Source organism: Triticum urartu, chromosome 3 (assembly GCF_003073215.2).
Source record: "Triticum urartu cultivar G1812 chromosome 3, Tu2.1, whole genome shotgun sequence".
NCBI classification, from domain to species: domain Eukaryota; kingdom Viridiplantae; phylum Streptophyta; class Magnoliopsida; order Poales; family Poaceae; genus Triticum; species Triticum urartu.
The window spans coordinates 263,120,311-263,192,399 of record NC_053024.1 but is presented as its reverse complement, the minus strand read 5'-3'; positions in this window follow the sequence as shown (position 1 = coordinate 263,192,399).

The window sequence follows — 72,089 nt, the reverse complement described above, 5'->3', positions numbered from 1 at the left end:
GACATTGGATGAGCTAGATGCGCTCACGGTAAATACGTGTGGCACCCTCATCAACTCAACTGATTAATTATTCTTCAGTTGTCGCTCTTTTTGTATCTCTGACGCCGCACGTATATGTCTTTGTAGGCCGACTCCACTCCATGCACCCTCCTTTACCACATGAAGGGCGGGTTGGTGGATGTGGGGAAGGGTACTATACTGAAGCCCAAGGATCGATTGTTCCAACGCCGGAAGATGCCTGATAACGCCTTATGGGTCTCCGTGGAGAGTGTGAAAGCGGGCTACGAGGGTTTCCCTCGTCCGATACAATCCAATGGAAAGGATGACGAGACCCCCACGCACCTTGGCCAATGCAAAAATTGGATGATCATGTGGCCGAAAAATCTTCTTCGTGTCGAGGTGGCCGGGAGCACACCATCGCGACCTCAGGAAGGTATGACCACAACCCCACCTACACAAGTAGAACCATCGTCTGTGCTGACTGCTGAGATCGAGAGACACAAGGAAGGCGGGCCAACCGTTCTGGCAGATGATGCCATCTGCCCCATGGATATGGATTATGACATGGAGGAGGCTGATGACCCTCTCTAGTATCTCAATACTGGCTTGGACAACGAAGTAACAATGAGTCAACCATATGAATATGAGATGCATGTAGCAGAGCCGAATTGTCCTCGGGAGTGCAAGAAGTCTTTGTTCCTGCAATCCTCGCAGGACACGCCTCCAGATGCCGATTCCACCCAAGCTCAACTAATTAGCCAGAGTCGTCCAATGCTGAGCTCGGCAACACTAGGGGTGGTGCTCAGGGAGGATCTGACCGACTCACCAGCACCTCAACCCACCAAGAAGAAGCAGGGGAAGAGACCGACGGCGATAAAATCCAATAAAGCTGGCAATGTTGGTTCTAGCAGCCAGCAGCCTTCGACCAAGGTTGACAGTGTACCAATGAAACATGCGCCATTAATCCCTATCGCGGGAGAACCTATTGTACCGGCGAATGCACAAGCTGCCATAACAGGGGGTCTCAGGAGACTCCATGACCATGTGCTTTCGATAGAGAGAAGCCTCCTCGCCTCGGATGATCCAGGATACCCACTTTATACGGTTCATGTGCCGAGAAGTTACAAGATGTACGTCCACACATGCCCCGCGGACCTCTTCTTCCTGAGGTTTGATTACATCTTCCAGATGTTTCAAATGAGGACACTCGATTTTACGTTCGTCCGCCTATATGCGCTGCACATGAACTACATCGTCAGGAGAGAGCAAGTCACCGGTCTCGCGGTCACGGGCCCATAATACATGCATGAGGGATTCTTCTTAATCAACGACACCAACCGTCAATATGCGAGTCAGTACATCAAAGAATTCTTGGTCAGCAATAAGGACAAAGAAATGATTCTCCTACCTTATCATCCCGGGTAAGTCATCCGCGGATAGCACTATAACACATACATCCTTTCATGCATTTCAATAATTACTTTGCATGCATGGAGGCTAACTTGATTATGTATTTTGCGCAACGGGGTGTGTGGTCGTGCCGTTCTCATTGTTCTTTACCCGCATTACTCCCGCGCTCTATATCTGGAACCGTCGAAGAACATACAGAAGAAACATTACACACGCATAAGTATGTTCTGGACAGAGCTATGCTGGGCTTCAGCATGCGGGGTGGCTACATCCATTAGGTCGGGCTCTGTTTCGGCCACAAGACTGACTTCTATTGCATCCAGCAACTGGCAAGAAGTGAGAATGATGGATTCTATGTCAGTCATCTAATGATGTAGTACAGAAGGGATGAGCAATCATTTTGCATGAAATCTTCATCCGATACCCATATCCGGAGATGGGCCAAAGCCTTTGGAGATGTGCCGGATAATCAACTTCGAAATGATTTCTACCAGATCCAGCAGGAAATTGCGTCCATCATCATGAAAGATGTCCTCGAAGAGAATGGGATGTTCTACGGCGGCCCAATATCACGAGCTGACGTCCGAACCCGCATTGCCCTACAGCGTCAGGACATGACGCCTTTCACTAAGCTTGGGTCCACCCTTCTGGATATGGACAGATGGGAAGAGTGCACTGCTTAAAATAAATCTGTCTGTTTAGTTACTTGTTACTTTCTATACGACGAAACTTTGAATCTCTCAGTACGACGAAACTATTAGATGTATGGTGCCGCGCACTAGTTAATTACTTTTAGTACAATGAAATTTGTTAACTATGTTTACTATATATGTTGCTTCTATTTCATAACTGTTTTGTTGAATTCGCTTCATGATATGTATATATATGTGCATCTTTGACAGGTATATAGATCAGTGATGACGAGGAAGTGGTATGCCGTGTATGTAGGGCATGTTTCGGGTGTGTATGATGTGTGGCCAGAGTGTCAGGCCCAAGTCTCTGGCTTTTCCAATGGAAGCCAGAAAGGGTTCGATAGCATAGCAGAATCCGAAGCTAGTTACTTGAGATTCATAGCACAACAGGGGATTCAGAACCAGCGCCGCTATAAAAACTACTACATAATACCACTTTTGATCATCGTGATCGCTCTTATCTCGTATGTCATAGTTTAGGTAGATGATGAAACATGTGTGTATGGTGACAATGTAAGAGACATGTGACCATTAACTTCTATCGCTATGTCGAGATGATGATGAGATCGACATCATTTGTGTTTGATAATGATGATATGATGAGACTATGTTGTACAAGTTCGATGATGATGATGAGACATTCCTTTTTCATATAGTTTCAATGTATGTGTATGCTGTAATTGTATAAAACCTGTAAGAATACGAATACAACAAAATAAAAAAATAAAATACTAGCAGTAGCGTGGGGTTTTGGAGTAGTAGCAGCACTGCCTTACCAGTAGTGTTGGTTGTAGGGGCACGCTACTAGTATTAGCAGTAGCGATGGACAGATGCACGCTACTACTAGATATAGGTAGCAGTAGCGTTGGGTCAAACAAGCGCTACTGCTAAAAAATAGTTGTAGCATCGTAGAAGTAGCGCGCCTGCCCGCGCTACTAATAGCAAAAAAAAAACAGCGCTACGGGTAAGGGTTTTCCTAGTAGTGACCATCATTTGTGTATTATCTTAACGACACACCACATGATTACTATAGAGATAGATATAAAATATGTGTACTATGTGAACTCCAATTCAAATTTTTGAATAGACTATATGTTGATTCCAAATAATAGTACATTTGATGTACTAACTAGATCTTCATAATAGTACATCATGTTTATCACACAAAGTATAGTGCCCCAACCCCTTCATTATGACAAGTATTTACCCGTGAGCTGCAAGAGCCACACATTATCAAAAAATATAATCAATGTTATATATATTATATGTAGTATAACATGTTCATAACCACACCATGCGTATCACCATTATATATATTCATTCATGCATGCGTCGGTTTAAAGCACTATGATATCTTAATCCGAATCCACTTTTTTAATAATGAATTATGATCTTTGTTCGTCTTTTACACCCACACAATCCTTTTCTCTTTGTAGCTAGCGCTAACTTTCTATCGTGCATGCACACACCCGCCCCCCTCTCACCCTCCCTCAACATCCCCTCCATCGCGCACACTCGTTATTTCTCTTTACCCATGTACTGCATGTGCTGTCGAAAGGGATCAGGGTTCTCGTTCGATCTGGGGGCATCCAACGGTGCAGACGTATGATCTGTGGGGTTTGGGTTCTGGCCAATAAGAATGCATGACTCAGATCGCACGCACAGCAGGGGGGAGGGGGCATCGGCCATGGTTTGGTAGGCACACGACTTTCGTGAGTGAACCGTGTGCTATCTCAAAACATTTCATGAGAAGAATCTTGATTTTTAAATCCTCATAAATCCAAATCTCACCCAAAATTCATGAAACCTGGCATGGTGTCACTACATGGCATATATATGTCAAGGAATTTTTTTCGTCCATTTTGGCGCAACTTTTATTACAAAGCCTCTTACAAACCGGAGCTTCACTCAAAGAAGCCTTGTGGTTCCGATAGGGAAACATGTCCCCCTTGTGGGCGAAACGTAATCACTTCCTATTTTCGCCTTGTATTTTCTTCTACGGGCAACATGGAATGACATGATATCCGTGCTGAAATTTAAACTTATTCAAGGTTCCTTTGGCATCTTTATACACTAATTGAGTTTCCTAGGCATTTAATGTCCATAATTCAAATCTGAACTTCAAAAACATTCTCCATTTCACCATAATGGCCTGAAAAAATTATACATGTGTCCTTGGGTGCATGTTTAGGTCCCATGCCAGGAATGGGAACGAATTACAACCGTACCCGCGTCCTGGCTCGACCTCAAACATTTGGAATCTCGGCTTTAAAATCCCCATAAATCCTAAACTCACCAGAAAGTCATCAAAGGTGGCATGGTGTCACGTCATGGCACATATATGTCGTGGTAAAACATTGTCCAATTTGGGCCAAGTTTATTACAAACCTCTTACAAAACGGAGCTTCTCTCAAAGAAGCCTCATGGTTCCAATAGGGATGTGTGTTCCCCTTGTGGGCGAAACGTAATCACTACCTCTTTTCGCCTTGTATTTTCTTCCACGGGCAACATGGAACGACATAATATCCGTGCTGAAATTTAAACTTATTCATGGTTCGTTTGGCCTTTTTATACACTAATTGAGTTTCCTTGGCATTTAATGCCCATAATTCAAATCTGAACTACAACTAGATGCTCCAGTTCACCGAAATGGCTAGAAAAATTATACATGTTCCCTTGGGTGCATTTTTAGGTCTCATGCCAGGAATGGGAACGAATTATAATTGTACCGGTGTCATGGCTCGTCCTCAAACATTTTGAATCTCGTTTTTTAAATCCCCATAAATCCAAAACTTACCAGAAAGTCATCAAAGGTGGCATGGTGTCACGTCATGGAACATATATGTCGTGGTAAAAACATTGCCTATTTGGGCAAGCTTTATTACAAACCTCTTACAAACCGGAGCCTGTCGCAAGAACCCTCGTGGTTTCGATAGGGAAACATGTTCCCTTGTGGGCCAAACGATAACCGCTCCCTCTTCTAGCCTCGTATTTTCTTCTACACGCAACAACGAGAGATTCACGTTGAACTTTGAAATTATTCAGGGTTTGTTTGACCTTTTTTTATTCATTAATCGAGTTTTTTAGGCATTTAATGTCCATAATTCAAATCCGAACTTCAAAAATACACGCTCGAGTGCACCAAAATGGCTAGAAAAGACAAACATGTTTCCTTGGGGTGCATGTTTAGGTCCCATGGAATGAATGGGAACGAATTCAACCGTCTCGCCGTCCTGGCTTGGCCAGAAACTTTGTGAATCTTTGTTTTGAAATCTCTGCAAATCCAAAACTCACCAAGAAATCATGAAACTTGGCATGGTGTCACGACATGGTACATATATTTGTCCAATTTAGGCAAAGCTATATTACAAGCCTCTTACAAACCGGAGCCTGTTGCAACCCTCGTGGTTCCGGTAGGGAAACATGCCCCTCTAGTGGGCAAAAACAATAATCGCTGCCTCCTCTCGCCTTGAACTTTGTTTTCTATAGGCAACATTGAATAAGAGGAGTGTCGTGCTAAAATTTGAAACTGTTCAGGGTTTGTTTGGCCATTGTATATATTACTAATTAAGTTTTCTATGGATTTAATGTGGTCCACAATTCAAATTTCAACTACAAGCACATGCTCCAGTGAAGCAAAATGGGTGGGAAATGGTACATGTTTCATCGGGTGCATGTTTAGGTCTCATTTAAGGAATGGGAATGAATTACAAACTTGTCGTCGTCCTAAAACATTGGGAATCTTAGTTTTTGAATCCCAGTAAATCAAAAACTCACCCAAAAACATGAAACTTGGCATGGTTTCATGACATGGCACATATATGCCTTCGTAAAAAAATTGTCCAGTTTGAGAAGAGGCGCACACATTAGTAGCCAACGAAGTCCTTTTTGAAACAAAAAGATGACATGTTAATATCGCAAACAGTTGTATTATATGAACCATGTCGAAATTTAACCATACTCGGTGGCGTACATGCAGCTGTTTGATTAGACAGGACGAGGCGAGAAGTCCGTCGTGTAGACTCGACGGGACGCGTGCGCGCAGTCCACGACACAGGCTTGACGGGACATGTGCGAGCTGTCCGCTGAGCAGGCTCGATGGGACGCATGCATCCTGTCCACCTCGCATGCCCGACGGGACACGTGCGAGCAGCAAGGCCGCCAATGCTCACCGGGAAGCTAGCTCTTTGACCTCCATGCACTAGCCTCCGCCCGCCTCGCTCACAACTTCTCCATTAATGGGTTAATTAAAGCACCTAGACGGAGGAGTTTGCTTGTAATCTCATGGCAGCATTTGCTTTGTTCATGTTTTCAACTCGTATTCTGCCCTAATTTAAATTGCCACATAGGGCAACAGATAATACGACCACAAATAAAATGGCAAAGGATAATACGACGACGAATTTACAATGGTGCAGATAATAATTGTCTTATATATTCCGGATAATTTAAAATGCCACATGCGGCAAAGCCCGGAAGACACAGGTGCAAGAGACGAAGGAAATTGCAGACAACGATCTGGGTCACTACTGTCTCTACTCGTCGATGGATCGCTGGGCGACGACATCCTCCAGCTCCTTTTTCAATTCCTCACGACTTTGCTTGAAAGCAGCCACAGATTCCTCCACCTCCTGCCCACGCTCACTCCAGAGCTTCCTCAAGTCACCCATCAGTTTCTCTACGACCGATGTCAATGTCATCCCCGAGGCACTGCTCTGCTCATGCAGCATCTTCCAGTCGGCGGTCTCCTCCTCCTTCTCGGCGGGCGCCTTGAGGATCTTCGCATTGTCACCCATGAGTTTCTCGACAAGGCCAGTCACCTTATCAATCGGGGCATCGCTGTTCTTGAGGAGCTTCATCAAGCCAGCGTAGTGACACCAGTAAGAATGTCGTCATCGCCGGTGAAGGACTTCAGGAACGTCGGCTCATCGCGATGGCCGACATCGCGAATGCACTTCTGAGAGCCCTCGCCTGCCCGTGAGAGCTCGTTCGAGGGCTCTGCAGCGCGCCAAGACATCTCTGTTGCGGCTGCGGCATCACAGCGGGACCTCTGTAGTGCTTCTGCTGCCTTGGTCTTTGCTGCCTGGTTATATGTCCACCCTAAACTCCTCCTACCGGTCATGGCCGAACGACTTGACAGAAAAGACCAGTTTTGTGGGTGATGAGGATAGGAACTGTGAAGTAATTTTGGAGTGGTTAGTTTTTATAATCCGGTGCTAAGTGTGAACACATATTAGTTTGATAGGTGTGAATAGATTTGCAATTACTTATTGCGTTGTAATCTGCAATGTGACTAGAAACAAGGTCAAAATTTATTGATGGCAAAAGGTTGACCACTTGGTTGCTCTCCGTTGAGGCGTCCACGGAACACTCTGCTCGCATCCGTCCGAGCATTTTTCCCACCATTGAGGTGGCCACGGCGCGCTCCGTTCATCTGAGTAGACTGTTTGCCACATACCACACATATCTTGTTAAGTTGAACCGTTTTTGTTATGTTCGCTAATCGAAAACAGTTCGTCCGAGTGAACGATATGCAGTATGTCACACACACCTTGATCTGGCTAACCGTTTCGGTTGCACTCCCTAATGGAAAATAGTTCATCAGAGCGAACTGTATGCCATATATCACACACACATTGATATGGCTACCCGTTTCTGTTGTTCTGCCTCATCGCAAACAGTTCAAATGGATTAACTGTGTGCCCTGCATCGCACATGCAACTAAAATCTGAACTGTGTTTGATGGACACAGTTTCGTGAAAGGGTCTCTGATCGTAGTGTCGCGTTAGCAGCATCCTGCATTAGTGTCATTTGTTATGCTTGTATTGTTTAGCTTGCCGTGGTACTTGACTGCATGTACTAGTTGGATGCAATAGTATGATTTTGATAGCATGACTATGGTTTGGTAATGGTCGGGATTATTTGCATGCGATGGTTGATCATTTTCACCTTGATATAGTCATAACTAAATATGATTGGGTTAAAACCTGCATGTTAAAACCAGTGTCTCCTAAGTGATTAGTAGTGCTTGCATAATGATTCTATGATGTTGATCCGTTCTCATTTCAGTGATGTGTTAATATAGTTAAATGTCAGATATTTGCATGTTCATGGCATACTATGGCTCGAGTTCTTTCATTTGAAGTTAAACCTGATGATAAATTCAACTTGAACATAATGTAGATCGAGTCATCCCAGTGCAACCAGATTTGCCTTTATGGGAAGGCCTTTATTTAATCCGTTGTCATGCCTTTGGTCGGTGCCTCCAACAAGGGAAGGTTATGGGCGTGCGGTACGTTGGCCCGGTAAGCACACATAACCTTGTGTGCCCGTTGTTGTTGTTGTTTTGGTACCATGTCCCCGTTTGGGATAAACTCGTTTATGTTTGGCCACGACGATGGCGTTGGATGTCATGGGTTGACATCGGGGCCACCAATGGCTTAGCCCAAAGGGGAGTTGGTCGGAGTGACCAAGAGAGTGTCATGGCAATTGGTTGGTTCTATCGGAATGTCATTGGTCCACCCGAATGGGAGTTCGAGGCCATGGATTCTGTGGTGTGGGTATAGTATGCTAACCTCTGCAAAGTGTGTGTCAAATCTATCGATAGTCGCGTCCACGGTTACGGACCCAGTTCGTAGTAGGTCACACCATGGATCAATATTAATAATTTAATCTAGCACGCTAAAGTTATATGGTTGGCACTATTTATGTGATGAGATTGTTGAACCATGAAGATGGTTGTTGTTGGGACCAAAGTGTTGGTTTCCAATGTTGTTGTGGTTGGAAGCAGAGAGTTGGTTTCAGTTGTGATCCGGGAGTGATCACCACATTGATAGGATCGGTTACGAGGTAACCCAGATGGTAAGGAGTCCGAGGGACTCAGTGCACAAGCATGTTCACTTCATGAGTAGTAGGTTGAAGCACTGCATTCAACCTGCTTAATTGTCATACTCTTGTTTGCCATTATGCTTTTACTTGTTATGAGCTTGCAAGCACATTCAATGTACTGACCTGGCGTGTCATGCCAGCTTTCAGGAAAGTCTTACCAGTTTGGAGTGGTTCCCGTGTCTAGACCGTGTCCACATCGGTGTCCCTGTGCTATGGTGTTCTGCTTTTTCGTCGTTCCGCCGCCACATAGTTGTTGTGATCGAGGCCACTTTCATGTTTATTAATTAATGTACATACTGTTCAGCCGCACAGTGCGTACCACTTGGCCTTGCTACCTGATGTAATATCGAACCTATGTTTTCGCTAGCATTAATAAAGCGGTTGTTTTATGTACCAAGTTGTTGTGTGTTGCCAGAAGACTCGATCTCTGGGCTGGCAATGCAAGGTAAACCGCTTGCTCTGAGCCGGGGTGCCACAAAGGAGGACAAAGAGATTGGGCAGAGACCATTTAGATTAGGTATATTAATTCTACCAGGATGGTTGTAGTGGGAGTATCATAAGTAGTATCATGCATGCCAACTAGGCAAAATTGATGAAGTGGCGTAGAATTGAATGTAGAAAGAGAGGGCTGAGTATCATATTATGATACCGTATGGAGTTAAGTTACTCCCACTCTAGTTAATCTTAGGCCTTGATCAATTCAACCTCCTCCCAAGGGGTTTGGAGAGGAATAGAGGGGAATTTGGCTTGTACATGATTTAATCCCCCACAATCCCCGTTAAAACCCCTTGAACCGCACATGCCCTTAAGGTTAAAAATGACCGGGATTACAGAGGACAGGGTACAAACTTCAAGGATTTAAAGGTGAGGGTTTGTTCCCGACTAGCTCTACACCGTAAACGTTTGTATAAATCCTACTTCACTTTCCCCTCATGCACATGCCCGGGTACACTCACGGTGGGGCGCATTTCCACATGAAAAGGTAGGCAACGTGACAATTTGAGACATCTATTCGTCCACTTAATGTGCGGTCTGGGACCAAATGTCAGCCATACCAAGTGCGACCTGAACGTAGTAGCGCGATTATTGATTGAGTTTCTTTTTACTGGTACGTTAAATGAAAAAATATGGCTGTGCGCGTATTCAATTTTAAATGATCGCTATGGAGGGAGAACAATTACTACCCACTGATACGTCTCCATTGTATCTACTTTTCCAAACCCTTTTTCCCTTCTTTTGGACTCTAAGTTGCATGATTTGAATGGAACTAAACCGTACTAACGCTGTTTTTAGCAGAATTGCCATGGTGTTATTTTTGTGCAGAAATAAAAGTTCTCGGAATGACCTAAAGCTTCACGGATATGATTTTTGGAATTAATAGAAAATATTGTTGAAAGAATTAACAGAAGGGGGCCCACACCCTAGCCACAAGGGTGGGGGGCGCGCCGTCCGTCTTTAGGGGCCTCCTGGACCTCCATTGACCTCAACTCCAACTCAATATATTCATGTTCGGGGAGAAAAAAATCAGAGAGAAGGATTCATCACGTTTAATGATAGGAGCCGCCACCAAGCCCTGTTCTTACTCGGGAGGGTAGATATGGAGTCCGTTCTAGGCTCTAGAGAGGGGAATATGTAGCCATCGTCATCATCAACCATCTTCAATCACCAATTTCATGATGCTCACTGTCGTGCGTGAGTAATCCCACCATTGTCTTGCTGGACAGTGATAGGTTGGATGAGATTTAGCATGTAATTGAGTTAGTTTTGTTAGGGTTTGATCCCTAGTATCCACTATGTTCTAAGATTGATGTTTCTATGACTTTGCTATGCTTAATCCTTGTCACTAGAGCTCGAGTGCCATGATTTCAAATATGAAGATATTATGTTTTCATGAATATATTTGTGTTCTTAATCCTATCTTGCAAGTTATAGTCACCTACTACGTGTTATGATCCGGCAACCTCGGAGTGACAATAGTCGGGACCCTTCCTGGTGATGACCGTAGTTTGAGGAGTTCATGTATTGACTAAGTGCTAATGCTTTGGTCTGGTTCTCTCTCAAACGGAGGCCTTACTATCCCTTAGTTTTCGATAGGACTTCGCTGCCACGGGAGGGTAGGACAAAGGATGGCATGCAAGTTCTTTTCCAGAAGCATGCACGAATATATTCGGAATACATGCCTACATTATATTGATGAATCGGAGCTAGTTCTATGTCACCCTATGTTATAACCTTTGCATGATGAATGCCATTCGACATAATTATCCATCATTGATCCATTGCCTACGAGCTCGTTTCATATTGATCTTTGCTAAGTTACTTTTTCCACTGTTATTGTTACTTTCGCCACTGTTACCGTTACTTCCATATTACTTTTCTACTGAATACTTTGCTGCAGATATTAAGTCTTTCAGGTGTGGTTGAATTGGCAACTCAGCTGCTAATACTTGAGAATATTCTTTGCTCCCCTTCTGTCGAATCAATCAATTTGGGTTGAATACTCTACCCTCGAAAACTGTTGCGATCCCCTATACTTGTGGGTTATCAAGACCTTTTTCTTGCGCCGTTGTCGGGAAGCATAGTTCTATTCTCTGAGTCACTTGGGATTTATATCTGTTGATCACTATGAGGAATTTGAAGGATCAAAGAACTAAGATTTTTCCCTCAACTACGAGGGGAGGTATGGAACTGACATCTAGCACTGCACTTCATTCTCCTTCTGTTTTGAGTAAACTTGTGACACATACGCCCGCTATTGATTCTAATATGTTGCATGTTATTGATGATGCCACTTCTGCTATGCATGATGCTTATGATGAAGCTACTTCTCTGCTTGATAATAATATGCCTTTAGGTGAATTTCTTGATGAACAACTTTCTAGGGTTAGAGAGAATTAAATTACTGAAACTGATGACATTATTGAAACTGAAGATTATGATTCTCCCCCTAGATATGAATTGTCTGTTGTGCCTGAGGGTTATGTTATGGATGAAGAAACTGATAGAGACTTCTTTGCTTGCAATGATGGAGAAGATCTTAAAAAACTGTTAGCTAAGCTGAAGGAAAAATCCTTGAATGCTAGAATTAAATATGATCCTAATTTTGCTACTTCACCTATCTTTGTTACTGATAAGGATTATGAACTCTCTGTCGACCATAAGTTAATTACTTTGGTTGAATCTAATCCTTTCTATGGTTATGAATCTGAAACTATTGTGGCATATCTTACTTAAATGAATGATATAGCCACCCTATTTGCTCATGAGGAAAAAATTGCTATTACTATATTCTCAAGTTCTTTCCTTTCTTGTTAAAGGGTGATGCTAAGTTATGGTTTAATTCTCTTGCTGCTGGTTGTGTGTGTAGTCCACAGGATATGATTTACTACTTCTCTATAAAATATTTGCCCGCTCATAAGAAACAAGCTGCTTTAAGGGAAATATTTAACTTTGTGCAAATTGAAGAAGAGAATCTCCCACAAGCTTGGGGGAGGCTTCTCCAATTACTTAATGCTTCGCCTGGTCATCCTCTCAAGAAAAATGGAATACTTGATATCTTTTATAATGGACTAGCCGATGCTTCCAGAGACCATCTGGATAGTTGTGTTGGTTTTGTTTTCAGGGAAAGAACTATTGAGCAAGCTGAATTGCTATTCAACAATATATTGAGTATTGATAATGATTGGACACTTCCTAAACCAACTCCTAAGCCAACTCCGAAGAAAAGGGGTATTCTATTTCTCAGTCCTGAAGATGTGCAAGAGGGAAAGAAATCTATGAAAGAAAAAGGTATTAAAGCTGAAGATGTAAAAAAATTACCGCCTATTGAAGAAATATATGGTCTTGATAACCCGATACAGGTAGTAGAGGTAAACTCTCTCCATAGATTTGATGAAGGTGATATTCCTCATAATAAGTCTTCCAGTCAATGCTTGGATGAGTTTGATAATTTTATTGTTAAATAAGAAAACTTCAATTCTTATGTTAGTGGACAACTGAAACATAATTCTTACATGCTTGACCACTTGGGTGATTATATGAGTAGAACTGTTAGTGATCTTAAGTTTATTAGTAAACATGCTTCCATGGTTACAACTCAAGTAGAACAAGTACTTAAGGCACAAGATGATTTGCTTAATGAGTTGAATAGTAAGAATAATGATAATGCTATTAGGGTTATGACTAGAGGTGGTAAAATGACCCAGGAACCTTTGTATCCTAAGGGCCATCCTAAGAGAGTTAAGCAAGATTCTCTGAGAATTAATACCGATGCATCTAGTCCTTCTAATAAAAAGAAAAACAAAACTGATAGGACTTTGCATGCTTCTAGTGAACCTGCTATAGACACGCCTGAGAATCCCAACGATATTTCTACTTCTGATGCTGAGACACAATCTAGTGATGAACATGAACCTAGTGATAATGTTAATAATGATGTTCATGTTGATGCTCAACCTAGTAATGATAATGATGTAGAGATTGAACCTGCTGTTGATCTTGATAACCCACAATCAAAGAATAAACATTATGATAAGAGAGACTTTGTTGCTAGGAAACATGGTAAAGATAGAGAACCATGGGTTCAAAAACCCATGCCATTTTCTCCTAAGCCATCCAAGAAAAATGATGATGAGGATTTTGAACGCTTTGTTGAAATGATTAGACCAATCTTTTTGCGTATGCGTTTGACTGATATGCTTAAAATGCCTCCTTATGCTAAGTACATGAAAGATATTATTACTAATAAAAGAAAGATACCGGAAGCTGAAATTTCCACCATGCTTGCTAATTATACATTTTAGGGTGGAATACCAAACAAACTTGGAGACCCAGGGGTACCAATTATACCATGCTCCATTAAAAGAAACTATGTTATACCTGCTTTATTTTATGTTGGAGCCAGTGTTAGTGTTATGCCTTTCTCTCTATATCGTAGACTTGAATTAAATAAGTTGACACCTTCTGATTTTTTTTTGCAATTGGCTTATAAATCAACTGCTATACACGTCGGTATTTGTGAAGATGTGCCTGTTGTGGTTGCCAATGTTACTACCTTAATGGACTTTGTTATTCTTGATATTCCCGAGGACGATAGTATGTCGACCATCCTCGGTAGACCCTTTTTAAATACCATAGGGGCTATTATTTATTGCAACAAAGGCAATGTCACTTGTCATGTTAATGGTAATGAGCATACAGTACACTTTCCGAAGAAACAACCTCAAGTCCATAGTATCAATTCTATCGGAAAATTTCAACTATTCTATTGGAGGTTTTGAATTCCCTCTTCCTACTGTCAAAAAGAAATATGATATTCTTATTGTCGGGGACATGCATATCCCCGTTGAGGTAACCTAGTGTTATTCGAAAATTCTCCGGTTTCATGTCATTCGGAAGAAGTTTGTTAATAAGACTTGATCAACCTTGTTAATGGATTCCTTTTGATGAGCATGATATGGATGCATTTTGAAGGCACAACTCTCTGTACCCATCTTTTACTTTCTGTTATTTAGATTAAATAAAGCAAAATAGTAATTTTTTGTCCATTTTCTGAATTATCCATGCAATAAAAATGTCCCGAAAATAGAAGTTCTCCAAAGGCCCTAAAAAATTAGTATGACTTTTTATAAAATATTTATAAGAATTTCTGAGACTGAACAGACACCAGGGGGTTCACCTGCTGGCCACGAGGGTGGAGGGCGCGCCCTACCCCTGGGCGTGCCCCCCGCCCTTGTGGGCCCCACGTGGCCTCCTCCACTTATTCCAGCACCCATCCACTTCATTTTCCTCTAGAAAAAAATCACTCCATAGCTCAAACTCGTGTTCTTGCTCATTTTGCTGCCATTTTCGATATCCTTGCTCAAAGCTCGATTCACAAAACCGCTTCGGGGAATTGTTCTTCGAGGAAGAAAATATCTAGGAGAATGTACCAAGGTGGTTCTTGAGGAAGCAACCACCGAGGCTCGCGATACGTGCGCTGGACCTTGAACCACCAAGGGAAGCTCAACTACGGCATTGTGAATGGCCGTCGGATGAATTTATGGTTCATGCAGGTTTCAAGGATGTGTTCGATGCATATGTACAAAATGCTGGCCTTGAGGACTTCTTGTCAGACAAGTGCCTACAGTATTATTATCTCACGGATTCATTTGTGCGAAGGTTTGAGTTTTCTTCTAAGCGTAATTTTCATACTGTCGTGTTTGATCTTTATGATGAATCTATTACCATGGACCTAGAAGATTTTTGTGATGCATGCAAAATTCCATAATGGGGCGTTCTTAGTGAGCCTCACAAATCTGAATACAATGATTTCCTTGCTAGCATCATCATGGGGGAAACTATAAACATGACACATGCCACCATAGGGAGCATTCACTTTTTTGCTATACATTATTTTGCTCTCTTTACAGGAAGATGCATTAATGGTAAACATGATCATAGCCACCTTTCCATTCCAGATCTTAGTGTCATCAAGTGTGCAATGTTAGGTGATAAGCGATATAACTTGGGGCTATTATCACGATGAGGTTACATCTTAAAGCTAAAGATGGAGATTTATTTGGTGGGATTTATGCAACTGCTTTAGCTAATTATTTGGGTGTACTCATAAGAGGGTATGATATTGAGTTGCCACCTGCTTTTCTGGATTATGATGCTATGGTGCACTACCAGTTTCTTAAGAGGAACGAACAACTCCTCCAGTGCCGACTAATCTTTGATAGACGGCGCACTGTCCTTGTTACTCTTCCTGCTCCTACCTTCTTTAACTTTCAGGTAAATGGGAGACATTTTATAACTAGAGAGGAGGCAAACGAGTATGAGAGAAAAACGGAGTTTGCTCGCCTCCATGCTGCAGCCCTTCATGTAGTAGCTGATGCATCTCAGTACAACCCCAACTACAACTTTGGACATCCACCAGGCCACCCGTGGCCCTAAACCAACTTAGGCCTAAAGCCTAAGCTTGGGGGAGTACGTATTTCTCACTGACAATACATTCATGTTCACACATTCATTTCAGTTGTCGGTGTTCATACTATTTCATTGTATTATCCATGTTAATTTATTTCTTTTTCTCGCCTTCTTCTTGTGTGTTTAAAGAACATTAAGAAAAACCAAAAATTAGTTTTAGTTAGTTTACTTTCTATCCATGCTTATTCGTAGTATTAAAAGAAAAACCAAAAAGATTTCTCGTTCTTCTTTTGCTTGTTGGGAGCTTTCCTGTGTCAATAGTTTTTTGTCGTTCTGGTTTTAATTTCTTCAGAAAAACAAAAACTCCAAAAACATTTCAGTGTGTTTCTTTGAAATTCTTTTCTTTTCTTTGGGGGTCGAGAGGAGAAGACCACGATGAAAATTTTGAGTGGCTCTCATATGCATTATTGTTGATCTAACAAAGAGCTCATATTACCTTGTCTTCTCCTTTGAATAAATGTTTGCAGATTCTAGCTTAGTCCAATGCACGTTCACTATTATTATTATCCTCACCGTTTGGCCGCGCAAGTGAAAGGAAATAATGATGATATATGACGAAATGATTGAGATGAGGAAAAGCTGGTATGAACTCGACCTATCTTGTTTTTGTAAATATTATTATTTCATCATTCCTGATTCAGCCTATTATGAATGAAACATGTTTGCAATGACAACTAGAGATTATAGTTAGTCATGTCATTCTTAATTAGCTAGGAGTTTATAATGGTTTACCTTGCGTCCTAACATGGAAATTAAAATGGTTGTGATGTAGTATGATAGTTTGGTATCCTCCTTTGAATGATTCGAGTGGCTTGACTTGGCACATGTTCATGCATGTAGTTGAAAGAAAATCAACATACCCTCCCTGATATTTATGCTCATGGTGATTTATATCCTACTCATGCTTGCACTCAATGTTGGTTACTATCAATGCATGTTTATGACTGTTGTCGCTCTCTAGTTGGTCGGTTCCTAGTCTTTTTCTAGCCTTCACTTGTACTAAGCGGGAATACTGCTTGTGCATCCACTTCCATAAACCCAAAGTTGTGCCATATGAGTCCACCATACCTTCTTATATGCGGTATTTACCTGCCGTTCCAAGTAAATTTGCATGTGCCAAACTCTAAACCTTCAAATGATAATCTATTTTGTATGCTCGAATCGCTCATGTATCAACTAGGGTTGTCAATATCTTCCATGCTAGGTGGGTTATTCTCACGATGAGTGGACTCCGCTCATCATTCATGAGAAAATGGCCGGTAACAGGGATGCCCAATCCCATGCTCAAATCAAATCAAAGTATAACCACAAACAAAACTGCCCTAGGACTGTTGTTAGTTGGACGGTACCCGTTGTTTCGGACCAGCTGTGGAATGTGCTTGTTGGTGGTGGGGGAGTATAAACTTTACAACTCTGTTTGGGAACCGCCTGTAATGTATGTAGCATTGAAGATACCGAGATCTGTTGCTTGTTATGTTGACAATGAAAGCATACCGCTCAAAATATTATTTATCTCTATTTCAAAAACTCGAGCTCTAGCACCTCTGCAAATCCCTGCTTCCCTCTGCGAAGGCCTATCTATTTACTTTTATCGATGAGTCATCATCCTCTTACAAAAAGCACGAGTTAGAGAGAACCACTATCATTTGTATGCGTTGTTATTAATTTATATTGAGTATAACTGTGAGTGGATCTCCTTTACCATGAATTACAATGTCTAGTCAGTCCTTGATCTTCAGGGGTTCTCTGCATTTATGTTTTGCGGTGTCAGAAAGGGCTTGTGAGATACTATCTTGTTATATCATATCATGATTGTTTTAAGGAAGTATTGTCATCCGAGATTTATTATTATTGCCATTGATATAAGTAAATGTGAGACCTAATTGTTATTGTGAATGTGGTTAGTTAATAATCTAAGCTAAAAACTTGAATGCTAGCTTTACATATTTGCAACAACAAGATCAAACAGAGTTTGCAAAAGTTTTTCTTTATCACTTTCAGTTTGTCAACTGAATTGCTTGAGGACAAGCAATGGGTTAAGCTTGGGGGAGTTGATATGTCTCGATTGTATCTACTTTTCTAAACTCTTTTGCCCTTGTTTGGGACTCTAACTTGCATGATTTGAATGGAACTAACTCGGAATGTCGTTGTTTTCAGCAGAATTGCCATGGTGTTATTTTTGTGTAGAAATAGAAGTTCTCGGAATGACCTGAAACTTCAAGGAGATGATTTTTGGAATTAATGAAAAATATTGGCGAAAGAATCAACTAAAGGGGGCCCACACCCTGGCCACAAGGGTGGGGGCGCGCCCACCCCCTGGGGCATGCCCTCCGTCCTTGTGGGCCCCTGGACCTCCACCGACCTCAACTCCAACTACATATATTCACGTTTGGGGAGAAAAAATCAGAGAGAACGATTCATCGCGTTTTACGATATAGATCACTGCCAAGCCCTGGTCTTCCTCGGGAGGGCAGATCTAGAGCTCGTTATGGGCTCCAGAGAGGGGAATCCTTCGCCATCGTCATCATCAACCATCCTCCATCACCAATTTCTTGATGCTCACTGCCGTGCGTGAGGAATCCCATCATAGGCTTGCTAGACGATGATGGGTTGGATCAGATTTACCATGTAATCGAGTTAGTTTTGTTAGGGTTTGATCCCTAGTATCCACTATGTTTTCAGATTGATGTTGGTATGACTTTGTTATGCTTAATACTTGTCACTAGTGCCTAATTTCCATGATTTCAGATCTGAACCTATTATATTTTCATAAATATATTTGTGTTCTTGATCCTGTCTTGCAAGTTATAGTCACCTACTACATGTTATGATCCGGCAACCCAGAAGTGACAATAGTCGGGACACTTCCCGGTGATGATTGTAGTTTGCGGAGTTAATGTATTCACTTAGTGCTAATGCTTTGGTCCGGTTCTCTATTAAAAGGAGGCCTTAATATCCCTTAGTTTCCAATAGGACCCCGCTGCCAATGGAGGGTAGGAAAAAAGATGTCATGCAATTTCTTTTCGATAAGCACGTATGACTATATTCAGAATACATGCCTATGTTATATTGATGAATTGGAGCTAGTTCTGTGTGACCCTATGTTATAACCGTTGCATGATGAATGCCATCCAACATAATTATCCATCATTGATCCATTGCGTATGATCTCATTTCATATTGATCTTTGCTAAGTTACTTTTCTGTTCCTACTGTTACAATTGCTACGAAACTGGTACTGTTACTTTTGCCACTGTTGCCATTACTTCCATATTACTTTTCTACTAAATAATTTGCTACAGATATTATGTCTTTCAGGTGTGGTTGAATTGACAACTCAGCTGCTAATACTTGAGAATATTCTCTGGCTCCCCTTGTGTCGAATCAATAAATCTGGGTTGAATACTCTACCCTCGAAAACTATTGCGATCCCCTATACTTGTTGGTTATCATCCACTAGTCCACTTCGGGACTTGCTTGCTAGGTTTGTTCTCTTCTTGTCACTCTCTCACCCTCTCTAGATCTAATCAAGATTGTGGTGTCCACTCTCTTTGTCTCTCACTCTCTCTTCTCTCCGGTTGACACAGATCCGGCCGGATACCTTCCACTGGTGGTCGCCGGTGGCGAGGGAGGAAGCTGATGTGCACCGTCTTCTCTGACCTGGCGCCTACGTGGGAGGTCCCCCTGGCCCTTGCTCCCCACCATTGAGTTGACAGATCCCGCCACCTGCCTCGCCACATCCCACCGACCGGCGGTATAGCTTTTTTTGGAACCGGCCTTGTTCTAATGCCCCAGCTCCCCATGTCGCTACATCCCTTTTTTCATCAAGTTAGGATTGCTCCACACGTCGCTACATCCTGCATGTGGATATTCTTCTAGTATTACAAAGCTCTCCATGTAGCTAGCTCTGTCGGCTTGTCGAACACTCGAACACCACATAAATTTTTACTATTAGAGGAAAAAAGGTACCATAGATACTGGCTAAGGAACCGATCTCTTGGTTGGAAAGTGTAATCAAGATGCTGGCCTGACCGGTCTCTTGGTCGAAAAAGGACAGAAAGTGGGGGGTGTTGGGTCGAAAATGCAACCTAGAATGAGCAAGTCTAGATTTGTTTTGGTCACATTGGAAAGGTTACTAACGAGAACAAAAAATGCACAAATCTAGACATGCTTTGCATGTTTGCCGCACTCGGCAACACCTCTGCCTCACCACTTTATTCCTTGGTGGATGTAAAATGTGCTTGTGCCTCCCCTATCCCTATGCCCCTACTGCTGCTGTTAATCTAACATCATAGGTAAAATGAAACAATGCCACTATTAATGTGATGTCGCTGTTAAGTAATGTTGTTGTCAATCTATTGCCTTGATGAAATGAATCAATGCCACCACCATTTTATGAAAATGCTTCTGTCTTGCCTTATTTGTCACAAAGAGCATTTTGGGTCGTTACACTAAACTCTGACATCGCTAACATTGCTGCATCTCCATTGGACTACACAAAATTTAATTGCACAATGGTTAACATGACGATGTGTTTCTCCTTTCGGTATCACCCTTTGTTAGAATGATCTTTCCTTTTAACCGTGCATGTATGTACTGATCAAGTACTACTCCCAATATGTGATCACATAGTCATAATGCAATTATTATGCATGTTAATGCAAGCCCCCGTTAATCTAGTGGCAGTGTTGATTTGATGTGATGGCACTTCTTAGTTAATGGCACTTTTTCATACTTTTACTGTAATGCCATTGATAACATATGAGATGTTGATGTTAATCATATGCCGCTGTATAAAAATGACACTACTTAAATAACCATGTTACATATTTGTGCAAACAGGGTTGTCTATCTCCATATGGTGTCCATTTGTGCAAACGGAAGCACAAACCTCAATTTTAGTGGAACCTTCTGTCAACTGGCCTCACGGTGCTCCAGGTATTCCTACACTATTAAGTAGGTAGAATGACCAACACAAGATGAAATAAGCTTATTCGTACGTTGACTTGCTGTTTGCAATGTGGAATGAGTTTGTCATGTGTGGAGGAGCAAACAAGCACTGCAGCCGCTCTGTCAACGCAAGATAAAACAGACCGAGTCATTGGTGGCCTGGCCGGCGAGTAGGGGTCGTGCAAACAGCGGTGCATTATTTTAGTGGAACTGCACAAAAAGATATTGGGGTTAGTCGGACAAATTTTCTACAGCCACACGAAAGGAATTGCGCTCATCGATTGCATATAATTTCCTTCATGCCATCACAGGAGATCCCAAGGTGGAAATAAACTAGCCACCTATAAAATTATGCATAATCTTCCTCACACAAGTCAATATCCCCTTCGTCCAGATGATTGTGTTTTTTCATGACGAGCTATTGATATCTGCTACTTTTCTATGACACCGTTTAATTATAGCGCTTTCCTATCTTATCACATTCAGGACAATGAAGATAATTTCAGTGTTACTACACAAAATCATTTGATGTTGAGTGATTTCTATTGCCTCCTCTGTTTGTTGCAATGTGTCAGCGTAAATTGCAAGATGAGCCATCAAGCTAGTTTTGGAGTTGCCAATATGCTCAAAGTGCACACAACATTGAGCACAAAGAAGCATGCCCAAGAAATTAATGCTTGCGTAGGGAGGCTGTAGGATCGAAGTATGTCTAGAGGGGGGTGATTAGACTACTTGCCAAATAAAAACTTAACCTTTTACCAATTTTAGTTCTTGGCAGATTTTAGCTAATTTAGGACAAGTCAAGCAATCATCACATAATTCAAGCAAGCATGCAAAGAGTATATAGGCAGCGGAAAGTAGAGCATGCAAATTGCAAGAATGTAAAGGGAAGGATTTGGAGAATTTAAACGCAATTGGAGACACGGATGTTTTTCCCGTGGTTCGGATAGGTGGTGCTATCCTACATCCACGTTGATGGAGACTTCAACCCATGAAGGGTAACGGTTGCGCGAGTCCACACAGGGCTCCACCCACGAAGGGTCCACGAAGAAGCAACCACCCACAAAGGGTCCATGAAGAAGCAACCTTGTCTATCCCACCATGGCCATCGCCCACACAGGACTTGCCTCACTAGCGGTAGGTCTTCACGAAGTAGGCGATCTCCTTGCCCTTACAAACTCCTTGGTTCAACTCCACACTCTTGTCGGAGGCTCCCAAGTGAAACCTAGCCAATCTAGGAGACACCACTCTTCAAGAAGTAACAAATGGTGTGTAGGTAATGAACTCCTTGCTCTTGTGCTTCAAATGATAGTCTCCCCAACACTCAACTCTCTCTCATAGGATTTGGATTTGGTGGAAAGAAGATTTGAGTGGAAAGCAACTTGGGAAAGCTAGAGATCAAGATTCATAAGGTAGGAATGGAATATCTTGGTCTCAACACATGAGTAGGTGGTTCTCTCTCAGAACATATGAGTTGGAATGGTGTATGTGTTCTGATGGCTCTCTCCATGAATGAAGAGGAGGTGGAGGGGTATATATAGCCTCCACACAAAATGCTTCAAATGATAGTCTCCCCAACACTCAACTCTCTCTCATAGGATTTGGATTTGGTGGAAAGAAGATTTGAGTGGAAAGCAACTTGGGAAAGCTAGAGATCAAGATTCATAAGGTAGGAATGGAATATCTTGGTCTCAACACATGAGTAGGTGGTTCTCTCTCAGAACATATGAGTTGGAATGGTGTATGTGTTCTGATGGCTCTCTCCATGAATGAAGAGGAGGTGGAGGGGTATATATAGCCTCCACACAAAATCCAACCGTTACACACAGTTTTCCAATCTCGGTGGGACCGAATCAACAAACTCGGTCAGACCGAAAATGTAAACCTAGTGACCGTTAGAGATTTTCGGTGGGACTGACATGCAACTCGGTAGGACCGATATGGTTAGGGTTTGGGCATAACGTAATCTCGGTGCGACCGATTACACAAACTCGGTGAGACCGAATTTGGTAATTAGCTAACCAGAGAGTTGGTCAGGCAAACTCGGTGGGACCGATTTGCTCTTTCGGTGAGACCGAAAAGTTACAAAAGGGAAACACTGAATTTACATTGCAATCTCGGTGGGACCGATTCGCTCTTTCGGTGAGATCGAAAAGTTACGAAAGGGAAATAGAGAGTTTGCAACCCCATCTCGGTGAGACCGAGGTCCCTATCGGTAGGACCGAATTGCTAGGGTTTGGCAGTGGCTTATGACAAATGAAAGCTCGGTGGCGTCGGATAGGAGGAATCGGTAGGACCGAGTTTGGCTTAGGGTTTAGGTCAAATGTGGATATGGGAAAGTAGTTGAGGGTTTTGGAGCATATCACTAAGCACATGAAGCAAGAGGCTCATTAAGCAACACCTCATCCCTCCTTGATAGTATTGGCTTTTCCTAAAGACTCAATGTGATCTTGGATCACTAAAATATAAAATGAAGAGTCTTGAGCTTTTGAGCTTGAGCCAATCCTTTGTCCTTAGCATTTTGAGGGTTCCACTTTCACATCCATGCCATGCCAATCATTGAGCTTTCCTGAAATAATTATCTTGGAATAGCATTAGCTCATTGAGCTATATGTTGTTATGAATTACCAAAACCACCTAGGGATAGTTGCACTTTCAATATCCCCCTTTTTGGTAATTGATGACAACATATAGATCAAAGCTTCGACAAATGATAATAAGCATGAAATATATCGTCGCTTTGAGAAGTATGTGATAAGTAAGAGCTCCCCCTAAATTTGTGCATATTTAAAATTTTCTTTGGACTGCAAATGCACAAAGAGTTAGAGTCATGGGTTACTCTTCCATGTCACATACATCTTGGTGGAGCGCTTAAAATGATAAGAATGAAATACATGCACTCATCACCAATAGTGAATGATCACACAAGATAGATAGGATAATAGCAATAAGCAAGCATTAAGTGTAGCTTATGATCAAACACATGATCATCAATGTCTCACAAGCATAGTATCTCAAGCACTCAAAAGCAAACAAGTTGGAAAAACCACCAAATAAAGCAAGAGAGAAAAAGCACACACTCTCTCTCGAAGCCTATGATCTATACATCTTCTCCCCCTTTGGCAACAAGTTACCAAAAAGTTCCTAGAAAATGCATAGCACTAGATCGACGCTCAGGCTTGATCTTCAGGTGGTGGTGGAGTCCGGATCACTCCAAGGACGAAGGCTTCGGTAGATGCTGAAGTAGACGCTGGAGTTGGAGCTGAAGTAGATGCTGGAGCTGGTAGAACTGAGGCTGTGGCTGGTGCTGAGGTGGTGGCTCTTGTGTCAGCAACTGGCACGGCAGACGACCTCGGACCTCTTGGCACTCTGGCAAAGGCATGAGTGGTAGTCCTGCCTCTCCTCTCCTGCATGTCCTCCTCGAGCTGCTCCATTGCAGACTGAACTTCCGTTACTTTGACATCCAAGTCATAGAACTTCTGTTCCATGATTCTCTCTAGGCTCTGCTGATTCTGAGTGAGGGTGGCCAGACTTTGCTCAATCCTCAGCGTGGATGCAATCAAGTAACCAAGCTGCTCTTGTTTAGTCTTCAAGAAATACTCAGATGCCTCCTCTTGAGTAGGCACCTTGGCAGCTTTCTCCTTCCTCGCCTTCTCCTTCTTTGCGTATGCTTGGGCAGATGATGGCTCGTTCTCAGTCATGACAACTTGATTGTCCTCAAAATCTGGACGGATGGGCAAATGTTCCTTATCCAATAAATATATGCCCGTGCCCATCTTGGAGTTGATGAGCTCCTGAATTTGAGGGGCATATCCGCAACTCCTCTTCTGATCTGATGTAGTCCTCTTGATCGTTTCCACTATGAGGCTCATCACCTTGAACTTCTGAGGTACATCAAACACATGTAGCAAGTTGATAGCATGGCCTCTGATCATCTTGTGATCTCCAGACTTGGGCAGTAAGGTGTGCCTTAGTATCCAATTGATCGTAGGTAGACCTGACAGGAGATAATGCATTGAGACAAACTTGAAAGTATCAAGTTCTTCATTTGGGATCTCCTTGTACATATTGGACATTGAGTTTTGGTCCATCTTCTTCTTGGCATATATGTCCATGTCATCATCATGCTCCTCTGGGGCATTAATCAACTTTGCCCATTCCTCAACAGTGGATTGGTACCTTGTACCCTCAGACATCCATGTGATCCTCCCATCTGGATAAAAGTGTGCCGTGGAGTAGAATTGCATGATCAGTTCCTCGTTCCACTTTGTGAGCTTCTGCCCAACAAAGTTAGCAACTCCACAAGCATTAAAGCTGTCATATACTCCTGGGTAGTGTTCCTCCTTATCCCTCATGTAGGTCCAGTCGACCCATCTCATGTCACAGACAATTGGCTTCTTATCAAGCAAAACAGTCTCATAGAAATCCTGCTGCTCCTTGGTGTGAAACCTGTAGTCAACTGCTGTCCTTCTCCTTGAAGCATATGGGTCTGCTTCTCTCCACTTCCTCAACCCTGAATCTCTCCTGAGCTTCATGTCCTCAGCCACAGGATGAGCATCGTTGTGGTCTGGGATCTTGGGCTTTAGCTTTCTCAGAATTTGCTCTTCATCCTCTTCTTCAGCAATAGTCTCAGGTACTGGGGCCTTGTTCTTCTCAGCTGCAGGAATGCTTCTTGTGTTCCTATTTGGCTTTGGCTTTGGAGCTGGCTTGGCCTTGGAAGCAGCTCCCCCTGATTTTATGGCATCTCCCATTAGCTTGGGTGCCTTGGGCGCTGGTGCAGCTACCTCTTCTTCTTCTTCCTCTTCCATGATGGAAGCTTTGCCAAGCACTCTAGCCACAGTCTTCTTCACCCTTTCCTTTCTTTTCTTGCTCTCAGCTGCAACTGGCTCTATGGGCTTCTCAGTTGACATTCTGGCCTTTGACATTGGCTGCCTGCCTGTTGGCCTTTTGATTTTCAGCCCTGGCTTTGTGCCTTGAGCTGGCTCAACTCTCTTGGAAGTGGCCTCTTCCTCTGCCACATAGTCCTCATCTTCGGAATCTGAAGTCCTCTTCTTCCTCTGTCTCATGGTAGCCTTTGGCAAGTTGCTAGGGGTGCTCCTGCTGCCTTCATCAGAAGAACTTGAGGGACTAGTGCCCTCACTCATGTGCACTTGCTGCTCTGACATGTTTTGGCTATCACTTTGATCAGACATGCTGCAACTGACTGCTGACCCTGTGAATAGTTTATAGATGAGATAGACTAGATGAGCATCACAAAATGCAGAGATTTTTGCAAAAGAATGATCCAAAAACTTAGTTTTAGTTTCCCACTGAAATCATCTCAGATCTACCGATTTTTAAACTCGGTGATACCGAAGCAGTTTTGTCACCTGAACTGGTGAACTCGGTTGGACCGAGTCACAGTTCGGTGGCACCGAGACTACTAGGGTTTCACTGAGTTCCAAAATCAGTCACACCGATAAGTAATTCTCGGTCAGACCGAGTCTCACTTGTGCAATGGCATAAGCCAAATCAGTGGGACCGAGTTTTTCAACTCGGTGGGTCCGAGATGGTTTCGGCGGAAACCTAACTCTAAATTTTTTGAATCAAAGCTAATCTACGGGCGCATTGACTTGATAGGAGTGTTTGAATTGTGGAAAGAATCATGAAGAACACAATGTGCTAGGAATCGGACGGGGAATAGCACTGTGATCAAGTCCATACCCTAGTTCGTCGGAGACTTGCTACGGCGGCAACGGTGGGGCAGAATTCCCATTGACGGCGACGGAGACGAGCGACTGGAGGCGGCTGGCGGCGAGAAGACGATCCGGAGACCACGAGGGCAGAGCAGGCTATCGCGCGGGCGAAGGGGTTCGGAGAAATTTCCAAAATTTTGCCTGTGACTATATATAGCCCGACCCTGTCGGTGTGACCGAGTGGAACAACTCGGTGGCACCGAGATTCATAACTGCAAGCAGTTACTGAAACTCGGTGTGACCGAAATGTTCAAATCGGTTGCACCGAGATCGAAAACCTAGATCAACTTAATGATCTCGGTAGGACCGAAGTGGGGTATCGGTCAGACCGAGAATCATAAAGAGGTTTTGGAAGTTTAAGTCTATGACGAATTGGGGACTCCGAGCGCTCCTCACATAGAGTGGTTCGAATCTGACTTGATCAAATTTTGTGATGCAGCATGAAAAGAGTTTGAGACGAGAAAAGCATAGATAGCTAGAGGAGGTTCTTAGGCATTCTTGTCCATCCACTTGGCAAAAGAAGATAAAACCAAACAATCAAAACAACAAGTGGATGTCCTCGAATGAGTAAAATATGCAACCAGCATGCTCACACAATAAGATGGCAAATGAAATATGTGACAAGGCATGCACAACCAATTCTAGCATCTATCAAGCAATTTGCGATGACAAGGTCATCTATATATGAGTATATTGACTTAGGAGTCAAGTGAGAACACTTGATCATAGGTCATACTCATCGTTTAAGCTCAAGTGGGGTTACCACTTTTACATAAAGCATTGTTTTGTTCACATCTTTAGAGTTGCTTTAGCTCAAGTCTTAGAGTAAAGCTCCCCCTAGATGTGATATCCCCCCTAAGAGGGATGAACTAACCTTGGGTTTTGTCGATGATGACTTCATGTAGATGTTGAAGATGTGGATGCTCAATGTTGATGTAGATCACTTGGAGCTATCCATTTGAGTGAATTGCACTTTCAATACCTACATGGGTTAGTCCCACAAGGAACAAACAAGGATATCCATAGACATAGAGTGATGCACACAAAAGATGATGTCCATGAAAACTTTTAGGTTACCTTGTCCCTTGTCTTACCAACAAGAGGGTTTGTGACTCCTTGAACTAGTGCAAGATGTGGAAGTTGATTGCACTTGTTCTTGCCAAAATGATAAGAGTGAAGTATGTTGGCGGAGTCACCCTCAAGAACTCTCTAGTTCTTCTTCTTTTGGATCCACATCATCTTGATGGGAATCCTTGGAGTTGTAGTCGTACTTGATGAAGTGGAACTTGAAGTAGTCTTGGGAATCCACTTGACTAAGGTCTTTGGAGCTTCTTCAAATGCATCAATTTCCTCTTGAAGCTTGTCCTTGCCTTTTTGCTTGTAGTCTTGTGGTGGAAGATCATCTTGAGCTTGTGTCCCCTTGAAAGAAGTATATACTTCTCTTGTTGAGGGACAAACTTTGTCTTGGGGTATTGATCTTCTTCCCACTCAACTCCATTGGCATTGAACTTTCGTTCAAAACCAACACCTTGATTCTTCCGGTGCATTCCTTGCTTGCGCACAATTTCCTCGAATTGCTTACTCCCGGCAAGGCTTTTGTACACTCCTTTCTCTATAATTCCCTTCAATAAACTATTTTCTTGCTCAAGTGTAACTTGGCTAAGAGAATCATTAGTGGAATCAAGAGAACTACTAGAAGCAACAATATTGGATTTAGCATGATCATTGTTACTACTAGAGGAAGAATCTTTCTTGTTCTTGTTACTAGACTTGACTTGAGGCATGTAAGTGGATAAGAGTAAACGCTTGGCAATGTAAGAAGAACTTTTCTTGCGGAGATCATCATTGATTGCTTTTAAGAACTCATGCTCTTGCTCAAGATTGAGCTTTTCAAAGCGTAATTTCTCATGAGCTCTTAAAAGTTCTCGATGATCTTCGAAGATGGTTTCATGAGCTAACTTAAGAGTGTTTAGTTCTTTAGTTAGGGCCTCAATCTTCTCCTTATCATTGTCATTCGTTTTATCTTGATTAGCATGTTTAATTGACATTTCATCATAGTATTCATCACTAGAGTTGTCAACAAGCAAATCATCACCTAACAAGTCATCTTCATCACTATTGAAATCAACATACTCGGGGTGTGTTACCTTAGGACCTTTGGCCATGAAGCATCTTCCAATTCCTTCATTTGGTGAGTCAAATATGTCGTAGGAGTTGGTTGACACAAGTGCTAGACCGGCAACACCTTCATCTTGAGTATCTTCGGAGTCGGAGTGATAACTTCTCTCGAGTGGCTGTCGGAGTCGGAGCCGGATACCCATTCACCAACATGAGCTTGATGTCTTCGTTTTGTGTAGCTCCTTGATGATTTTTCCTTCCTTTCCGAATCCTTGCTTCTCCGTGAGTATCTTCGTTCATAACGATCATCTCTACTCCTTCTCTCTCTTGGTGGTGATTCTTTGCTTCTTCTTTTTGGAGAATCTTCTCTTCTCTTGTAGGGAGCCGTACACTCATTGGAATAGTGTCCGGGTCTTCCACAATTGTAGCAGTTTCGCTCTCGACTAGAAGATCTTTTGTCATTGTAGGACCTTGACTTGAGCTTCTATCTTTGCTTCTACTCTTGTAGAACTTGTTGAAGTTCTTCACCATTAAGCTCAATTCTTCATTGAAGTCTTGTTTCTCACTTGATGATGTAGGGGCTTCACATGAGGCTTTATAGGCACCACTTGATTTGTTGTGAAGTTCCTCTTTATCCTTAAGTGACATCTCATGAGCAACAATTCTTCCAATCACCTCCGTTGGCTTGAGATCTTTGTAATTGGGCATCATTTGGATCAATGTGCACACGGTATCATATTTTCCATCCAAGGCTCTTAGAATCTTCTTGATGATGAATCTATCGGTCATCTCTTCACTTCCTAAGCCGGCAATCTCATTTGTGGAGAGCAGCCTAGAGTACATTTCAGCGACACCTTCACCATCCTTCATTTTGAACTTGTCAAGTTCTTTGAAGCACATCCAACTTGGATTCCTTGACGGAGTCGGTACCTTCGTGCATATCAATCAAAGTGTCCCAAATTTCCTTCGCATTCTCAAGGCGGCTGATTTTGTTGAATTCTTCGGGGCACAATCCGTTGAAGAGACGGCTTGAGCATTGTATTGCAACATCTTCAACTCATCCGCGGTAGCTTCACGGTTTGGTTCTCTCCCATCAAAGAAGTCACCTTGCAAACCAACACACACAATAGCCCAAACGGCGGGGTTATGTCCAAGAATATGCATTTTCATTTTATGCTTCCAACTAGCAAAATTAGTACCATCAAAGTAAGGACCTCTACGGTGATAATTTCCCTCGCTAGACGCCATACTCTCCTAGGTTGTGAAACCAAGGCTATGACCACCAAAAGCTATGGAGATCAAAGCAAATGGAGACCAAAGCTCTGATACCACTTGTAGGATCGAAAGTATGTCTAGAGGGGGGGTGATTAGACTACTTGACCAAATAAAAACTTAACCTTTTCCCAATTTTAGTTCTTGGCAGATTTTAGCTAATTTAGGACAAGTCAAGCAATCATCACATAATTCAAGCAAGCATGCAAAGAGTATATAGGCAGCGGAAAGTAAAGCATGCAACTTGCAAGAATGTAAAGGGAAGGGTTTGGAGAATTCAAACGCAATTGGAGACACGGATGTTTTTCCCGTGGTTCGGATAGGTGGTGCTATCCTACATCCACGTTGATGGAGACTTCAACCCACGAAGGGTAACGGTTGCGCGAGTCCACACAGGGCTCCACCCAAGGGTAACGGTTGCGCGAGTCCACACAGGGCTCCACCCACGAAGGGTCCACGAAGAAGCAACCACCCATGAAGGGTCCACGAAGAAGCAACCTTGTCTATCCCACCATGGCCATCGCCCACGAAGGACTTGCCTCACTAGCGGTAGATATTCACGAAGTAGGCGATCTCCTTGCCCTTACAAACTCCTTGGTTCAACTCCACAATCTTGTCGGAGGCTCCCAAGTGACACCTAGCCAATCTAGGAGACACCACTCTCCCAAGAAGTAACAAATGGTGTGTAGGTAATGAACTCCTTGCTCTTGTGCTTCAAATGATAGTCTCCCCAACACTCAACTCTCTCTCATAGGATTTGGATTTGGTGGAAAGAAGAATTGAGTGGAAAGCAACTTGGGAAAGCTAGAGATCAAGATTCATATGGTAGGAATGGAATATCTTGGTCTCAACACATGAGTAGGTGGTTCTCTCTCAGAACATATGAGTTGGAATGGTGTATGTGTTCTGATGGCTCTCTCCATGAATGAAGAGGAGGTGGAGGGGTATATATAGCCTCCACACAAAATCCAACCGTTACACACAGTTTTCCAATCTCGGTGGGACCGAATCAACAAACTCGGTCGGACTGAAAATGTAAACCTAGTGATCGTTAGAGATTTTTGGTGGGACTTACATGCAACTCGGTAGGACCGATATGGTTAGGGTTTGGGCATAACGTAATCTCGGTGCGACCGATTACACAAACTCGGTGAGACCGAATTTGGTAATTAGCTAACCAGAGAGTTGGTCAGGCAAACTCGGTGGGACCGATTTGCTCTTTTGGTGAGACCGAAAAGTTACAAAAGGGAAACACTGAATTTACATTGCAATCTCGGTGGGACCGATTTGCTCTTTCGGTGAGACCGAAAAGTTACGAAAGGGAAACAGAGAGTTTGCAACCCCATCTCGGTGAGACCGAGATCCCTATCGGTAGGACCGAATTGCTAGGGTTTGGCAGTGGCTTATGACAAATGAAAGCTCGGTGGCGCCGGATAGGAAGAATCGGTAGGACCGAGTTTGGCTTAGGGTTTAGGTCAAATGTGGATATGGGAAAGTAGTTGAGGGTTTTGGAGAATATCACTAAGCACATGAAGCAAGAGGCTCATTAAGCAACACGTCATCCCTCCTTGATAGTATTGGCTTTTCCTAAAGACTCAATGAGATCTTGGATCACTAAAATATAAAAGGAAGAGTCTTGAGCTTTTGAGCTTGAGCCAATCCTTTGTCCTTAGCATTTTGAGGGTTCCACTTTCACATCCATGCCATGCCAATCATTGAGCTTTCCTGAAATAATTGTCTTGGAATAGCATTAGCTCAATGAGCTATATGTTGTTATGAATTACCAAAACCACCTAGGGATAGTTGCACTTTCAGAGGCCCTTTCAGAGAAGCATCTATCATTTTTTCTTTATTTCAACACCTTCTCATAGCTTTGTCTTGGTAATAGTCTTGTGAATCATTTGGATGTGTAAACATGCTGAGCTTAAGTGCTTGTGAATGTTAGCTTCTATGCATACCATATCTTGTGAAGCATAGTTTAGTGTGAATGTTAGCGTGTCATCCTTTACAATCTATGTATATTGTGGGCATGTTATTTGACCCCCTCATTTTGCCGCGCTACAACCAGTGTGAGTGTCCGCATGCAGTACACCATCTTCTAATTTGGTGGATGCCAAGTTGGCCCAAAAAGGAGCTATAACTTTTTTTCAAGTTGAAAAATGTTACCGATGAGGAGCCATAATAAAGCTGGAGGCATCTCTTTTTTTGTTTCAAATGGGAAATAAGTTGGAGAGCTGGAGAGTGTCTCTAATGGGCTGCCTCTAGTGTGAAGTCCATCTAGTACGAAACACGGGCAGCCGACTAGGCCGATACAAAAACCTATCCATCTTAATGCCCATTTGTTTTTGTTTTTTGCGAGTAAATGCCGATATTTCTTGAAGAGGGGGTGATCCCTGAAAAAACCTCCTTCCACCTTGCTTCCACTTATACTGCAACTCGTTAGACTCTCCCGCTTCCGTCGCCCCTAATTCCCCCCGCTCCTCATCTTCCTCAGGCATATGGAAAACCCCCTCTCACCTTCTTCCTCACACATATACAAAAAACACCTGCTCCTATTCTTCCTCGAGCCTACAGAAAACCCCAACCATACTTCTTCCCCACTCACACTACTACTAGGCTCGTCTCTTGCTACTCTGCTCAAACCTGTGAGCTCGGCGCGACTCCCGCAAGGAAAATGGAGTCGGCTGGCCACAACGCCAAGAAGACGAGGCTCCCGCCAGCGGTGACACCGGTTGTAGATCCCGCAGTCGACACCGCGGAGAGAAGGGACGAGCCCCCCACCACTACTAGGGAAAACCTTATACACAGAAATTTAGCAGTAGCGCGTGTCAAAAATGGGCGCTAGTGCTAAATAGCAGTAGCGGGCGTTCGTAAACCGTGCTATAGATACAATAGTAGCAGTAGCGCGTGCACATGAAAAAGCGCTACCACTAATATTCCCATTGCTAAAACGATAGGCTACGCACAGCAGTAGCGGTCTTGAGGGAAGAACGCTACCGCTAGGACATATGTAGCAGCGCGTTTCGCGCGGAGAGCGCTACTGCTAATGGAAATAAAATAAAATGAAAAACAAATGGAAAAGTAAATGAAAAAGAAAGAAATAGAAAAAGGAGAAAAGAAAAAATAAAATGTAGAGCAAAATAAATGAGAAAGCGAAAAAAGGAGAAAGGCGTAGCAGTAGCGTTTGTTCGTAAGAGGCGCTATAGCTAACATAGTTGCAGCGCGTTTCCTAGACCCCCACTGTAGAAACAGAAAAGGAAATAAGAAAGATGAAGGAAATTACATAGCTATAGCAGTAGCGCGTTTTGTGAAAATCACTATAGCTAACTTAGCTATAGCGCGTTTCGCGAAAAGAGCTACCGCTAAGTTTGACTTAACCAAAATACCATTTCCTCCTGGCCACCACTTCTTCCCCAAATCCCTCAACCCACCCCGCCGCCGTCTTCCTGATTTGCCGCCGCTCCACTTCGCCGCCTTCTCCTGCCGACGTCGACGCACCCGGAGCCACCAGAGCCGCGCGCCGTCGACGCCACCTGAGCCGCCCCCAACGCCATCGGAGCCGCGCGGCCTCATCAACGCCACCGGAGCCGCAGTCGATGCCACCGGATCCTCCCTCGCCACAACTGCCTCCCTCGCCATCACCGGAGACGCCCCTGCCTCCCTCGCCACCACTGCCTCCCGCGCCACCACTGGAGCCATCCTCTATAAGCCCCCACCCCTCCTCTCTCTCTCTAAATTAGTTAGGTTAAGTTAGTTAGGAAAATAATTTATTTAGGTTAATTTGACAGAGACACCCCTTCCTCCCTCGCCACATCTGCCTCCCTCGCCATAGGAAAAAAATTATATATGCTTAACTAGGGCAGTAGGGTTAGGGTTGTAGTGTTTAATTACAAATGTTAGGAAAGTAAGGTTTAATTAGATGTTAACTAGGGTGGTAGGATTTAGTTTAGAGAAAAAATCAATATAAAAATATAAATTTCTATTAGTGTTACAAGTCTAGTAGGTTCTTAATTTTTAGTGAATTTTTATTAGGACAAAAATTTAGGACATAATTATAGTTCTAGGTTCATAATTTGAGTTCTAGGGTTCATCCATCTATATTTGGTTTTTGAATTGAGTTTCAGAGAGCATGAGATTTGTGTAGATTTTCTTGAAGTGTCAATCACTAGGAGATGCAAATTTGAAGTGGTCATGATACATGAAAAATCCTCAATTGTGTTTGCTCATTGATCATAATCGACATTGAAGTGGTTTGATTGTGCCCAAGTGGCCTTTTGTTGTTTCCAGGGAATGAAGCTAAGTGGCCTATGTTTTGCCGGAATGTTGATTCATTTCCGTTTCGGCAAATTTCAGGTTCTCGATATGTCCACTTTTTAGCAAAGGTCATGCCGAAATTTTCCGTGAATTTCGGCATGACCTGTGCTACAAACTAGGACATATCGAGTGCCCGGGATTTGCCACACCAGGAAGGAGTCAACGTTCCTGCAAAACATAGGCCTTTTTATGTCATTATTCATTTTATTAGGTCTAGAATTAATTTACTAGATTTAATCATAGGAAACATGGCTAGCAACGATGAAGGACAGGGTTCTGGTGATTGCGACGACGTCTACCTCGTGGCAGACGAATTTTTGAGCCTTGCCGATGATCACCGATGTTGTTGCCGGGCCCACCGGTCGCATCGGGGACTGAGACCGACACGCAGATCGGCGCTGAGACTGAGATCGGCTCTGAGACTCAGACCGGCATCGAGACCGGCTCTGAGACTCAGACCGGCGCTGCCTCGGGGAGCGGAGCCAGTATAGAACCAAAAGAAAAGAGGTGACGACTTCCTAACAAGCTCAAGACTACTAGACTGGTGGTCACGGAAGTGGACGACAACAATTTTGAGCCAAACACGCCCGAGGAAGCGCGCGCGTGCTACGGCAATCAAATTGGCTGCATCATATGGACAACCGCCACCATCAACGATGAGAAACTAAACAAGTTAGATAATATGAGGCTCGCCCTCCTAAAGAAGCTGCACCAGATATTCTTGTTCCCGGGCCAGAATGAAAAGGATTTTAAAGATCCAGATAAGTACTCGGCAATGAAGAAGATAAACAAACACGCCATGAGGAAGTTTAGCGACGTGTTGGCCGCCTAGAAAGCAAGGGTGAAATATCGGATCTTCAACGAAAAGGAACCCTACTCCGAGATTGTAAAGGATAATCCGACAATCACGGCAGAGCACTTTGAAATATTCAAGGCGGCTTGCGAGGCCGAAGATGCCAAAAAAAGTCAGAGTACATGAAGGGGCTTGAACAGAAGAACATTGGGTGCCACCACCTCGGAAGCCGTGGTTACGGCGGGAAGAGGTCCATATGGGCCAAGGATGACGCGAAAGCCGCGAGTCTGGGCATCCCAGACCCCTTGGCGGAGTTCACTGTCCCGCAGGAGCGTGACGTCCTCAGGGCCCAGCACCGTTGGGATCTAGAGAAGAAGGTTTTTGAGAAGAACGCGGTCACGACGGAGTTCATTAGACGGCTGGTAATTTTAGTTTCTGATCAATTTGACTGCACGTTAGTCATATTTGTAAACGATCCTTGTGCCTTTTGTAGAGAGAGCAGCACATGATTGGGCCGAAAGCGACTCGCCGTCTGAGGCGTTGGCGAGGCCCAAGTGGGACACTCCATTCAACCAGGCGTTGAACATATTGAAAGGACTCCCAGTGGAGACTCGACCGTCGTATGGACGCATGCATGGTGTCGGAGACGGCGCCACGTGGAAGAAGTACTACCGTGAGACCACGGAGGAGAGAAAGGAAAGACGGAGGTTAACTGAAGAAAACATCGACAAGAAGGTTGAGATTGCAGTTGAAAAGAAATCATCTAAGACAGTCGCAACAGTGGTTGCTACCGCAAAACAGGTGCTTGTAGATATGTCTACTACCTTGGTTCCGGCCCTTTTCAATTGGAGCAAGCAAAATCCAGAAAAAAATGCAGCGAACTTTCCCCTTGCTGACTTCCTCAGGAGCTGCTCGACTAGCGTTGCACCAGCACCTGCACCTGCTCCCGTAGCGGCTCCTGCACCTGCTCCCGCACCGGCTGCTGCACCTACTCCCACACCTGCTCTTGCACCTGCTCCCGCACCGGCTTCCGCACCTACTCCGGCACTGGCTCCAGCACCGGACGTTCTCGGCGGTGCTTCGTCTCTGGCTGAGCTCGACTCCCTCACAGTATCTATCACACCGGCCCCCTTCAATAAATGTATAATCTCCTGTTTTCGCTGCCTTTCAGATGTCTCACGTCGTAGACTTTCCTTTGCAGGCCGACAAAACCCCGTGCACCATATTGTACACCATCGGCGACCAGAAGGTGGACGTGGGGAAGGCGACGATCAAGGAGCCGAAGGAACCATTGTTCCACAGCCGGCCGATCCCCCCGGAAGTCTTCAAGGTTTTCGTGTCCAGTGTCAAACCGAGCCACAAGAATTTGGCTCTTCCGGTACTAGTGGTGGATGACGACGAGACCATGCGGCGGCTTGGTGATTGTTGCAATGGGTGGGTCCTGTTGTGGCCAAAGAGTTTGCTTCATCTGGAGGCGGTCGGGAGCACACCCACGAGCACGCAGTTAGGTATGAACATCAACACCTCGCCTACTCCATTAGTCGCTGGTGACGTCGCCATAGATGTGGATCAGGATGACGATGACACTCAACAGTATGTTAATACTAGCGCCTACTTAGGATTTGAGCCTCATGAGTCGGTGCCTGAATTGCCGCCTTCGGACTCTGAACGTATTATGGACAACCTTCCGGTAGTAAAGAAGTCTAGGAAGAGGCCGAGGAAAGGAAAAAAAGTTGCTTCTGTGATCCAGCTGCCTCAGCAGCCTCGGGTTCAAGACCATATAGATATCCCCGGTGCGGCAAAATGGCATATCCCCGGTCAACCAAATCCTACCTGAAGCAGCGCTGTGGGCCAGATTTGGCGATTTAAGGAGACTTCATGATGATGTGCTACGGATAGAGAAAGGCCTCATCACCTTAAAAAAATCCAGGATACCCAGTCTACGTGGTTAACGTGCCGCGGGGATTGTCGTATGTCGACACATTCCCCGCGGAGAAGTTCTTCCTTCGATTCGATTACATCTTTGACATGCTTCACTTGAAGAACCTGGATTTTGTGTTTGTCCACCTTTATGCTTTGCACATGAACTACCTCATCGGGGTTGAGCAAATACCTTATATATGTGTCGCTGACCCGTACTTCATGCACGAGGCCTTCTTGGGAGTCTGCGCAAAGCACTGTGAATATGCGAGGGTATACATCGTCAATTTCATGCTCGGCAATAAGGACAAGGAGGCGATTCTCGTGCCTTATCATCCCATGTAAGTCATCCGCGCGGATATCCTTCCTTTGATTTCAATCATTCATTTGCACGGTGGAGGCTAATTAATTTGAGGTGTACTTATTTTGCGCAGCGGCGGGCGCGCCGTCCTCATCATCCTCTACCCCCGATACTCCCACGCTCTTTACTTGGACTCGTCGATGAACATTAACAAAAAGGATTACACCCACATCAAGTCTATTCTCGACAGTGCTATGTTTTACTACGGCGCACGAGGTGGAGAGGTCAAGGACAAGAAGAAAAAGGATAGCAGGCCCGCCTTCGGCCATAAGACCGACTTTTGTTGCATCCAGCAACCGACTGATTCTCTTAATGATGGATTCTATGTCCTACACCAGATGCTGGAGTATATACGGGATCACCAGATCCTTCACATGTCACCTACATTCGGCGATGCCCATATTCTCCAATGGGCAAAGAACTTAGGAGATATCGAGGATCATCGACTTCGAGCTGAGTTCTATCACATCCAGCGCGAACTTGCCCAAATCATCATGAAGGAGGTCGTCGAAAAATAGGGATTTGCTACGAAGAAGGAAAAATGTCATGAGAAGACGTCCGAACACGCCTCCAAGCTCAGCGTCACGACCTGAAGCCTTTCACTAAGCTCGGGGACTATCTCCCTGACTTGGATGGATGGCACGACATGGAGTGATTGTCAATATATGACAACGTGTCCGTTTAGTCCATACTATCTCTGTGACGAAACTTTGAATTATGCACAACGAAACTTTATTTGTGATGTAATTAAACCGTCCTCCTCAACTAGCGAAGATCACTCCAGCTAGGGAATTTTGGGTACGATGAACTTTGTTGTTTATGCTTATGATATGTTGCTTCTATTTTTGCCAAGTCTGTCTCTTTCTGTTGCTCAACTATATATGTTGCATATCATCGACTCATGTGACGATGCAGGTATATAGATCATCGATGGCGAAGAAGTGCTACGCCAGGAGTATACACCGAGTGGCTAGAATGTCAGGCCTAGGTGTACCGGTTTCCGGTTTCCGAGCGACAGCCAGTAGTTAGTTTAGGTACACGCAAAGTGATAGCTCTTCCCGCGTATATCATTGTTTAGATGGATGACGATGTAGTTGCAAGTAATCGAGATTTGTATCGCTATTTTCGAGATGATGACGAGAGACCACTTTGTGTTGGATGATGATTATGATGATGACATGATTTGATGAGACTATTTGTATGTATATGCTATGATTACAGTTGCATGTGTATCATATACTAAATATTATTGTATAAATCCTATTCAAATACAAAACAAATATGCAGAAAAAACTACTAAAATTAGCAGTAGCGAGTGGAGAAAAGTTAGAGTAGCACCAAAGTAGCAGTAGCGCATCCAGGCAAAGCACGCTAGAGCTATTAGCAATAGCGAGCTTCCAAGAAGCGCGCTGCTGCTACACTTGTATAGCAGTAGCGCGGGTGTGCACGCGCTACTGCTACGGGTTAGTTGTTGCGCCTTATTAGTAGTGCCGGTCCCCGCGCTACTGATATACCTAAAACCCGCGCTGCTGCTAGCCTTTTCCCTAGTAGTGCACCCGGATCTGAGAAACCCTTAGAATCTCTAGTGGACCGCATCAGTGATACGTCTCCGTCATATCTACTTTTCCAAACACTTTTGCCCTTGTTTTGGACTCTAACTTGAATGATTTGAATGGAAGTAACCCAGACTGATGCTGTTTTCAGCAGAATTGCCATGGTGTTATTTATGTGCAGAAACAAAATTTCTTGGAATGACCTGAAACTCCACGGAGATTATTTTTGGAAATAATAAAAAATACTGGCAAAGAATCAAGGCCAGGGGGGGCAGGCGCGCCCCCTGCCTCGTGGGCCCCCCTGGAACTCCATTGACCTCAACTCCAACTCCATATATTCGTGTTCGGGAAGAAAAAAATAAATAAGTAGGATTCATTGCGTTTTACGATAAGGAGCCGCCGCCAAGCCCTAAACTCTCTCGGGAGGGCTGATCTGGAGTCCGTTCGAGGCTCCAGAGAGGGGAATCCGTCGCCATCGTCATCATCAACCATCCTCCATCACCAATTTCATGATGCTCACCGCCGTGCGTGAGTAATTCCATCGTAGGCTTGCTGGACGGCGATGGGTAGGATGAGATTTATCATGTAATCGAGTTAGTTTTGTTAGGGTTTGATCCCTAGTATCCACTATGTTCTTAGATTGATGTTGTTGTGACTTTGCTATGCTTAATGCTTGTCACTAGGGCCCGAGTGCCATGATTTTAGATCTGAACCTATTATGTTTTCATGAATATATGTGAGTTCTTGATCCTATCTTGCAAGTCTATAGTCACCTACTATGTGTTATGATCCGGAAACCCCGAACTGACAATAATCGGGACCACTCCCGGTGATGACCATAGTTTGAGTAGTGCATGTATTCATCATGTGTTAATGCTTTGGTCCGGTACTCTATTAAAAGGAGGCCTTAATATCCCTTAGTTTCCATTAGGACCCCGCTGCCACGGGAGGGTAGGACAAAAGATGTCATGCAAGTTATTTTCCATAAGAACGTATGACTATATTCGGAATACATGCCTACATTACATTGATGAATTGGAGCTAGTTCTGTGTCACCCTATGTTATGAGTATTACATGATGAACCACATCCGACATAATTCTCCATCACCGATCCAATGCCTACGAGCTTTCCATATATTGTTCTTCGCTTATTTACTTTTCTATTGCTATTGTTATCATCACTACAAAATACCAAAAATATTACTTTTGCTACCGTTACTACTACTATCATATTACTTTGCTACTAAACACTTTGCTGCAGATACTAAGTTTCCAGGTGTGGTTGAATTGACAACTCTGCTGCTAATACTTGAGAATATTGTTTGGCTCCCCTTGTGTCGAATCAATAAATTTGGGTTGAATACTCTACCCTCGAAAACTGTCGCGATCCCCTATACTGGTGGGTTATCAAGACTATTTTCTGGCGCCGTTGCCGGGGAGCATAGCTCTATTCTTTGAGTCACTTGGGATTTATATCTGCTGGTCACTATGAAGAACTTGAAAGACGCGAAAACAAAAATTTATCCCTCAACTACGAGGGGAGGTAAGGAACTGCCATATAGCTATGCACTTGATTCACCTTCTATTTTGAGTAAGCTTGCGGAACCTAAACCTACTTCTGCTATTAATTCTGATATGTCGCATATTATTGATGATGCCACTTCTACTATGCATGATACTTATGATGAAACTACTTCTATGCTCGATACTACTGTGCCACTTGGTGAATTTCTTGATGTACGACTTGCTAGGGCTAGAGAGAATGAAATTTTTGAAAATGATAATATTGATGAAAGTGATTATGAAGGCTCTCCTAATAAATATGAATTGCTTGTTGTGCCTAAGGGCTATGTTATGGATGAAGAACTAAAAGAGACTTTCTTGCATGCAATGATAGAAGTGATCTTAAGAAATTATTAGCTATCTTTGTTAGAAATGATAAGAATGCTAGAATGAAATATGATCCTGCTTATGCTACTTCACCTATCTTTGTTACTGATAAGGATTATGAATTTGTAGCGACCCTACCCGAATGGATCAAGTCTCTGTGCTTAAGTGTCATCCCTGCATCGGTATGCTGACACACACAGTACTCGAGGATTTATAACAGAGGTAAATCACATGTCAAAAGTAACGTAAATACTATTACCTCAATCCAAAATAGCGGAAGCAACAAGGTTGTGGATTCCCATCAACACCAACGGCAAAGTTGAGTGTATAAATCGTAACCCTAACTTATCACTTACTCGTCGTAAGAAATCCTGCAACATGAGACGTTGCAGCCACAAAGGGTCAGTACAATGAATGTACTAGCAAATTCACAGCATAGAGAATGATGAACAATGGCTATCACTACATGCATATATGGCTGGTGGAAAAGCTCTATGGTTATATGCTTTTGCGAAAAGCCAATTTTTCCCTACTACAAAGGAATAAATTTTTATTTAACTATCATGGTGGTTGTTGAACATTGAGAATGGTTGACAGCATTCTCAATCCCAATTAAGCAACATCATTAAACCCAACAAAATTAATTTAAAGTAACATGATGAGATTCACATGATAATCCAAGTACTAGATACTCAAGATGTCCATAACCGGGGACACGGCTAACCATGATTAGTTTATACACTCTGCAGAGGTTTGTGCACTTTTCCCCACAAGACTCGATCTCCTCCGTTGGATTTCTCGCACTACAAGGTGTTTGAGAAACGGATGACCGAGAGATAGTCTTTCAGAAGCGTTTGCACCTTATGATGGGTAGACCGTACCACCTACAACCCCTACATCTGCTAGTCTACCACTGTAAGAGTTCACACGACTTAATCAACTATGCTAGAGCCCGTAATAGCTTGTGGCTGCACACGGAAGTTTCTAGTATGAATAATCTCGTGATCCCTTTGAGCCTGGGTGGTGGTCCATAAAAAACAGGCAATCCTGGTCTACCCAGGTGCCTAGACAGGCAATCCTGGAATAACCAGGTACCTCAATCCACCCAGATGTGTGTTTAAGTTGCCACCTTAAGTAAACCATTAATTAACAATCTCACATCGGTCATGGATACTCTCAAAACCCAATCCACGTCTACGAGCATAGCATGGCACTATAAGCATAACGTAATGGTAACTCCCAAGGGTTTGATAACAAACAGGTAATAGGTACTACCTCAACTACTTCCCACCCACAATTTAATTAGATCCTAATCATGCAATGTTTGAGGATTGATCTAATGCAATAAAACTGGGTATGAAAGGGGGTATGATCAAAGTGTGAACTTGCATGCAATGTTGATGAAGATGATTCGCACTCAAAAATCTTGATAGCTCTACTCGTCACACTCCGGTCAATCTATCGGGAGCAAGCAATAGTAACCTCACATAAGCAATCACTTAGAAGACCAGAAAGATCGAAGAAGTCGATTCGGAAAACATCAAAACCAAACAAATAGCTCTTGCAACATAAAACAATTTCTAACAGTACCAAAATTATATGAGTTTGTCCTTATCAGAAAGTTTAGGTCAAGAGCTTCGATTTGCAAAAAGAATCAACTCAAACGGAGCTACGAAACTCAACTTATGATCAAACGAAGTTTGAATTCAAATCTGATCTAATTCAAATTTTAAACTTTTCAAAAACATGTTTGAGTTGTTTTACTGGATAGAGGAGATCATAGCGAAGATGTGGGCGTTAGTTTCGTTGGATTTGGATAAACGGACAAAAAGTTGTGATCGTTTGAAGAATAGGGACTAAACTGTAAAAGAACTAACTACTAACAGGTCCCTGTCTGAAAAATATCAGAAAAAGGAAAAAAACTAAAAAGCGAACGTTCATTACAGAACGGTAAAGAACGAAAATCGTTCACTGAGTATACCTAACCAGTGAATGTTCGCAAAATAACCTAACCCAAAAAAAATTAACCGATCTAAACTAGAAAAAAAACCGGGCGGGTTACGGTTTATACCGGTTCACCCAAAAGAACCGGCGACGGCGGTGGTTACTCCGGCGAGACGGGATGGCGGCGCGGCGGCTCCGACGAACTCGGGGACGGTGGCTCCGGGCGTCGCGGGAGGTGGCGAAGGCATCGGGGAGGGGCGGCGCTGGGCGGCAGGTCCGGTGGTGGCGACGATGGTGGTCGTCGGCGGCGAGAGAGGCGGCTTCAGGCGGAGCTCAGCGGATCTCGCCGGCCGCGCGAGATGCGGGAGAAGGCGGCGCTGGCAGAGAGGGAAACAGGGCCCGGGGCTCCGGATTTATAGGGAGGGGAGGAGGTGGCGTGGAGGAGGGGCAAGGGGAGGCGGCGGCGGAGTCCTGGCGGCGTACGGCGCTGGCGATGGCGTGCGGCTGCGGGAGTTCGTCCCGAGCTCGCGGACGAGCGGCATGGGCCGGCTGGGCCGTGGCCTGGCGAACTGGGCCGGCCCAGTCCGGTCGGTCCGAAGATTTTTTTTTTAAAACATTTTCTCAAAAAATAAAAATAGAAATAAATATATATATTATATAGGCATATAATATACCAAAATTTTCAGAAAAAGATTTTCTACGAGGTGAACATTTTTATAACGTCAAATAAAATCCACACAAATTCAGATAAAACAAAGAGTGCTACTGGTCTATTAAAATCCAACAAAAATCATTTTAAAAAAAATACCAAAATGAATTCAAATTTATTTATCTCCAATTTTCTGATGTAGGGAATCATGTTACCCTATTTTCCATATATTTTATTTTTGGAGAAAAATAATTCGAATAAAACTCATTTAACTCCAAATTGAAAATAATTTCAAAAGGACATTGAAATTGATCCTTTGAAACTCCCAACTAATATTTCATATAATTTGAAGAAGTCATTTTATCTTCTCTCGTGAAAATCATTGAGTTGCTTAAAGTTTCTAAATTGGAATATTTTCAAATGAAATTCAAATATTTTCAACAACCCTTTGTCATTTAAGTAATGGAAGAAGTCATGTCATCTTCTCTCCAGGGTTTTGTGATGAAAAGCATTTGAATTCACGGGGATCAAAAGAAAAAGGTGAAAGTTTGGGAAAGTCCTTTTATTCCCTCTCATTTAACTTTCAAAAGCTTCGAATTTCACTCAATCAATCACACAACAATCAAACAATCAATCAATCTATCTATTTATTATAACATTCCAAAATTTAGAATTTTAGGATGTTACAGAATTCTCTATTGATCCTGATATAATTACTTTGGTTGAATCTGATCCTTTTTATGGCTATGAACCTAAAACTGTTGTGGCACATCTTACTAAATTAAATGATATAGCCACCCTGTTCACTAATGATGAGAGAACTTGCTACTTTTACATCCTTAAAATATTTCCGTTCTCATTAAATGGTGATGCTAAGATATGGTATAATTCTCTTGATCCTGGTTATGTGCATAGTCCCCAGGATATGATTTATTAGTTCTTTGCTAAATATTTCCCTGCTCATAAGAAAATAGCTGCCTTAAGGGATATATATATAATTTTGTGCAAATTGAAGAAGAGAGTCTCCCACAAGCTTGGGGGAGGCTTCTCCAATTACTAAATGCTTTGCCTGATCATCCTCTTAAGAAAAATGAAATACTTGATATCTTTTATGATGGACTCATCGATGCTTCCAGAGACCACCTGGATAGTTGTGCTGGTTCTGTTTTCAGGGAAAGAACACCGGATGAAGTTGAAATTCTATTGAATAATATGTTGACAAATGAAAATAATTGGACACTTCCTGAGCCTATTCACAAACCAACTCCGAAGAAAAGGGGTGTTCTATTTCTCAGTGCTGAAGATATGCAAGAGGCAAAGAAATCCATGAGAGAAAAGGGTATTAAAGTTGAAGATGTTAAGAATTTACCTCCTATTGAAGAAATACATGGTCTTAATTTACCGCCTGTTGAAGAAATATATGGTTTTAATCCATCACCTATTGAAGAAACACATGGTCTTGATAACCCGACACAGGTAGTAAAGGTAAATTCTCTCTATAGATATGATAAAGATGAAATCCCTCCTACTAAGTTTTCTAGCCAATGTTTGGATGAGTTTGATAACTTTATGGTTAAGCAAGAAGACTTCAATGCTTATTTTGGTAGACAATTGAAACAAAATGCTTATATGATTGAACACTTGGGTGATTATATGTCTAGAGCTAAAGGTGAACTTAAACTCATTAGTAAACATGCTTCTATGGTTACCACTCAAGTAGAACAAGTACTTAAAGCTCAGAATGATCTGCTCAATGAATTAAATAGTAAGAAAAATGATAATGTTGTTAGAGTTATGACTAGAGGTGGTAAAATGACCCCGGAACCTTTGTATCCTGAGGACCATCCTAAGAGAAATGAGCAAGATTCTTAGAGAAACGATATTGTAAGTGCATCTAGTGCCACCCATAGTTGGTTTTGGAGTAATGACGACAAACCTAGTTGAGGGACTGATGTGTTTGTGAGAATTGCAGGATAACACATGTAGAAGTCCCTCATTGATTCCGTTTTACTACCAGAGATGACCCCTAAATGTATGAAGACATTGAAGTCAGAGGTGGTATGTGAATACATTCACATTAAAGACTATGATAAGAGAAGACATCGCGTGAAGACTATGGAGCGCGAAGACTTAGCAGTTTCGTCGTTCTGTGTTTTTCTTTGTTAAATCATAGGAACCACCGTACTGTTAAGTGGGGTCCAAGAGAACCAGTCAGAATGACTGAAGTGATGCTTAACCAAAATCCTATGTCTTCGAGTGAAGACTATGAGAGAAAATCTTGTCCAGAGTTGGATAAGTTAGCTTTGCTTGTAGTCCAAGTAAAGTTGCCGTGTGTGTTTGAAATCTGACCGTTGGAACACGTGTCAGTTCCTTAGTGACCAAGGGTCATTTTGGACAAACCAGGTCGGGTTGCCTAGTGGCTATAAATAGCCCACCCCCTACAACCATAAACGGTTGGCTGCTCAGAGTTAGAGTACGGCTTTTGTCGTTTGAGAGCAACCCACCTCGAAGCCTTTGAGAGAGAATTCCTTGCGAGGATAAAGCCCTAAGCACCCAAAGCCAAAGAGTGTTAGGCATCACTTAAGTCTTCCTGCCTGTGTGATCTGAAGACTTATTGCACTTGAGGACTGTGAATCCTCCAACCGGTTAGGCGTCGCGTTCTGAGCATCCAAGAGTCATTGTGGATCGCCGGTGAACGAAGTCTGTGAAGGTTCGGAAGTCTACCTTGAAGACTTACCAGAGTGATTGGGCGAGGTCTGTGTGTCCTTAGCTCAAGGGGAATACGGTGAGGACTGAGTGTCTTGAGCTGCGTGTTCAGGACTGGGTGTCCGGGACTGTGTGTCCTTAGGTTTAAATACCTAGCCGCCCTAACCATACGTACAGTTGTCACAGCAACTGGAACTGGTCCAACAAATCATTGTCTTGAACGAGTCACTGGTTTCATCCTTCCCTTCCCTTTACTTACTGTTGGTCCTTGTGAAGTCATTGTATGGTTGCATTATCTTTTGTCTTCACTGAGTGACTGCTTATTCTGATTGGCTTCACAATATCTTCCTACCTGATCTTTACTGCCTAGCTGCTATTAGTCATTGTGCTTTCACTTCATTGAATACTTGACTATGGTTTGCCTAGTGTAGTCTACCTTCCGCTGCATGGTAATAGGTTTATTTCTATCGTTTGTCTTCGAAACTTCCATGTTTTGAAGACTTTCATAAAAATCGCCTATTCACCCCCCCTCTAGTCGATCACTAGCACTTTCAATTGGTATCAGACCAAGGTACTCCCTTGTTCTATGTGATTCGGTTTAACCACCTAGAGTTTTAGCTATGTCGACTGCAGGGATAATTAAAGTCTCCGTTGCATGCCCCGTCTTCGATGGAACTGAATATCCCTACTAGAAGAATAAGATGCGTACGCATCTTGAAGCCATTGATGTCGACCTATGGTATGTCATCAAGAATGGCGTTCCCAAGGCTGGTGAAGGTGTCACCGCTGCTGATGTCAAGAAGTTCGTTCAACTGGACTCCACTGCCAAGAACATCATTTGTGGTCATCTGACCAAAGGACAGTATGGCCGCGTAAGTGCTTTGGAAACATCTAAGCTAGTCTAGGACTGGCTCTCCAAGGTCAACGAAGGCGTCTCAACCCAGAGAGATCAGAGAATCAGTGTCCTTCGCAACCTCTTCAACCGCTTCAAGAGAAATGACAATGAGAATGTCCAGCTCACGTTTGATCAACTCACTGACATCACAAATGAGCTTCAAGCCCTCGGTGCCACTGATATCACCAAGCATGAAGTCGTCAAGACACTCCTGAGATCACTTGACAGCTCGTTTGACACCCTAGCCCTGATGATTCAAGAACGTCCTGACTTCAAGACACTCGATCCGTCTGACATACTTGAGAGGCTCAACACACATGAGTTTTAGATTTCTGACAAAAGAGATATCTACGGTCCCAACTATGGGCGAACTCATGCCTTGAAGGCAAAAGCTGTCTCCTCTTCCGAAGAAGAATCTGACAGCAGTTCTGATGATCCTGAAGACATTGGAAAGGAGCTTGCTATGCTTGTGAAGAAGTTCCAAAAATTCACCAAGAATAAAGGATTCATAAAGTCCTCACGATCAAGCTCAAGGAATGATGAAGCTTCTACTCATGACTACAAGAAGAAAACATGCCACAAGTGCAAGAAACCTGGCCACTACATCTCTGAGTGTCCGCAGTGGGACAATGAGAACAAGAAGAAAAAGAAGAGCAAGGAGTATGATTCTGGTGACAAGAAGAAGAAGAAATACTCAAAGTCTTCTTCCAAGTCCTCCTCAAAGTCTTCATCACATAAGAAGAGCTCATCTGGCAAGGCATGTGCATTTGTTGGCAAGGAAATGGATTCAGAGGAGGAGTCCGCTTCTGAGGAGGTGGAGGTGGAGTCTGAGGAGGAGTCTGATTCTGGCATTGCGAGTCTGGCTACAGCATACGTTGCCAAGTCCATCTTCAACACTGAAGACAATGACTTCATCACCGACACCGATGCAAATGACAAGGACTACTCCGCTCCTACCTACTGCTTCATGGCACGCGGTGCCAAGGTAAACACATGCACTACTCACTATCAAACATCTAGTGAAGATGACTCTGATTGTGGTTCCAAACCCAGCTACAAAACACTTGCTAAAATTGCAACTAAACAACAGAAAGCTATGGAACATATTCAAAAACTGTTAGACAAAAGTGATGATCTGTTAGACGCTGAAATGACTCGATCTCAGTCCTTAATTGAACACATAAAAAATCTTCACATTAAGTATGAGGAACTTGAAAGTCGTCATGAAACGCTCTCAACAACTCATGAAAAGCTTTCCTATGATTATCTTCAAAGGAAGCAAGATCTTGATAAATTGAGAGCGGCTCATGAAGATCTTCAAAAGGAAAACGAGTCACTTCGCACCGAACAGATCAGTTCAGCTCAGGAAGGATTTGAACCACCATGTCTTAAATGCATCGAGCGTGACAACGCTACTTCTGTTGCTGGGTGTTCTACTACTACTATTGCAATATCTTCAACTGTTGATGTGGTAACTAACCCCTCTGCTGAGGATACCACTGCTATTGCTGATGAGAATGCTAGGTTGAAGACATTGCTTGAAACAGGGATGTACAAAAGTCTCAAAGGGCATCAGACACTATGTGATGTCCTCAAAAGGCAGATCCTGAACCGAAACCCTAGGAAAGAGGGTGTTGGGTTCGAAAGGAAAATGAATGCTGATGGCTCTTACTGGAAACCTGAGCAGTACCCCAAAACCACATGGGTTGCTGCAAAGGAACCTTCAGCGGATCCATCCACCCTATCTGGCTTCACTTGTGCTAATCCCAATGTTATTGATGAATCCTTTGATGCAAACTATAAACTGTTTAAGAATTAGAATGGTGAAGTGTTTGCCAGGTATATTGGTAGTAACTGCAGGAATGGGCCGCCTATGAAGAAAGTCTGGGTGCCGAAAACCTGTTTGGAGAATCTTCCTATGAATGTCGTCATGACACCACAAGTGAAGAAGACGAACCCCAGACCACAGGCTTCATATGGTCCAAAGGCTTCATACAGACAGAGGACTCACCTGAGTCGCACTAACGCAAATGTTTTGTAGGGAAACCTTACTCATGCCTATGAATATGAGCGTGTTTCATCAAACCGCCATGTTCATAAGACCAAAAACTATTCTTCTTATCCTTATGAGTACTATTGTCCACCTGCAAGACTTTTTGCTAGGGCTCCAAAGCCAGAGTTCTCAGATGCTGCACTTAGACTCATTGCTTCGAAGCCACCCTTGAAGATGTGGGTGGCTAAGAAAGCTTAACTCTCTTTTGCAGGGAAAGGTCTCCAGCCGAAAACCAAAATCGTCTGAAGCCATTGCTAGGGACCTTAAACATCTTGTAGGGTGCAAGATCAAATGCCCAAATGGTCTTATTATGTATTTTGTTCCTGAGTCGCTTGCCACTTGCCCTATCAGTCCTAACCTAGATCTAAGCTTTCATAATCCACTTGCTCATCAAATGTTTATGCTTCACAATTCTCTTCATGAAGCCTATCCCCCTAACTGCACTGTAGGGTACGACACCAGCTGCTTCAGAATGGATTATTAATAGTGGGTGTACTAATCACATGACTGGCAAGCGAAGCCTTCTCATGGACTCAACCTTACGTCCATCTGACAAAAGTCACATCACATTTGCTGACACTGGTAAAAGCAAGGTATTGGGTCTAGGTAGAGTTGCAATCTCAAAGGATCAACACATGGATAAAGTCATGCTTGTTGAATCCCTTGGTTTCAACTTAATGTCTGTCTCAATGCTTTGCGATTTAAACATGATTGTGATGTTTGGAAAATATCATTGACTTGTTCTAATGGAATCTGACAAGTCTCTAGTGTTTGAAGGGTATTGGAAAGATGATTTGTACCTGGTAGATTTCTCAGCAGGACCACAACTTAATGTATGTCTTCTAGCAAAAGCTTCTGAATGCTGGCTCTGGCATCGGAGGCTAGGGCATGCTGGCATGAGGAACCTCCACACCCTTGCAAGGAAGAAGCATGTCATAGGCATCGAGGGCGTAAAGTTCAAGAAGGATCACTTATGCGGTGCCTGTGAAGCAGGAAAGATGACGAGGGCCAAGCATCCCTCGAAGACAATCATGACAACGACTCAACCCTTCGAACTGCTCCACATGGACCTCTTTGGTCCCACTCATTACTCAACTCTTACTACTACTACTTGTCTCTATGGCTTTGTCATTGTTGATGATTATTCAAGATATACTTGGGTGCATATAATCCTCTACAAGACTGAAGTGCATGATGTCTTCAGACACTTCGCCAATCGAGCCATGAACAACTATGGCGTCAAGATCAAGCACATCAGAAGTGACAATGGCACTGAATTCAAGAGCACTGGTCTAGACACTTATCTTGATACTTTGGGCATTACACATGAATTCTCAGCTCCGTACACACCGTAGCAGAATGGCGTCGTGGAACGCCAGAACAGAACACTTATTGAGATGGCCCGGACGATGCTTGATGAATACAAGACTCCAAGAAAGTTCTGTCCTGAAGCCATTGATACTGCATGCCATATCATCAACCGTGTTTATCTTCACAAGCTTCTCAACAAGACATCCTATGAGCTCCTTACTGGCAAGAAGCCAAATGTCAGTTACTTCAGAGTAGTTGGTGCAAGGTGCTGGATCAAGGATCCACATCACACTTCAAAATTTGCACCAAAAGCACATGAAGGTTTTATGCTTGGATATGGAAAGGATTCGCACTCCTACAGAGTCTTTAACCTTTTTCACTATAAAGTGGTTGAAACAGTGGATGTGCGGTTCGATGAGACTAACGGCTCACAAAGAGAGCTCATGCCAAACGTGCTAGAAGAAGTTCCATCCAGTGAATCAATCAAACTTATGGGAACTAGAGAAATCATACCATCTGAATCTCAGCCTGAAGAGGAACTTATCATCTACGCACCTGATCAAACTGAAGACAATGCTCAGCCTAAAGACAATCCTTCTAACGATGACAATGATCAGCAAGAGCAAAATCTTCGTCCTGTACATCCTCGTGTTGCAAATGAAGTATAGATTGAGGGAATAATTGATAGCATCAATGCACCAGGTCCACTCACTCATTCGAGGGCAACACAGCTAGCAAATTTATGTGGGCACTTCGCATTTGTCTCAATATCTGAACCCAAGAAAGTTGAAGAAGCCTTCATGGAACCTGAATGGATTCAAGCTATGCAAGAAGAGCTTCAACAGTTTGAGCTGAATAATGTATGGGAACTGGTTAAGCGTCTTGATCCTCGCAAGCACAATATAATAGGCACCAAATGGATATATCGCAACAAGCAAGATGAGCATGGTCAAGTTGTCAGAAACAAAGCTCGTCTCGTTACTCAAGGGTACACTCAAGTTGAAGGGATTGACTTCGATGAAACATTTGCTCTTGTGGCTAGACTTGAAGCCATACGCATACTGCTAGCCTATGCAAATCATCATAACATTCTTCTGTATCAAATGGATGTGAAGAGCGCTTTTCTCAATGGCAAGATTGAAGAAGAAGTGTATGTTGCACAACCGCCCGGCTTTGAAGATCCAAAACATCCTGACATGGTGTACAAGCTCAACAAGGCACTGTATGGCCTCAAACAAGCCCCTTAGGCTTGGTATGACACACTCAAAGACTTCCTGAAGAGCAAAGGCTTCAAAACTGGTTCCCTCGACCCCACTCTCTTCACGAAGACATATGATGGTGAACTGTTTGTGTGCCAAATATATGTGGATGACATTATCTTCGGCTGCACCAAGCAGAAATACAGTGAAGAGTTTGGATATATGATGCAAGAGCAATATCAGATGTCTATGATGGGTGAACTGAAGTTCTTCCTTGGTCTTCAAATACGTCAGCAACGCAACGGCATCTTCATATCTCAAGAGAAGTACCTCAAAGATTGCCTGAAGAAATTTGGGATGCAAGACTGCAAAGGCTTCACGACGCCAATGCCAGCCAAACATCATCTGGGTCCCGACGACAATGGTAAAGAGTTCGATCAAAAGGATTATGGTATCAAAAGGGCTCAGAGTTTGATCTGGTTGGATTCTCGGATGCTGATTATGCTGGTGACAAGTTGGATCGCAAGTCTACATCAGGCACATGTCATTTTATGGGACGATCACTTGTATGTTGGTCTTCAAAGAAGCAGAACTATGTATCTCTCTCCACTGCTGAATCTGAATACATTGCTGCTGGATCTTGCTGCGCTCAGCTTCTATGGATGAAGCAAACACTCAAAGACTATGGCATTCATCTGAAGCAAGTGCCACTCTACTGCGACAACGAAAGCGCCATCAAGATTGCCAACAACCCAGTTCAGCACTCGAAGACAAAGCACATTGAAATTCGTCATCACTTTCTCAGAGATCATGTTGTGAAGGAAGATATTGATATCATACACGTCAACACTGAAGAGCAATTGGCAGATATCTTCACCGAGCCCTTGGATGAGAAGAGGTTTTGCAAGTTACGGTGTGAGCTAAATATCTTGGAATCCTCAAATGTCCTGTGATCAGGCACACATCCTAACACTTATGCATATTGATGACTTAGATGTGCAACACACAAAGTAAAGTATATCTGCAATCAATGAAGACTTACATTCTAAGTGTGAATACATTAATGTGGAATTTGACTTCGGAGCGCCACGATAATTGTGCGCCGTGTCTGGGTCTAATACTTCCTATATGCTGGGTAACGCCACCACCAAATTTTTCTGTTTGAAGTGTTTCACTCATGGCGTTACGTTTGGTATGTCTTCACATTTGGTTTCGCTTCAATCTCAACTTGTCTTCATGATTATCTTCACTATGTTGATTTGATTGTCTTTCTCATATATATATATATATATACTAGTGTTCTGTCCTCTACAACATTCACTTATAGCTATGTCTTCTTGTTGAATCTTTTGAACTAAGTGAATGCGATCGGACCCCAACCTCTCTATGCTTTCTATCTCAAACTCTATCTCTCCAAATCATATGCATTCTATTGAAACTGTCGAATATCTTCTCTGCATCCTTGTCAGCAGAAGATACAGAGACAAACATTAAGTCTGTTTTCAATGCTAAATCCTTTCACCTGAAACCCGGAGAAGTGGGAACGACCACCTGACAATCCAGGCATGCGTGGGAACATGGAACAACCTCCGATATGTTGCATGATAGCCACGTGCCCTTCAAATGTGAATCGCCAGGGGCACCTGTGTAATAACACTGTGCCGTCCCTGTCCCTATAAATACACGCCTAACCACAGTCATTATCCTTTCTTCCACTCTCGCACAAACCCTAGCGCCACCGCTAGCCCTCGACAACGCCGACGACGAAGCGCTTAGCTGCCGCGACCTCACCGATGCCGTCTTCACGCCGGCTGCGGACATCGTCTTCTCCGCCGTCGCCGTAGGTGTCCTCCGTCGCCAAGTTAGGGCACGGACGATCGAACTGCTCGACCTCCTCTCCCACTCCGTCTAGCAGTTCTTCGTGTGGTAAATAAAACTTCCTTTTTACGGCCCCTTTGATCCTATAGATTCATCACTTTCTACCTCAAGCAGTTTCTGTTCACACAAGTTGGATCTATTTCATACTGCATCTCATAATATGCCTAGTATGTTCACTTATGCTTCACAAAGTAGTTAGATTCCTCACTTGTACTTATTCGTGGATTCGTACAAATCTGGAACCAACTCTCTATCTATGAGTGAATGTCTTTGCACTATGAGGTCAATGTCTTCTAAACTGATTTATCTTCAAAATCTTCTAAGAATGCATATGACCTCTTCCCCTTCCCTCGCACCTTAATGCTGTCACAGGTACATGTCCGTGGGAGAATCCCTTGGTTCTCATAGTCTGCATTCATTTGCAGAATTATTACAACATCATATAAATTCTCACGAAGCCAGTTCCTGTTTGACCCGCAGGCGGAAGCCTTTGAAACCTTTGAACGTGTTGAAGCCATTCAGTTTGAAGTTCATGGCTACAGAGAAATCTACAAGGAAGGTAGGCAGACAGCACCGTGGAAACACTGCTAAGGACCTGCCACCAGATCTCTATGAGCTATACAAGTCAGATCCAGAAGAAACCTATGGAGAACCCAAGAACCGAATCCAATGGATTCGATGACATTGGGCAGAGGAATGGTTCAAGTACAGATTCGTCACCGACGAATATGCTAAGAAGAGTTCCATCAAGGGCCCATGGGGAGATATCATATACAAAGGTCTTCAACCCAAATCACAGTCCGAAGCTATTGCTCAAGGCTTTTACCCCTACATGCTTCGTGGACCTCAGCCTGCTAATGCCGACCCATCCTCTCTGCTATGGTGTCGTGAAGACAATCTCTTCAAGCGCAACTATCAGTTTGCACAGAACTCTGCCAAGGAAAACAAGAAGTCATTGGGATTAGACTTCAACCCAGGCCCCTCTGCACCATGTGCTGATGGCACACGAGAAGCTGAACCCAATCTGGTTGGGCCCTTCTACAACCTAGAAGGTCTCATCACTCATATTATGGTTCAAGGGGCAGTCATGGATCAACCTGCAGATGATGCTGAATCTGACGAAGCACCTGCAGCACCGAAGTCAACGAAGCAGAAGAAACCTAAAGCTTCAAAGTCTGCCTCAGCACCAAAAATCTTACGGGCGAAGCCACTGGCTACTGCACCTCCTGAAGACAGTGTGCAGTCTGAATATTTGTCACGCATCTCCAAGCCCTCGAGAGTAAAGATGCCCTTGCAACCCACTAGCCAAGAACTGACTGCTGCTGCTTTTCTGCGCAACGACGCCATTGATCTGTCCAGCGATGAAGATCTTGCAGATGACGCTCTTGAGCAACTGATTAAGAGCAAGGAAGAAGCAGAAATCTTCAATGATTTGCCTCTCTTTGACGTGGTCATGGCTGAAGACACTGTGGAGCCTTCACCTAACACTGTGCCAGAGGCCAATGAAGCCAATGATGCACCCGCAACAAATTTGTAGCCTGACGCCTCTGTTGATGCCATTGCTCCTGTTCCGCCACCAAGGCCACACACTATCGAGCAAGCATTCAACTATGGCCAACTTATCACTGTCAAATGGCCTTTTCTGACTCCTCCGCCTGCTACTGGTCCTCAGTTTGACTATCACGTTGAGCACAGGCCTCAGGTTCAGAAGCCAATGCCAAGGTTGCCCAGGTTTCCAGGTACTGCATCTCCACTCGGATCTTTTAATATCAATGGCTTCAAGGCACACAACACCTTCTTTGATAGTGCCAAGAACCCCTACACTAAGGCAAGAATATCTTCTGATCGGTTCTGGAGCTATCAACAGCGCAGTTATTACTCATGCATTCTGTACAATCAAGGTCGCATTTTCCCACATATGCATCTTGACACTGAAGCCATAACTGGTCTGCCTTGTCTGGAAGAAGCTTTGGATTGCTTCAGAGAGTCTGGATTGTTGTCGTTCGTCATTGACAAGGAGCACTGGAACGAAGAATTGCTGCTCCAATTCTATGCCACTCTTCATATTCGTGGCTACAACAGAGATTCGAAGACTTGGGTCCTTGAGTGGATGACAGGCAATGTTCATCATGAAGCCAAAGCCTTTGATATCATTGAGCTCACTGGTCTGCCCACTCGAGGAGATCTTTATGAACCTGGCTGTCAGCTTCACAGTGCAGCTATGGAGAGCATTTTTCACAAGCCTGAACCAAACATGAGTCAGATGCTTAGCATGATGAAGCCTTTGCCTCCATATGCTGCATATCCTAAGGAGTTCTTTGTTGAAGACCTTGAGTATCTGCCACACACTATCTATCACATTATAAGGCGAACTCTTTGGCCCATCAAAGGACATTCTCCACATGCAAAGCTGGAAGGTGCAATGAAGACTTTGGTCTTCCATATTCTTCACGGCAAATGCTTCAATGCACAAGACTTCTTCATCCGCCAACTTGCTGCATCAGGATCTGATCTCTTTGGCTTAAAGTTTTATTCTCCATGGATTATGCGGCTGATCAAACTACACTCAGCTGTCACCTATCAGCCCTCTGCTTGCAATCATCGGATCTTTATGCCTGACGTCGATATGTCAGTTGAAGCCATCTATCCAGAGCCTGCCAAGGAGCCCCTTAGTCTTCAGAATGCTGATAAGCAAAGTTTCTCACAACACATTGACGGAGATCCAGCAGTCGCTCGTGTTTATCCCCTGGCTGGTACTACCCGTGCACCTCATCGTGCCCTCACTGAAGCCACTGAAAGCACCATTGCACAACGGCCCAAGAAGCGATCCCATGTTCTCAATGACCGAGAGCTTCTGGTTGCCCTTCATCAAAAACAGGATAAGCATCATGACTGGCTGAAGCGCCAAATGCAAAGCCTCTTGGTGAACGTAAACAGGATTCGCAACCTTGCCACCAAGAATGCCTTTGTTGCCCATGAAACCTGTCGGCGTACATGGAAACGGCTGACGCTTATGTGTTCTGAAGATGATCTTCAAGAGGATGGCTTCTCTGAATACTTCAAGTTTGACTCAACACCTCCAAGAAGGACTCTGCTGCAGCGTACTCCGTCTCTTGAAGACTCTGAGTTCTCCTCCTCTGCTGCAATAGTGAATGCACGTGTCATCGATGATGAAGACGATGCTACTTCACCACCTTCAGTGCGAATCAACACTGCATCGAGTTCTTCTGCACCGCCAACCAACACCGAAGACCCTGCTGCTTCACCAACTCCTCACGGGGACGAGTAGGTGCTCTATGTCTTCAAACCTTTTTGGTCCTTACTGACAAAAGGGGGAGAAGCATATGAGTTTGATAGTCTTCAAGCGGGTTCATATGGGCGGTAGTTTTATATTTTGCCTAGTGTTTACAACTCTCGCGTCTTGATACATTTGGTTCTTTGAGTTGTAACACCCAAACTCGATGGTCGTCTGCTACTTATTTGCTATTCTGTGATGCGATGATAAATTCCGCATGTGCGACGATAAATTCCGCACTTAGATCATTTTGCAGACGTCCATTTTTCATTATGCATGTCATTATCTTCACATACTTTTCATGCATGATAAATTGTCATCATAAGTTGAAGAGGATCTCCACAAGTACAACCTGCCATGTGCATTTGCATACCAAAAGCAAATTACTTATATGCACATCTTCAGGGGGAGCCTTTGCCACTTATGAAGACAATAACCTATCCTTTACAATTTCACATATTTTATTCCCTGTTGAAAACTTCAACTAGTTTGTCATCAATCACCAAAAAGGGGGAGATTGTAAGTGCATCTAGTGCCACCCCTAGTTGGTTTTGGAGTATTGACGACAAAACTAGTTGAGGGACTAATGTGTTTGTGAAAATTGCAGGATAACACAGGTAGAAGTCCCTCATTTATTCGGTTTTCCTTCCAGAGATGACCCCTAAAAATGTATGAAGACATTGAAGTCAAAGGTGGCATGTGAAGACATTCACATTGAAGACTATGATAAGAGAAGACATCGCGTGAAGACTATGGAGCGCGAAGACTTAGCAGTTTCGTTGTTCCGTGTTTTCATTGTTGAGTCATAGGAACCACCGTACTGTTAAGTGGGGTCCAAGAGAACCAGTCAGAATGACTGAAGTGATGCTTAACCAAAATCCTATGTCTTCGAGTGAAGACTATGAGAGCAAATCTTGTCCAGAGTTGGATAAGTCAGCTTTGCTTGTAGTCCAAGTAAAGTTGTCGTGTGTGTTTGAAATCTGACCGTTGGAACACGTGTCAGTTCCTTAGTGACCAAGGGTCATTTCGGACAAACCAGGTCGGGTTGCCCAGTGGCTATAAATAGTCCACCCCCTACAACCATAAATGGTTGGCTGCTCAGAGTTAGAGTACGGCTTTTATCGTTTGAGAGCAACCCACCTCGAAGCCTTTGAGAGAGAATTCCTTGCGAGGATAAAACCCTAACCACCCAGAGCCAAAGAGTGTAAGGCATCACTTATGTCTTTCTCTCTGTGTGATCTGAAGACTTATTACACTTGAGGACTGTGAATCCTCCAGCCGGTTAGGCGTCGCGTTCTGAGCATCCAAGAGTCATTGTGGATTGCCGGTGAACGAAGTCTGTGAAGGTTTGGAAGTCTACCTTGAAGACTTACCAGAGTGATTGGGCGAGGTCTGTGTGACCTTAGCTCAAGGGGAATACGGTGAGGACTGAGTGTCCTGAGCTGCGTGTTCAGGACTGGGTGTCCGGGACTGTGTGTCCTCAGGTTTAAATACCTAGCCGCCCTAACCAGACAGTCACAGCAACTGGAACTGGTCCAACAAATCATTATCTTCAACGAGTCACTGGTTTCATCCTTCCCTTCCCTTTACTTACTATTGGTCCTTGTGAAGTCATTGTATGATTGCATTATCTTTTGTCTTCACTGAGTGACTGCTTGTTCTGATTGGCTTCACAATATCTTCCTACCTGATCTTTACTGCCTAGCTGCTATTAGTCATTGTGCTTTCACTTCATTGAATACTTGACTATGGTTTGCCTAGTGTAGTCTACCTTCCGCTGCATGGTAATAGGTTTATTTCTATCGTTTGTCTTCGAAACTTCCATGTTTTGAAGACTTTCATAAAAATCGCCTATTCACCCCCCCCCTCTAGTCGATCACTAGCACTTTCAGATATTGATGCACCTAGTCCTTCTAAAAGGAAGAAAAAGAAAATTGATAGGACTTTGCATGCTTCTAGTGAACCAGTTATTGACACACCTGAAATCCCAATGATATCTCTATTTCTGATGCTGAAACACAATCTAGTAATGAACATGAAACTAGTGATAATGTTAATGATAATGTTCATGTTGATGTTCAACCTAGCAATGATAATGATGCAGAAGTTGAACCTGGTGTTGATCTTGATAACCCACAATCAAAGAATCAACATTATGATAAGAGAGATTTTGTTGCTAAGAAACACGGTAAGGAAAGAGAGCCTTGGGTTCAGAAACCCATGCATTTTCCTCCTAAGCCATCCAAGAAAAAGGATGATGAGGATTTTGAGCGCTTTGCTGAAATGATTAGACCTATCTTTTTGCGTATGTGTTTGACTGATATGCTTAAAATGAATCCTTATGCTAAGTACATGAAAGATATTGTTACTAATAAGAGAAAGATATCGAAAGCTGAAATTTCCACCATGCTTGCTAATTATACTTTTAAGGGTGGAATACCTAAGAAACTCGGAGATCCAGGAATACCAACTATACCATGCTCGATTGAAAGAAACTATGTTAAAACTGCTTTATGTGATCTTGGAGCCGGTGTTAGTGTTATGACTCTTTCTTTATATCGTAGACTTGATTTGAATAAGTTGATACCTACTGAAATATCTCTACAAATGGCTAATAAATCAACTACTATACCTGACGGTATTTGTGAGGATCTGCCTGTTGTAGTTGCAAACGTTACTGTTTTAACAGACTTTGTTATTCTTGATATTCCCGAGGACGATAGTGTGTCTATTATTCTTGGCAGACCTTTTTTGAATACTGCAGGGGCTGTTATTGATTGCACCAAAGGCAATGTCACTTTTCATGTTAATGGTAATGAGCATACGGTACACTTTCCGAGGAAACAAACTCAAGTCCACAGTATCAATTCTATTGGAAAAATTACATCGATTATTTTTGGAGGTTTTGAATTTCCTCTTCCTACTGTCAAGAAGAAATATGATATTCTTATTATTGGGGATGTGCATATCCCCGTTGAGGTAACATAGTGGCATTCGAAATTTCTCCGGTTTCATGCTACTCAAAATGAGTTTGTTAACAAGACTTGATCAACCTTGTTAGTGGATTCCTTTTGATGAGAATGAGATGGATAAAGTTAGAAAGCACAACCTTCTGTTCCCTCCTTTTACTTTCTGTTATTTAGTTGAAATAAAGTAAAAATAGTATTTTTCTGTCTGTTTTCTGATTTATCCGTGCAATATAAAAATACCCTAAAAATAAAAGTTCTCCAAATGCCCTGAAATTTAAATATGATTTTTTTCTGGAATATTTGAGAATATCTGGCACTGAGAACACAGCAGGGGGAGCAAGCACCTGGCCACGAGGGTCCAGGGTGCGCCCACCCCCTGGGCGCGCCCCCTTCCTCGTGGGCCCACGGTGGCTCCCCTCACTTATTCCTGCACCCACACACTTCTTCTTCCTCCCAAAAAAATCACCATCCAGCTCAAGCACGAGTTTTAGCTCATTTTGCTTCGATTTTCGATCTCCTTGCTCAAAGAACCTGTCACAAAACTGCTTTGGAGGGTTGTTCCTTGGTATGTGACTCCTCCATTGGTCTAGTTAGTTTTTGTTCTAGTGCTTTATTCATTGCAAATTTGTGCTGCCTAGGTGACCATGTTCTTGAGCTTGCATGTCAAATTTATATGGTTCCAAGTAGTTCTAATGCATGATATAGGCTCTAGGCACTTGTAGGAGTAGTTGCTATCAATTTTGTTGAGTTTGGTTTACTTTTATTTGAAGTCACTAAAAATTTCAGAATTTTTCAGAAATTAATGAAGAGATTTTTGAGGGGCCCATCGAGTCGAAGCTCGAAGGAAAAGAAAAATGAAGAAGCAGAGAGGCCCAAATATAATCTGCCTCGCACCGCGGAGGTTCGGCCATGTCAATGGCCTTCCGATGATTTCTTGAGAGCAGCCGGGATTTATGATGATTTTTATGAATTGGCTAAGAATGCAGGCCTCACCGACTTCCTCTGCGACCAACGCGAATAGTATCTCCTACTCACCAATACTTTTGTGCAAAACTTCTACTATTATCCTAGGGAATCACCTCCTTCAGTAGAGTTTCATTTATAAGATGTCACTATATGATTTTTGCAGGGTTTGCAAAATAACTTTCGAGGGTAGCTTAGAGGAACCACATCGTAGAGATGTGGACGAGTTTATTGACACTATCACTGTAGGGGAAACTAGGAAAGTTTCCGATGCAAGAATCACTAGCAAACATTTCCCTGTTTTACGCTACTTTGCAATATTTGCTAGTCGTTGCTTCATTGGTCGCGGAAACTGTGGAAACCTTAGTTTTCCTGATATTATTATTTTGTTCTATGGTTTATTCCATGACCACTCTGTTAGTATGGGAAGTATTATTGCCAAACGGTTAAGTCTGAACCGTACAAAGGGACCCATGTTTGGAGGTGTCCATGCTTCACGCCTTGCTGCATACTATAACATACCTATTGGGCACTATGAAAAGGAAGAAAAATTGCTGCCTAATATTTATTTAGATTATAAGAGTATGGTAGCGCATGATTTTATTGTAAATAATAGGGAAAGGGAGCTTAAATACAAATTGTTCTTTGATAAACATCATCCTGAGACTATTACCCCGCTGCTCCTTCCTTGTTTGATTTATCTGCAGGCAAGTACCTTGTTCCGTTTGAGGCCATTCACGCCTACCGGAACCCTAGATCAGCTGCAGAGCCAGAGCCGGAACCACAATTTGATCCTCCATGACATTCTGATTACTAGTGGGATCTGGAGGTGATTGCCAGCCTGTGGCAATCTGAGTATCCATCTCAGTACGACCCCAACTACAACTTTGGATATCCGCCAGGCCTTCCGTGGCAATAAACCAACTTAGGCCAAAAGCCTAAGCCTGGGGGAGTACATATTTCCCACCGACACTACATTCATGTTCACACACTCGTTGCTAGATGTCGGTGCTCATACTTTTCACTGTAATATCCATGTTAGTTTATTTCCTTTTTATGCTTTCTTCTTGTGTGTTTAATAAACCTTAAGAAAAACCAAAAAATTAGTTCTAGCTTTTAGCTAGTTTTAAGTTCCATGCTTGTAGTAGTAATTAAAAAGAAAACCCAAAAATATCTTGATACGTCTCCGTCCTATCTAACTTGCATTTTTGTAGTCGTATCTTCCATGTTAGGCAGGTTATTCTTAGGAGGAGTGGACTCCGCTCCTCACTCACGAGAAAATGGCTGGTCACCGGGATGCCCAGTCCCATGCTTTATGCAAATCAAATCAAAATAATTGCAAACAAAACTCCCCTAGGACTGTTGTTAGTTGGAGGCACTCGTTTTTCGAGCAAGCCTTGGATTGATGCTTGTTGGTGGAGGGGAGCATAAACTTTACCATTCTGTTTGGGAACCGCCTATAATGTGTGTAGCACGAAAGATATCGCCATCTCTTGGTTGTTATGTTGACAATGAAAGTATACCTCTCAAAATATTATTCATATCTATTTCAAAATCGAGCTCTGGCACCTCTACAAATCCCTGCTTCCCTCTTCGAAGGGCCTATCTATTTACTTTTATGTTGAGTCACCATCCTCTTATTAAAAAGCACCAGTTGGAGAGCACCGCTGTCATTTGCATTCATTACTGACTAGTTTACATTGAGTATGACTTGACTGGATCTCTTTCACCATGAATTACAATATCTAGTCAGTCCTTGATCTTTAAAGGTGCTCTGTATTTATGTTTTGCTGTCTCAGAAAGGGCTAGCGAGATACCATCTTGTTATATCATATCAAGATTGTTTTGAGAAAGTGTTGTCATCCGAGAATTATTATTATTGCTCGCTAGTTGATTATGCCATTGATATGAGTAAACATGAGACCTAAGTGTTATTGTGAATGTGGTTAGTTCATAATCCTTGCTGCAAATTTGAATGATGGCTTTACATATTTACGACAACAAGAGTAAACAGAGTTTGTAAAAGTTTTTCTATATCACTTTTAGTTAGGCAGGTTTAAGCTTGGGGGAGTTGATACGTCTCCATCCTATCTACTTTTCCAAACACTTTTGCCCTTGTTTTGGACTCTAACTTGCATGATTTGAATGGAACAAACCCGGACTGACGCAGTTTTCAGCAAAATTGCCATGGTGTTATTTATGTGTAGAAACAAAAGTTCTCGGAATGACCTGAAACTCCACAGAGATTATTTTTGGAAATAATAAAAAATACTGGCAAAGAATCAAGGCCAGGGGGGCACACCCTAGCCACGAGGGTGGGGGCGCGCCTGCCCCCTTGGGAGCGCCCCCTGCCTCGTGGGCCCCTTGGAGCTCCACCGACCTCAACTCCAACTCCATATATTCGTGTTTGGGGAGAACAAAATAAAGAAGAAGGATTCATCGCGTTTTACGATACGGAGCCGCCGCCAAGCCATAAACTCTCTCGGGAGGGCTGATCTGGAGTCCGTTCGGGGCTCCGGAGTGGGGAATCCGTTGCCGTCGTCATCATCAACCATCCTCCATCACCAGTTTCATGATGCTCGCCGCCGTGCGTGAGTAATTCCATCGTAGGCTTGCTGGACGGTGATGGGTTGGATGAGATTTATCATGTAATCGAGTTGGTTTTGTTAGGTTTTGATCCCTAGTATCCACTATGTTCTAAGATTGATGTTGCTATGAATTTGCTATGCTTAATGCTTTTCACTAGGGCCCGAGTGCCATGATTTCAGATCTGAACCTATTATGTTTTCATGAATATATGTGAGTTCTTGATCCTGTCTATAGTCACCAACTACGTGTTATGATCCGGCAACCCCGAAGTGACAATAATCGGGACCACTCCCGGTGATGACCATAGTTCGAGGAGTTCATTTATTCACCATGTGTTAATGCTTTAGTCCAGTACTCTATTAAACGGAGGCCTTAATATCCCTTAGTTTCCATTAGGACCCCGCTGCCACGGGAGGGTAGGACAAAAGATGTCATGCAAGTTCTTTTCCATAAGCACATATGACTATATTCGGTATACATGCCTACATTACATTGATGAATTGGAGCTAGTTCTGTGTCACCCTATGTTATGACTGTTACATGATGAAACACATCCGGCATAATTCTCCATCACTGATCCAATGCCTGCGAGCTTTCCATATATTGTTCTTCGCTTATTTACTTTTCCGTTGCTATTGTTATCATCACTACAAAATACCAAAAATATTACTTTTGCTACCGTTACTACTACTATCATATTACTTTGCTACTAAACACTTTGCTGCAGATGCTAAGTTTCCAGGTGTGGTTGAATTGACAACTCAGCTGCTAATACTCGAGAATATTCTTTTGCTCTCCTTGTGTCGAATCAATAAATTTGGGTTGAATACTCTACCCTTGAAAACTGGTGCAATCCCCTATACTTGTGGGTTATCAATCAGAGATCTCCCGGACGACATCCTTGGGGAGATCATCTCCCTTCTCCCAACCAAAGATGGCTGCCGCACACAAGTCCTCGCATGTTGATGGCGCACTCTCTGGCGCACTGCGCCTCTTAATCTCGACTATTGTCAGATATCTGTCCTTATTGAATTTTATCTCCTCAGAGCCATCGTCTCCTCCCACCAGGGGCCGGTTAAACACCTCTGCATCCCGACACGCTAGCTGGCCATACCCCCCATGATGGACGCTTGGCTACAATTCACTGAATTCGAAAAATATATGCCACAATCCCAACTCCATGTATTTGTGCCCGCACCACCGTTGTCCATCTCGTGGTTTTCCTCCTCTCTCCACACCCTCACCATAGCCCGGTGCCATCTACCAGACAATCTGGTACTAATGATTCGACTCCCATTGCTAAAAAGACTTTCGCTTGTGATGGTTGATCTATCGGAGGCCTCACTGCATAGAATCACCCTCTCTAGTTGCCCTACCCTGGAGCGCTTGCTGATTGTTTTGGGAATAGAAATCCATATCAGTTGTCTTCAAATAAAGTCGCCTCACCTTAAAAGCATTGGAATTTATTTTGAAGGGCAACGGCTCATCATCGAAGATGCCCCTTCAATTCAAAGGTTGCTCCTTGATTATTATTATAAACCTTCGCAAATAATTGTCGTCTCTACGCCTAAACTTGAGGCCTTGGGTGTAATTCCTGATCCATTTGTACATCACGACATGGTGTTTGGCTCCACACTTATTCAGGTACTGTATGTTATCATCTACACTTTTGTAATCACAAGCTGCATTTTTAATTTGTGCGCATAAATTTTATATCATCTTGGAGTACACTTTGGATACTAATATTATGTTATACGCTCAATGAAGAGTCCGTCCATCGATAGCCTATCAATGTTGTTGGATTATGTCAAGATCTTATATATTGGAATGTTTAGGATTGATCTGAACACAATTATTGGCTTGCTATGATGCTTTCCATATCTAGAGAGTTTGTATATAGAGGTGATTATTGCATGCACATTGAAAGCCCATATATATTGTACTAGAATTACCGTTCGACTGTCGCTCTATCGACATACTCCTTTTTTACCTTAAATATTTTCAATCTTCCTGTCTCCATAGGCAGCAACACATGGAGAAAAACATATAACCAATTGGTGGCATAATAAGCACCGGGATTTTCTCAGTTCTCATGACATTCGTTTGAGGACAATAGCGATGGAAGGTTATGCATCGAATCAGGCAAACAGAAACTTTTTCACATTCTTCCTGTTGAATGCGAGGTTACTATTGTCCATGAGGCTTAAGTTTTTCAAGAAGAAATTTCTCACGGATGGATATGTTGAACAACAAAAGAAGAAGTTTCATGTCGACAAATGGGCTTCTGAACGTTCTCGGCTTCTATTTACAACAACTTGTCGTCATATGCCAGTAAACTTTTTGGCATAAGATGTTGATTTTATGGATCTGACCAACCCATTTGTTTGACTGCCAAAAATAGTGGTTGGATTAGATGTTATTGCCATGTATGTTTAGTCTGGGTTATGTCTAAACATGATGAACAATTAACCCTCATTCTTTTGTATAGTTTGTAATATGGGTCTCAACTCGGCCGTGACTGTCATATTTTGTTTGAAACAAGGCAAATGGCTTGCCATTTGTTTAATTAAGAGAGAAATATTGTAACAAATCCCAACCAAGGGAAATAACATCACTCTCGCCGGCTTCTTTAGTTCACCATGCATTAGAGAACCCAAGTGATTAGGCCCAACCAGCACCCACAAACCTATTTTGAACTACCACACCAAATGGGCTATAAATTTTCATAAGAAAGGTTGCATGGTCGTGACATATTTGGATACTGACATTTGGGACCCACGAGCAAAAAGCCTATCCAAGGTGGTGTCGACTTACTAGGTAGTCAACAAATGATTCTGCCTACCAGCGGTTGGATTGACATCCAACATCTGTCATGTATCTTCTATCTCTTGTCTTCTCCCTCTAGCCGCCCAAACCAAAATACCTTGTCGATTCCGCCTGCTCCCACCTCCCACAGCTGGTTGCACCTCTGCCGCCCTACCGTACCGTCAAACGTTGGCCAGTCCCTCCCTGTATTCCCCCACATGTCCGGCTATTCTCTGGCGACGTCAGCCCCAACACGCAGTCGCACACGAACCAGTCAATCGTCGTACTCCCCTCCACCTGTGACTGGACCGACGCATCTTCCATGGTTCCTGTTCATTCTGTCCGAGGCCCCACCGTCGTCCTCCTCCTTGGTCCGCTCGACATGCGTGGTGCGCCGCCGTCTGGCGTTGTCACCGTGGTCAAGAACCGAGAGGAATAAGGAGGTGACTGTACATGGAGAGAATAACAGTAGGGACCCACTAGGGGCAGTACGGAAGCAAGTGCCTCCTTATTACAAGCCCAAAAAAATGGTTCCTCCTAATGGTGGGACATCCTGGGACCATGCCATTGTCAATGTAGTCAATAAACGAGAGAATTACACAATGAGCGGCTGATCTCTACTACACAACCTTCTTCTTGTAGACGTTGTTGGGCCTCCAAGTGCAGTGGTTTGTAGGACAGTAGCAAATTTCCCTCAAGTGGATGACCTAAGGTTTATCAATCCGTGGGAGGCGTAGGATGAAGATGGTCTCTCTCAAACAACCATGCAACCAAATAACAAAAAGTCTCTTGTGTCCCCAACACACCCAATACAATGGTAAATTGTATAGGTGCACTAGTTCGGCAAAGAGATGGTGATACAAGTGAAATATGGATGGTAGATATAGGTTTTTGTAATCTGAAAATATAAAAATAGCAAGGTAGCAAGTGGTAAAAGTGAGCGTAAACGGTATTGCGATGCAAGGAAACAAGGCCTAGGGTTCATACTTTCACTTGTGCAAGTTATCTCAACAATAATAACATAATTGGATCATATAACTATCCCTCAACATGCAACAAAGAGTCACTCCAAAGTCACTAATAGAGGAGAATAAACAAAGAGAATATTGTAGGGTACGAAACCACCTCAAAGTTATTCTTTCTGATCGATCTATTAAAGAGTTCATACTAGAATAACACCTTAAGACACAAATCAACCAAAACCCTAATGTCACATAGATACTCCAATGTCACCCCAAGTATGCGTGGGTGTGATTATACGATATGCATCACACAATCTCAGATTCATCTATTCAACCAACACAAAGAACTTCAAAGAGTGCCCCAAAGTTTCTACCGGAGGGTCAAGACGAAAACATGTGCCAACCCCTATGCATAAGTTCACAAGGTCACGGAACTCGCAAATTGATCACCAAAACATACATCAAGTGGATCACATGATATCCCATTGTCACCATAGATAAGCACATGCAAGACATACATCAAGTGTTCTCAAATCCTTAAAGACTCAATGCGATAAGATAACTTCAAAGGGAAAACTCAATTCATCACAAGAAAGTAGAGGGGGAGAAACATCATAAGATCCAACTATAATAGCCAAGCACGCGATACATCATGATCATTCCGAATCAAGAACACGAGAGAGAGAGAGATCAAACACATAGCTACTGGTACATACCCTCATCCCCGAGGGTGAACTACTCCCTCCTTGTCCTGGAGAGTGCCGGGATGATGAAGATGGCCACCGGAGAGGGATTCCCCCCCTCTGGTAGGGTGCCGGAACAGGTCTAGATTGGTTTTCGGTGGCTACAGATGCTTGCGGCGGCGGAACTCCCGATCTAGGTTATGTTCTGGGGGTTTCTGTATATATAAGAGGTTTTGGCGTTGAGAACAAGTCGGGGGGGTCTCCGGGCTGTCCACGAGATAGGCAGGCGCGCCCAGGGGGTGGGCGCACCCCTACCCTCGTGGGCAGCCCGGGATTCTTCTGGCCCAACTCTTTTACTCCATGGCCTTCTTCTGGTCCAAAAATATGTTCCGTGAAGTTTCAGGTCAATTGGACTCCGTTTGGTTTTTCTTTTCTGCGATACTCAAAAACAACGAAAAAACAGAAACTGGCACCGGGCTCTAGGTTAATAAGTTAGTCCCAAAAATCATATAAAATAGCATATAAATGCATATACAACATCCAAGGCTAATAATATAATAGCATGGAACAATCAAAAATTATTGATACGTTGGAGATGTATCAGCGGCTGACACCAGGGACCCAACAGGTCGCGCAGTTGTTATTTACTTTTTTTAGGAACAAGCAGTTGTTATTTAGTAGTTTTAGAGACGAATCAGGGTAACAACGAGGCTGTGCGGGGGCTGTGGCCCGTCTAGCCAGGGTTTTATTTTATGTTTACCACATCATGAGCCCAGTTGTGTTTTTTCTTTCTGAAAATGGCTAGCCCAGTGCTACCTTTCTCTAAAGAAATACCCAACGGACGCCTACTTGCTTTCTCAGCCCTGCTGGGCTGGAAATCTTTCAAGGGGAGAGAGATGTACTCGCTTACCCAGAAAATGAAGTAGTAAGAAATGGGGTGTAAAGTTTAAAAATCAGGAAACCGGCAATTAGTTTCAAATATCTTTTTTTAAGATTTCGAGATTTCGAATTCAATTGTTTTTTGCGGTGAAAATTATGTTGGATTTTAAATTGATATAAATTTATTACTTTTAAATTAGTTTGAATGTGATTCAAAATTTTGGGATTAAAAACAGTTCGAACCGCACCAAAATAAGAAAATTTGGTTGAATTTTTAACCGTGCCAAAATGTGGGCTATAATGGTAACAAAAAGAATATGGGCTTAAAAGAATCCTTAAGAATTAGCCAATGGATTGTATTTTTATTAGCAATAGTGGCAGATGGGTTGTATGTTGTTTCCACATATTTGAGGCTGGCTTGTCGGCCTACTAGGTTGACGCGTATGCTTTCCTAAAAAAGGATGACATGCAAGCAAGGCCTTGTCAACTTAGTCAACACACGAGAGCAGTTACTGTTGGATGTCCATCCAACAGCTGTCATGCTTCTTCAATCTCTGCTCTTCCTTTTCCAGCCGCTCAAACCAGTGCCGGCGGGACTGCCTGCTCCCTCCTCCTGTGGCCAGCTGTGCTGCAGCGCAGGCCTCACCGCCCCACCCTACTCCCCTCGCTGGCCTGGCCATCCCTCTGCACACCCATAGTGTGACGCCCGAATAATCAAGCTATAGTAACCCTCTGCTAATTATATCACGTCACCTCGGTTACTATAGATGAACTTGCGTTAGTTCAAAAACGATTCAAATTCAAATTTAAATATAGGCAAAAAGTAAAAGTTTTCAAACATTAAAATAAAAAATTTCGGACTATTCAATTATTTCATAGGTAATTATGGTGAAGTAAACACATTTTTAAAAAATTCCTAAATACTTTTAAATGAATTAAAACAAAAAATAAAATAAATAAAAGAAATAAGAAAAAAGAAAGAAAAAAAACAAAAACAAGAAAAGGAAAAAGCCCCCTGGCCAACTGGGCCAGAAGGCCCAGCTGGCCGACCCACTTGGCCCAGCCGCCCCCCCACTCTCTCCGTATCCCCACCCCCGTAACCCTAACCCCCCACTCGCCCCACTCCCTCCACCGATTCCCCTGGATCGAGATCGATCCCCTGTCTCCCCTCGTCACCCTCGCAGCGCCGCCTCCCCCACCGCACCCACACGACGCCCACAGGGAGGCTCGCCCCTCGCGTGACCTGCACGGGTGCCGCCCCCGCCCCGAGCGCCCTACAGCGTTGCCGACCACCACCACGCACGTGAGCACCACCACTGTCACTCCGACTCGCCGGACCCCGTCGTCACCGCCGTGCTTCCTCACCTCCTCCCCGGGTCGTCGCCGCCCCGACCTCATCGCCGCCGTTGCCGGACTGCCTCCCCGTCCTCCGCCCCGAGCAACGCTGCCCTTAACCCTACGGCCCCAGTGAGCGCCTCCCTCTCCTCATTTCTCCCTCATCACGCCGTGCCCTCGCCTATCTATGCTCTCGCGCGCGCCTGTGGACGAGCCCCGTGCTCGCGCTCGCCCGTGGCCGTGCCCCCTATTCGCCACCCCCTACCCCGTGCGTCCCTGGTGGTGCTGCTCGCCAATGCTGCTGGAGCCCGCTCCTCCCGTAGGCCGCCCCTGTCCCGTGCGCCGTCGTCATCCCCCGTCCTCCGCTCGGTTGGCGCCCGGCGCTGGCACCCCGCCGTGGCCGAGGCCGATGCCCGGGTTCACCCTGACGGGCGTCCCGTCAGAGCCCAGACGGGCTGTGCCCTGTGCCCATTATCAGCCAAACCCGATAGGCCCCTATGGGCCTATGACACGGGGGCCCCACGCCTAGAAAGTTTTTTATAAAAATAAAAGAGAATTTAAAAAATAATAATAAAATAAATAAATAAAAATATCATTAATTAATTTATTAATTAACTAATTAAATTAACTTAATTAAGTCTATTTAGACTAACCTTATCATTAGCTAATCCTATGACATGCGGGACCCACCTGTCAGGTTGACTAGGTCAACTGTCTGGTTGAGTGCTGACATCACCCTGACATCATGCTGACATCATAATTGCATTTTCTAAATTAATTAATTATGATAATTCTAAAAATGATTTAAAATCTTTAAAAATTATTATAAAGTAATCCATAGCTCAGATGAAAATGTTTTCTACATGAAAGTTGCTCAGAACGACGAGACGAATTCAAATACACAGCCTGTTCATTCGCCACGCATCTCTAGCATAGCAAACCTGCAACATTTCACCTTCGGTTCATCTGTGAGAAAACACGGAACACCGGGAATACTTTCCCGAATGTTTCCCCCCTTCGTCGGTATCACCTCCTACCACGTTAGGGCACACCTGGCACCATTACTTGTCTTGTCATGCATCAATATGCATCAGTTTGCTCTGTATTTATTGTTTCTTCCCCCTCTTCTCTCGTTAGACACTGAGACCGATGCCGCTGCTACCCAGTACGACTACAGTGTTGACGACCCCTCCTACTTGCCAGAGCAACCAGGCAAGCCCCCCCTTTGATCACCAGATATCGCCTATTCTTCTCTATACTTCTTGCATTAGAGTGGTGTAGCATGTTACTGCTTTCCGTTATCCTATCCTGATGCATACCCTGTCTTTGCTACTACTGTTGTTACCTTTACCTACAATCCTAAATGCTTAGTATAGGATGCTAGTGTTCCTTCAGTGGCCCTACACTCTTGTCCATCTGCCATGCTATACTACTGGGCCGTGATCACTTTGGGAGGTGATCACGGGCATATGATATATACTTATACGGTTACATTACTTATGATACTGTTCGGAGATGGGGGCTGAAGGGGCAGGTGGCTCCATCCCGGTAGAGATGGGCCTGGGATCCCGACGGCCCCTGACTGTTACTTTGTGGCGGAGCGACAGGGCTGGTTGAGACCACCTAGGAGAGAGGTAGGCCTGGCCCTGGTCGGTGTTTGCTGTTGTTTCAAGATAACACGTTTAACGAGATCTTGGTATTTGACCTGAGTCTGGCCACTAGCCTATACGCACTAACCATCTACGCGGGGACAGTTATGGGCACTCGACGTCGTGGTATCAGCCGAAGCCTTTGTGACGTCAGCGACTGAGCGGCACATGCTGGATTGGACCGTAAGCCTGCTCTTGTATTAATGGGGCTAGTTCTGCTTCCGGCCGCGTATGCCACGTGCAGGTGTGCAATGGGCGATGGGCCCAGACCCCTGCGGGCAAAGGATATAGACCGGTGTGCTGACCTCTCTGTTGTGCCTAGGTGGGGCTCCAACGTGTTGATCATCCGAGGCCGAGCATGACCCAGGAAAGTGTGTCCGGACAAAGGGGATCGAGCGTGTTGGGAAATGTGGAGCACCCCTGCAGGGAAGTTAATCTATTTGAATAACCGTGATCTTC